Source organism: Schistocerca serialis, chromosome 5, assembly GCF_023864345.2.
Source record: "Schistocerca serialis cubense isolate TAMUIC-IGC-003099 chromosome 5, iqSchSeri2.2, whole genome shotgun sequence".
NCBI classification, from domain to species: Eukaryota; Metazoa; Arthropoda; class Insecta; order Orthoptera; family Acrididae; genus Schistocerca; species Schistocerca serialis.
Window position 1 is genome coordinate 802768096 of NC_064642.1, and position 72089 is coordinate 802840184.

Here is a 72089-nt window from a genome sequence, read left to right on the forward strand (position 1 = left end):
TGACACTCTCTCTTTCGACGATTTGAACCTCTCCTGTGAGTTCAGTTTTAGATTCCGATGCTTCACTTCAGGATTACTGTATACCTTGCACCTTCTTATTGACGATGAAACACAGAATTTGCATCGGAATTTAATACAAAAAGCACCTTGCCGACTTAAGTACAAGAGGACTGACAGTCTCACTTTCTATGTTTTGATCCTCTCCTGTGAGTCCAGTTTTGGATTCCGATGCTTCACTTCAGGTTTATGTATACCTTGCACCTTCTTATTGACGATTAAACACAGAAATTGTATCCGAATAAAATTCAAAAGGCACAAAGCCGACTTAAGTACAAGAGGACTGACACTCTTGCCATCTATGATTTGAAATTCTCCTGTGAGTCCAGTTTTAGATTCCGATGCTTCACTTCAGGTTTACTGAAAACCATGCACCAATATATTGACGATGAAACACAGAAATTCCATATGAATTTAATACAAAAGGCACAATGCCGACTTAAGTACAAGAGGACTGACACTCTCCCTTTCTATGATTTGAACCTCTCCTGTGAGTCCAGTTCTAGATTCCGATGTTTCACTTCAGGTTTACTCTATCCCTTAGACCTTCTTTTTGACGATGAAACACAGAAATTGCATCCGAATTAAATACAATAGGCCGACTTAAGTAAAAGAGGACTGACACTCTCTCTTTCTATGATTTGAACCTCTCCTGTGAATCCAGTTTTAGATTCCGATGCTTCACTTCAGGTTTACTGTATCCCTTGGACCTTCTAATTGACGATGAAACACAGAAATTGCATCCCAATTTAATACAAAAGGCACAATGCCGACTTATGTACAATAGGACTGACACTCTCACTTTCTATGATTTGAACCTCTCCTGTGAGTCAAGTTTTAGATTCCGATAGTTTACTTCAGGTTTACTGTATACCTTGTACCTTCTTATTGACGATGAAACACAGAAATTGCATCCGAATTTAATACAAAAGGCACGATGCCGACTTAAGTACAAGAGGACTGACACTCTCCCTTTCTATGATTTGAACCTCTCCTGTGAGTCCAGTTCTAGATTCCGATGCTTCACTTCAGGTTTACTAAATCCCTTAGACCCTCTTATTGACGATGATACACAGAAATTACATCCGAATTTAATACAAAAGGCCGACTTAAGTAATAGAGGACTGACACTCTCTCTTTCTACGATTTAAACCTCTCCTGTGAGTCCAGTTTTAGATTCCGATGCTTCACTTCAGGTTTACTGTATACCTTGCACCTTCTTATTGACGATGAAACACAGAAATTGCATCGGAATTTAATACAAAAAGCACAATGCCGACTTATGTACACGAGGACTGACAGTCTCACTTTCTATGATTTGAACCTCTCCTATGAGTCCGGTTTTAGATTCCGATGCTTCACTTCAGGTTTACAGTATCCCTTGGACCTTCTTGTTGACGATGAAACACAGACATTGCATCCGAATTCAATACAAAGGCACAATGCCGACTTAAGTAAATGAGGACTTTCACTCTCTCTTTCTATGATTTGAAAGCCTCCTGTGAGTCCAGTTTTAGATTCCGATGCTTCATTTCAGGTTTACTGTATACTTTGCACCTTCTTATTGAAGATGAAACACAGAAATTGCATCGGAATTTAATACAAAATGCACAATGCCGACTTAAGTACAAGAGGACTGACACCCTCACTTTCTATGATTTAAACCCCTCCTGTGAGTCCAGTTTTAGATTCCGATGCTTCACTTCAAGTTTACTGTATACCTTGCACCGTCTTATTGACGATGAAACACAAAAATTGCATCGGAATTAAATTCAAAAGGCACAATGCCGACTTAAGTACAAGAGGACTGACACTCTCACTTTCTATGATTTGAACCTCTCCTGTGAGTCCAGTTTAGGATTCCGATGCTTCACTTCAGGTTTATTGTATACCTTGCACCTTCTTATTGACGATGAAACACAGAAATAGCATCGGAATTAAATTCAAAAGACACAATGCCGACTTAAATACAAGAGGACAGACACTCTATCTATCTATGATTTGAACCTGTCCTGTGAGTCCAGTTTTAGAATCCGATAGTTTACTTCAGGTTTACTGTATACCTTGTACCTTCTTATTGACGATGAAATACAGAAATTGCTTCCGAATTTAGTACAAAAGGCACAATGCCGACTTAAGTAAAAGATGACTGACACTCTCTCTTTCTACGATTTGAAACTCTCCTTTGAGTCCAGTTCTAGATTCCGATGCTTCACTTCAGGTTTACTAAATTCCTTAGACCTTCTTATTGACGATGAAACACAGAAATTGCATCCGAATTTAATACATAAGGCCGACTTAATTGAAAGAGGACTGACACTCTCTCTTTCGACGATTTGAACCTCTCCTGTGAGTTCAGTTTTAGATTCCGATGCTTCACTTCAGGATTACTGTATACCTTGCACCTTCTTATTGACGATGAAACACAGAATTTGCATCGGAATTTAATACAAAAAGCACCTTGCCGACTTAAGTACAAGAGGACTGACAGTCTCACTTTCTATGATTTGAACCTCTCCTGCGAGTCCAGTTTTGGATTCCGATGCTTCACTTCAGGTTTATGTATACCTTGCACCTTCTTATTGACGATTAAACACAGAAATTGTATCCGAATAAAATTCAAAAGGCACAAAGCCGACTTAAGTACAAGAGGACTGACACTCTTACCATCTATGATTTGAAATTCTCCTGTGAGTCCAGTTTTAGATTCCGATGCTTCACTTCAGGTTTACTGAAAACCATGCACCTTCATATTGACGATGAAACACAGAAATTCCATATGAATTTAATACAAAAGGCACAATGCCGACTTAAGTACAAGAGGACTGACACTCTCCCTTTCTATGATTTGAACCTCTCCTGTGAGTCCAGTTCTAGATTCCGATGTTTCACTTCAGGTTTACTGTATCCCTTAGACCTTCTTATTGACGATGAAACACAGAAATTGCATCCGAATTTAATACAATAGGCCGACGTAAGTAAAAGAGGACTGACACTCTCTCTTTCTATGATTTGAACCTCTCCTGTGAGTCCAGTTTTAGATTCCGATGCTTCACTTCAGGTTTACTGTATACCTTGCACCTTCTTATTGACGATGAAACACAGAAATTGCATCGCAATTTAATACAAAAGGCACAATGCCGACTTACGTACAAGAGGACTGACACTCTCACTTTCTATGATTTGAAACTCTCCTGTGAGTCCAGTTTTAGATTCCGATGCTCCACTTCAGGTTTACTGTATCACTTGGACCTTCTTATTGACGATGAAACACAGAAGTCTCATCTGAATTCAATACAAAAGGCACAATCTAGACTTAAGGAAAAGGGGACTGATACTCTCACTTTCTGTGATTTCAACCTCTCCTGTGAGTCCAGTTTTAGATTGCGATGCTTCACTTCAGGTTTACTGTATACCTTGCACCTTCTAATTGACGATGAAACACAGAAATTGCATCGGAATTATATTCAAAAGACACAATGCCGACTTAAGTACAAGAGGACTGACACTCTAACTATCTATGATTTGAACCTCTCCTGTGAGTCCAGTTTTAGATTCCGATGCTTCACTTCAGGTTTACTGTATCCCTTGGACCTTCTAATTGACGATCAATCACAGAAATTGCATCCCAATTTAATACAAAAGGCACAATGCCGACTTATGTACAATAGGACTGACACTCTCACTTTCTATGATTTGAACCTCTCCTGTGAGTCCAGTTTTAGATTCCGATAGTTTACTTCAGGTTTACTGTATACCTTGTACCTTCTTATTGACGATGAAACACAGAAATTGCATCCGAATTTAATACAAAAGGCACGATGCCGACTTAAGTACAAGAGGACTGACACTCTCCCTTTCTATGATTTGAACCTCTCCTGTGAGTCCAGTCCTAGATTCCGATCCTTCACTTCAGGTTTACTAAATCCCTTAGACTTTCTTATTGACGATGATACTCAGAAATTACATCCGAATTTAATACAAAAGGCCGACTTAAGTAATAGAGGACTGACACTCTCTCTTTCTACGATTTGAACCACTCCTGTGAGTCCAGTTTTAGATCCGATGCTTCACTTCAGGTTTACTGTATACCTTGCACCTTCTTATTGACGATGAAACACAGAAATTGCATCGGAATTTAATACAAAAAGCACAATGCCGACTTATGTACAAGAGGACTGACAGTCTCACTTTCTATGATTTGAACCTCTCCTATGAGTCCAGTTTTAGATTCCGATGCTTCACTTCAGGTTTACAGTATCCCTTGGACCTTCTTGTTGACGATGAAACACAGACATTGCATCCGAATTTAATACAAAGGCACAATGCCGACTTAAGTAAATGAGGACTTTCACTCTCTCTTTCTATGATTTGAAAGTCTCCTGTGAGTCCAGTTTTAGATTCCGACGCTTCATTTCAGGTTTACTGTATACTTTGCACCTTCTTATTGAAGATGAAACACAGAAATTGCATCGGAATTTAATACAAAATGCACAATGCCGACTTAAGTACAATAGGACTGACACCCTCACTTTCTATGATTTGAACCCCTCCTGTGAGTCCAGTTTTAGATTCCAATGCTTCACGTCAGGTTTACTGTATACCTTGCACCGTCTTATTGACGATGAAACACAAAAATTGCATCGGAATTAAATTCAAAAGGCACAATGCCGACTTAAGTACAAGAGGACTGACACTCTCACTTTCTATGATTTGAACCACTCCTGTGAGTCCAGTTTAGGATTCCGATGCTTCACTTCAGGTTTATTGTATACCTTGCACCTTCTTATTGACGATGAAACACAGAAATAGCATCGGAATTAAATTCAAAAGACACAATGCCGACTTATTTACAAGAGGACAGACACTCTATCTATCTATGATTTGAACCTGTCCTGTGAGTCCAGTTTTAGAATCCGATGCTTCACTTCAGGTTTACTGTATCCCTTGGACCTTCTTATTGACGATGAAATACTGAAATTCCTTCCGAATTTAATACAAAAGGCACAATGCCGACTTAAGTAAAAGGGGACTGAGACTCTCTCTTTCTACGATTTGAACCACTCCTGTGAGTCCAGTTTTAGATTCCGATGCTTCACTTTAGGTTTACTGTATACCTTGCACCTTCTTATTAACGATGAAACACAGAAATTGCATCGGAATAAAATTCAAAAGGCAAAACTCCGACAAAAGTACAAGAGGACTGACACTCTCTTTTTGTATGATTTGAACCTCTCCTGTAAGTCCAGTTTTAGATTCCGATGCTTCACTTCAGGTTTACTGTATCCCTTGGACCTTCTTATTGACGTTGAAATACAGAAACTGCATTCGAATTTAATACAAAAGGTACAATGCCGACTTAAGTAAAAGAGGACAGACACTCTCTCTTTCTATGATTTGAACCTCTCCTGTGAGTCCTGTTTTAGATTCCGATGCTTCACTTCAGGTTTACTGTATCCCTTGGACCTTCTTATTGACGATGAAACACAGTAATTGCATCCGAATGTAATAAAAAGGGCACAATGCCGACTTAAGTACAAGAGGACCGACACTCTCGTTTTGTATGATTTGAACCTCTCCTGTAAGTCCAGTTTTAGATTCCGATGCTTCACTTCAGGTTTACTGTATACCTTGCACGTTCTTATTGACGATGAAACACAGAAATTGCATCGGAATTTAATACAAAAGGCACAATGCCGACTTAAGTACAAGAGGACTGACACTCTCACTTTCTATGATTTGAACCTCTCGTGTGAGTCCTGTTTTAGATTCCGATGCTTCACTTCAGGTTTACTGTATCCCTTGGACCTTCTTATTGACGTTGAAATACAGAAACTGCATTCGAATTTAATACAAAAGGTACAATGCCGACTTAAGTAAAAGAGGACAGACACTCTCTCTTTCTATGATTTGAACCTCTCCTGTGAGTCCAGTTTTAGATTTCGATGCTTCATTTCAGGTTTACTGTATACCTTGCACCTTCTTATTGACGATGAAACACAGAAAATGCATCGGAATTAAATTCAGAAGGCACAATGCCGACATAAGTACAAGAGGACTGACACTCTAACTCTCTATGATTTGAACCTCTCCTGTGAACCCAGTTTTAGATTCCGATGCTGCACTTCAGATTTACTGTATACCTTGCACCTTCTTATTGACGGTGAAACACAGAAAATGCATCGGAATTAAATTCAAAAGACACAATGCCGACTTATGTACAAGAGGACTGACACTCTAACTAACTATGATTTGAACCTCTCCAGTGAGTCCAGTCTTAGATTCCGATGCTTTACTTCAGGTTTACTGTATCCCTTGGACCTTCTAATTGACGATGAAACACAGAAATTGCATCCGAAATTAATACAAAAGGCACAATGCCGACTTAAGTACAATAGGACTGACACTCTCACTTTCTACGACTTGAACCTCTCCTGTGAGTCCAGTTTTAGATTCCGATAGTTCACTTCAGGTTTACTGTATACCTTGTACCTTCTTATTGACGATGAAACACAGAAATTGCATCCGAATTTAATACAGAAGGCACAATGCCGACTTAAGTACATGAGGACAGACACTCTCCCTTTCTATGATTTGAACCTCTCCTTTGAGTCCAGTTCTAGATTCCGATGCTTCACTTCAGGTTTACTAAATTCCTTAGACCTTCTTATTGACGATGAAACACAGAAATTGCATCCGAATTTAATACATAAGGCCGACTTAAGTGAAAGAGGACTGACAGTCTCACTTTCTATGATTTGAACCTCTCCTGTGAGTCCAGTTTTGGATTCCGATGCTTCACTTCAGGTTTATGTATACCTTGCACCTTCTTATTGACGATTAAACACAGAAATTGTATCCGAATAAAATTCAAAAGGCACAAAGCCGACTTAAGTACAAGAGGACTGACACTCTTACCATCTATGATTTGAAATTCTCCTGTGAGTCCAGTTTTAGATTCCGATGCTTCACTTCAGGTTTACTGAAAACCATGCACCTTCATTTTGACGATGAAACACAGAAATTCCATATGAATTTAATACAAAAGGCACAATGCCGACTTAAGTACAAGAGGACTGACACTCTCCCTTTCTATGATTTGAACCTCTCCTGTGAGTCCAGTTCTAGATTCCGATGTTTCACTTCAGGTTTACTGTATCCCTTAGACGATCTTATTGACGATGAAACACAGAAATTGCATCCGAATTTAATACAATAGGCCGACTTAAGTAAAAGAGGACTGACACTCTCTCTTTCTATGATTTGAACCTCTCCTGTGAGTCCAGTTTTAGATTCCGATGCTCCACTTCAGGTTTACTGTATCACTTGGACCTTATTATTGACGATGAAACACAGAAATTGCATCCGAATTTAATACAAAAGGCACAATCTAGACTTATGGAAAAGGGGACTGACACTCTCACTTTCTGTGATTTGAACCTCTCCTGTGAGTCCAGTTTTAGATTGCGATGCTTCACTTCAGGTTTACTGTATACCTTGCACCTTCTTATAGACGATGAAACACAGAAATTGCATCGGAATTATATTCAAAAGACACAATGCCGACTTAAGTACAAGAGGACTGACACTCTAACTATCTATGATTTGAACCTCTCCTGTGAGTCCAGTTATAGATTCCGATGCTTCACTTCAGGTTTACTAAATCCCTTAGACCTTCTTATTGACGATGATACACAGAAATTACATCCGAATTTAATACAAAAGGCCGACTTAAGTAATAGAGGACTGACACTCTCTCTTTCTACGATTTGAACCTCTCCTGTGAGTCCAGTTTTAGATTCCGATGCTTCACTTCAGGTTTACTGTATACCTTGCACCTTCTTATTGACGATGAAACACAGAAATTGCATCGGAATTTAATACAAAAAGCACAATGCCGACTTATGTACAAGAGGACTGACAGTCTCACTTTCTATGATTTGAACCTCTCCAATGAGTCCAGTTTTAGATTCCGATGCTTCACTTCAGGTTTACAGTATCCCTTGGACCTTCTTGTTGACGATGAAACACAGACATTGCATCCGAATTTAATACAAAGGCACAATGCCGACTTAAGTAAATGAGGACTTTCACCTTCTCTTTCTATGATTTGAAAGTCTCCTGTGAGTCCAGTTTTAGATTCCGATGCTTCATTTCAGGTTTACTGTATACTTTGCACCTTCTTATTGAAGATGAAACACAGAAATTGCATCGGAATTTAATACAAAATGCACAATGCCGACTTAAGTACAAGAGGACTGACACCCTCCTTTTCTATGATTTAAACCCCTCCTGTGAGTCCAGTTTTAGATTCCGATGCTTCACTTCAGGTTTACTGTATACCTTGCACCGTCTTATTGACGATGAAACACAAAAATTGCATCGGAATTAAATTCAAAAGACACAATGCCGACTTAAATACAAGAGGACAGACACTCTATCTATCTATGATTTGAAACTGTCCTGTGAGTCCAGTTTTAGAATCCGATGCTTCACTTCAGGTTTACTGCATCCCTTGGACCTTCTTATTGACGATGAAATACAGAAATTGCTTCCGAATTTAATACAAAAGGCAAAATGCCGACTTAAGTAAAAGAGGACCGACACTCTCTCTTTCTATGATTTGAACCTCTAATGTTTGTCCAGTTTTAGATTCCGATGCTTCACTTCAGGTTTACTGTATACCTTGCACCTTCTTATTGACGATGAAACACAGAAATTGCATCGGAATTAAATTCAGAAGGCACAATGCCGACTTAAGTACAAGAGGACTGGCACTCTAACTCTCTATGATTTGAACCTCTCCTGTGAAACCAGTTTTAGATTCCGATGCTTCTGTTCAGGTTTACTGTATTCCTTGCACCTTCTTATTGACGCTGAAATACAGATATTGCTTCCGAATTTAATACAAAATTCACAATGCCGACTTAAGTAAAAGAGGACTGACACACTCTCTTCCTATGATTTGAACCTCTCCTGTGAGTCCAGTTTTAGATTCCGATGCTTCACTTTAGGTTTACTGTATACCTTGCACCTTCTTATTGCCGATGAAACACAGAAATTGTTTCCGAATTTAATACAAAATGCACAATGCCGACTTAAGTAAAAGAGGACTGACACTCTCTCTTTCTATGATTTGAACCCCTCCTGTGAGTCCAGTTTTGGATTCCGATGCTTCACTTCGGGTTTACTGTATACCTTGCACCGTCTTATTGACGATGTAACACAAGAATAGATCGGAGTTATATTCAAAAGGCACAATGCCAACTTAAGTACAAAAGGACTGACACTCTCCCTTTGTATGATTTGAACCTCTCCTGTGAGTCCAGTTTAGGATTCCGATGCTTCACTTCAGGTTTACTGTATACCTTGCACCTTCTTATTGACGATGAAACACAGAAATAGCATCGGAATTAAATTCAAAAGACACAATGCCGACTTAAATACAAGAGGACAGACACTCTATCTATCTATGATTTGAACCTGTCCTGTGAGTCCAGTGTTAGAATCCGATGCTTCACTTCAGGTTTACTGTATCCCTTGGACCTTCTTATTGACGATGAAATACAGATATTGCTTCCGAATTTAATACAAAATTCACAATGCCGACTTAAGTAAAAGAGGACTGACACTCTCTCTTTCTATGATTTGAACCTCTCCTGTGAGTCCAGTTTTAGATTCCGATGCTTCACTTTAGGTTTACTGTATACCTTGCACCTTCTTATTAACGATGAAACACAGAAATTGCATCGGAATAAAATTCAAAAGCCAAAACTCCGACAAAAGTACAAGAGGACTGACACTCTCCCTTTCTATGATTTGAACCTCTCCTGTGAGTCCAGTTTAGGATTCCGATGCTTCACTTCAGGTTTACTGTATACCTTGCACCTTCTTATTGACGATGAAACACAGAAATAGCATCGGAATTAAATTCAAAAGACACAATGCCGACTTAAATACAAGAGGACAGACACTCTATCTATCTATGATTTGAACCCCTCCTGTGAGTTTAGTTCTAGATTCCGACGCTTCACTTCAGGTTTACTGTAACCCTTGGACCTTCTTATTGACGATGAAACACAGAAATTGCATCCGAATGTAATACAAAGGGCACAATGCCGACTTCAGTACAAGAGGACTGACACTGTCGTTTTGTATGATTTGAATCTCTCCTGTATGTCCAGTTTTAGATTCCGATGCTTCACTTCAGGTTTACTGTTTACCTTGCATCTTCTTATTGACGATGAAACACAGAAATTGTATCCGAATATAATACAAAAGGCACAATGCCGACTTAAGTACAAGAGGACTGACACTCTCCTTTCTAAGGGTTGAATCTCTCTTGTGAGTCCAGTTTTAAATTCCGATGCTTCATTTCAGGTTTACTGTATCCCTTGGACCTTCTTATTGACGATGAAACATAGAAATTACATCCGAATTTAATACAAAAGGCACAATGCCGACTTAAGTAAAAGAGGACTGACACTCTCACTTTCTGTGATTTGAACCTTTCCTGTGAGTCCAGTTCTAGATTCGGATGCTTCACTTCAGGTTTACTGTATACCTTGCACCTTCTTATTGACGATGAAACAGAGATATTGCATCGGAATAAAATTGAAAAGGCACAATGCCGACTTAAGTACACGAGGACTGACACTCTAACTTTCAAAATTTGATCCTCTCCTGTGAGTCCAGTTTTGGATTCCGATGCTTCACTTCAGGTTTACTGTATACCTTGCACCTTCTTATTGACGATGAAACACAGAAAATGCATCCGAATTTAATACAAAAGGCACAATGCCGACTTAAGTATAAGAGGACTGACACTCTCCCATTCTATGATCTGAACCTCTCCTGTGAGTCCAGTTTTAGATTCCGATGCTTAACGTCAGGTTTACTGTATTCCTTGCACCTTCTTATTGACGATGAAACACAGAAATTGCGTCGGAATTTAATACAAAAGGCACAATGCCGACTTAAGTACAAGAGGACTGACACTCTCACTTTCTATGATTTGAACCTCTCCTGTGAGTCCAGTTTTAGATTCCGATGCTTCACTTCAGGTTTACTGTATCCCTTGGACCTTCTTATTGACGTTGAAATACAGAAACTGCATTCGAATTTAATACAAAAGGCACAATGCCGACTTAAGTAAAAGAGGACAGACACTCTCTCTTCCTATGATTTGAACCTCTCCTGTGAGACCAGTTTTAGATTTCGATGCTTCATTTCAGGTTTACTGTATACCTTGCACCTTCTTATTGACGATGAAACACAGAATTTGCATCGGAATTTAATACAAAAAGCACCTTGCCGACTTAAGTACAAGAGGACTGACAGTCTCACTTTCTATGATTTGAACCTCTCCTGTGAGTCCAGTTTTGGATTCCGATGCTTCACTTCAGGTTTATGTATACCTTGCACCTTCTTATTGACGATTAAACACAGAAATTGTATCCGAATAAAATTCAAAAGGCACAAAGCCGACTTAAGTACAAGAGGACTGACACTCTTACCATCTATGATTTGAAATTCTCCTGTGAGTCCAGTTTTAGATTCCGAAGCTTCACTTCAGGTTTACTGAAAACCATGCACCTTCATATTGACGATGAAACACAGAAATTCCATATGAATTTAATACAAAAGGCACAATGCCGACTTAAGTACAAGAGGACTGACACTCTCCCTTTCTATGATTTGAACCTCTCCTGTGAGTCCAGTTCTAGATTCCGATGTTTCACTTCAGGTTTACTGTATCCCTTAGACCTTCTTATTGACGATGAAACACAGAAATTGCATCCGAATTTAATACAATAGGCCGACTTAAGTAAAAGGGGACTGACACTCTCTCTTTCTATGATTTGAACCTCTCCTGTGAGTCCAGTTTTAGATTCCGATGCTTCACTTCAGGTTTACTGTATACCTTGCACCTTCTTACTGACGATGAAACACTGAAATTGCATCCGAATTTAATACAAAACGCACAATGCCGACTTAAGTACAAGAGGACTGACACTCTCCCATTCGATGATTTGATCCTCTCCTGTAAGTCCAGTCTCAGATTCCGATGCTTCACTTCAGGTTTACTGTATACCTTGGACCTACTTATTGACGATGAAACACAGAAATTTCATCCGAATTTAAACTAAAGGCACATTGCCGACTTAAGTAAAAGATGACTGTCACTCTCCCTTTCTATGATTTGAACCCCTCCTGTGATTCCAGTTTTGGATTCCGATGCTTCACTTCAGGTTTACTGTATACCTTGCACCGTCTTATTGACGATGTAACACAAGAATAGATCGGAAATATATTCAAAAAGCACAATGCCAACTTAAGTAGAAAAGGACTGACACTCTTCCTTTCTATGATTTGAACCTCTCCTGTGAGACCAGTTTTAGATTCCGATGCTTCACTTCAGGTTTACAGTATCCCTTGGACCTTCTTGTTGACGATGAAACACAGACATTGCATCCGAATTTAATACAAAGGCACAATGCCGACTTAAGTAAATGATGACTTTCACTCTCTCTTTCTATGATTTGAAAGTCTCCTGTGAGTCCAGTTTTAGAATCCGATGCTTCATTTCAGGTTTACTGTATACCTTGAACCGTCTTATTGACGATGAAACACAAAAATTGCATCGGAATTAAATTCAAAAGGCACAATGCCGACTTAAGTACAAGAGGACTGACACTCTAACTTTCTATGATTTGAACCTCTCCTGTGAGTCCAGTTTAGGATTCCGATGCTTCACTTCAGGTTTACTGTATACCTTGGACCTTCTTATTGACGATGAAATACAGATATTGCTTCCAAATTTAATACAAAATTCACAATGCCGACTTAAGTAAAAGAGGACTGACACTCTCTCTTTCTATGGTTTGAACCCCTCCTGTGAGTCCAGTTTTAGATTCCGATGCTTCACTTTAGGGTTACTGTATACCTTGCACCTTCTTATTAACGATGAAACACAGAAATTGCATCGGAATAAAATTCAAAAGCCAAAACTCCGACAAAAGTAAAAGAGGACTGACACTCTCTCTTTCTATGATTTGAACCTCTCCTGTGAGTCCAGTTTTAGATTCCGATGCTTCACTTTAGGTTTACTGTATACCTTGCACCTTCTTATTAACGATGAAACACAGAAATTGCATCGGAATAAAATTCAAAAGCCAAAACTCCGACAAAAGTACAAGAGGACTGACACTCTCCCTTTCTATGGTTTGAACCTCTCTTGTGAGTCCAGTTTTAGATTCCGTTGCTTCATTTCAGGTTTACTGTATACGTTACACCTTCTTATTGAAGATGATACACAGAAATTGCATCGGAATAAAATTCAAATTACACAAAGCCGACTTAAGTATAAGCGGACTGACACTCTAACTATCTATGATTTGAACCCCTCCTGTGAGTTTAGTTCTAGATTCCGATGCTTCACTTCAGGTTTACTGTAACCCTTGGACCTTCTTATTGACGATGAAACACAGAAATTGCATCCGAATGTAATACAAAGGGCACAATGCCGACTTAAGTACAAGAGGACTGACACTCTCACTTTCTGTGATTTGAACCTTTCCTGTGAGTCCAGTTCTAGATTCGGATGCTTCACTTCAGGTTTACTGTATACCTTGCACCTTCTTATTGACGACGAAACAGAGATATTGCATCGGAATTAAATTGAAAAGGCACAATGCCGACTTAAGTACACGAGGACTGACACTCTAACTTTCAAAATTTGATCCTCTCCTGTGAGTCCAGTTTTGGATTCCGATGCTTCACTTCAGGTTTACTGTATACCTTGCACCTTCTTATTGACGATGAAACACAGAAAATGCATCCGAATTTAATACAAAAGGCACAATGCCGACTTAAGTACAAGAGGACTGACACTCTCCCATTCTATGATCTGAACCTCTCCTGTGAGTCCAGTTTTAGATTCCGATGCTTAACGTCAGGTTTACTGTATTCCTTGCACCTTCTTATTGACGATGAAACACAGAAATTGCATCGGAATTTAATACAAAAGGCACAATGCCGACTTAAGTACAAGAGGACTGACACTCTCACTTTCTATGATTTGAACCTCTCCTGTGAGTCCAGTTTTAGATTCCGATGCTTCACTTCAGGTTTACTGTATCCCTTGGACCTTCTTATTGACGTTGAAATACAGAAACTGCATTCGAATTTAATACAAAAGGCACAATGCCGACTTAAGTAAAAGAGGACAGACACTCTCTCTTCCTATGATTTGAACCTCTCCTGTGAGACCAGTTTTAGATTTCGATGCTTCATTTCAGGTTTACTGTATACCTTGCACCTTCTTATTGACGATGAAACACAGAATTTGCATCGGAATTTAATACAAAAAGCACCTTGCCGACTTAAGTACAAGAGGACTGACAGTCTCACTTTCTATGATTTGAACCTCTCCTGTGAGTCCAGTTTTGGATTCCGATGCTTCACTTCAGGTTTATGTATACCTTGCACCTTCTTATTGACGATTAAACACAGAAATTGTATCCGAATAAAATTCAAAAGGCACAAAGCCGACTTAAGTACAAGAGGACTGACACTCTTACCATCTATGATTTGAAATTCTCCTGTGAGTCCAGTTTTAGATTCCGAAGCTTCACTTCAGGTTTACTGAAAACCATGCACCTTCATATTGACGATGAAACACAGAAATTCCATATGAATTTAATACAAAAGGCACAATGCCGACTTAAGTACAAGAGGACTGACACTCTCCCTTCCTATGATTTGAACCTCTCCTGTGAGTCCAGTTCTAGATTCCGATGTTTCACTTCAGGTTTACTGTATCCCTTAGACCTTCTTATTGACGATGAAACACAGAAATTGCATCCGAATTTAATACAATAGGCCGACTTAAGTAAAAGGGGACTGACACTCTCTCTTTCTATGATTTGAACCTCTCCTGTGAGTCCAGTTTTAGATTCCGATGCTTCACTTCAGGTTTACTGTATACCTTGCACCTTCTTACTGACGATGAAACACTGAAATTGCATCCGAATTTAATACAAAACGCACAATGCCGACTTAAGTACAAGAGGACTGACACTCTCCCATTCGATGATTTGATCCTCTCCTGTAAGTCCAGTCTCAGATTCCGATGCTTCACTTCAGGTTTACTGTATACCTTGGACCTTCTTATTGACGATGAAACACAGAAATTTCATCCGAATTTAATACTAAAGGCACATTGCCGACTTAAGTAAAAGATGACTGTCACTCTCCCTTTCTATGATTTGAACCCCTCCTGTGATTCCAGTTTTGGATTCCGATGCTTCACTTCAGGTTTACTGTATACCTTGCACCGTCTTATTGACGATGTAACACAAGAATAGATCGGAAATATATTCAAAAAGCACAATGCCAACTTAAGTAGAAAAGGACTGACACTCTTCCTTTCTATGATTTGAACCTCTCCTGTGAGACCAGTTTTAGATTCCGATGCTTCACTTCAGGTTTACAGTATCCCTTGGACCTTCTTGTTGACGATGAAACACAGACATTGCATCCGAATTTAATACAAAGGCTCAATGCCGACTTAAGTAAATGATGACTTTCACTCTCTCTTTCTATGATTTGAAAGTCTCCTGTGAGTCCAGTTTTAGATTCCGATGCTTCATTTCAGGTTTACTGTATACCTTGAACCGTCTTATTGACGATGAAACACAAAAATTGCATCGGAATTAAATTGAAAAGGCACAATGCCGACTTAAGTACACGAGGACTGACACTCTAACTTTCAAAATTTGATCCTCTCCTGTGAGTCCAGTTTTGGATTCCGATGCTTCACTTCAGGTTTACTGTATACCTTGCACCTTCTTATTGACGTTGAAATACAGAAACTGCATTCGAATTTAATACAAAAGGCACAATGCCGACTTAAGTAAAAGAGGACAGACACTCTCTCTTTCTATGATTTGAACCTCTCCTGTGAGTCCAGTTTTAGATTTCGATGCTTCATTTCAGGTTTACTGTATACCTTGCACCTTCTTATTGACGATGAAACACAGAAAATGCATCGGAATTAAATTCAGAAGGCACAATGCCGACTTAAGTACAAGAGGACTGACACTCTAACTCTCTATGATTTGAACCTCTCCTGTGAACCCAGTTTTAGATTCCGATGCTGCACTTCAGATTTACTGTATACCTTGCACCTTCTTATTGACGGTGAAACACAGAAAATGCATCGGAATTAAATTCAAAAGACACAATGCCGACTTATGTACAAGAAGACTGACACTCTAACTAACTATGATTTGAACCTCTCCAGTGTGTCCAGTCTTACATTCCGATGCTTTACTTCAGGTTTACTGTATCCCTTGGACCTTATAATTGACGATGAAACACAGAAATTGCATCCGAATTTAATACAAAAGGCACATTGCCGACTTAAGTACAATAGGACTGACACTCTCAATTTCTACGACTTGAACCTCTCCTGGGAGTCCAGTTTTAGATTCCGATAGTTCACTTCAGGTTTACTGTACACCTTGTACCTTCTTATTGACGATGAAACACAGAAAATGCATCCGAATTTAATACAAAAGGCACAATGCCGACTTAAGTACAAGAGGACTGACAGTCTCACGTTCTATGATTTGATCCTCTCCTGTGGGTCCAGTTTTGGATTCCGATGCTTCACTTCAGGTTTATGTATACCTTGCACCTTCTTATTGACGATTAAACACAGAAATTGTATCCGAATAAAATTCAAAAGGCACAAAGCCGACTTAAGTACAAGAGGACTGACACTCTTGCCATCTACGATTTGAAATTCTCCTGTGAGTCCAGTTTTAGATTCCGATGCTTCACTTCAGGTTTACTGAAAACCATGCACCATCATATTGACGATGAAACACAGAAATTCCATATGAATTTAATACAAAAGGCACAATGCCGACTTAAGTACAAGAGGACTGACACTCTCATTTTCTATGATTTGAACCTCTCCTGTGAGTCCAGTTCTAGATTCCGATGTTTCACTTCAGGTTTACTGTATCCCTTAGACCTTCTTTTTGACGATGAAACACAGAAATTGCATCCGAATTTGATACAATAGGCCGACTTAAGTAAAAGAGGACTGACACTCTCTCTTTCTATGATTTGAACCTCTCCTGTGAATCCAGTTTTAGATTCCGATGCTTCACTTCAGGTTTACTGTATATCTTGCACCTTCTTATTGACGATGAAACACAGAAATTGCATCGGAATTTAATACAAAAGGCACAATGCCGACTTACGTACAAGAGGACTGACACTCTCACTTTCTAAGATTTGAACCTCTCCTGTGAGTCCAGTTTTAGATTCCGATGCTCCACTTCAGGTTTACTGTATCACTTGGACCTTCTTATTGACGATGAAGCACAGAAATTGAATCCGAATTTAATACAAAAGGCACAATCTAGACTTCAGGAAAAGGGGACTGACACCCTCACTTTCTGTGATTTGAACCTCTCCTGTGAGTCCAGTTTTAGATTGCGATGCTTCACTTCAGGTTTACTGTATACCTTGCACCTTCTTATTGACGATGAAACACAGAAATTGCATCGGAATTATATTCAAAAGACACAATGCCGACTTAAGTACAAGAGGGCTGACACTCTAACTATCTATGATTTGAACCTCTCCTGTGAGTCCAGTTTTAGATTCCGATGCTTCACTTCAGGTTTACTGTATCCCTTGGACCTTCTAATTGACGATGAAACACAGAAATTGCATCCCAATTTAACACAAAAGGCACAATGCCGACTTATGTACAATAGGACTGCTACTCTCACTTTCTATGATTTGAACCTCTCCTGTGAGTCAAGTTTTAGATTCCGATAGTTTACTTCAGGTTTACTCTATACCTTGTACCTTCTTATTGACGATGAAACACAGAAATTGCATCCAAATTTAATACAAAAGGCACGATGCCGACTTAAGTACAAGAGGACTGACACTCTCCCTTTCTATGATTTGAACCTTTCCTGTGAGTCCAGTTCTAGATTCCGATGCTTCACTTCAGGTTTACTAAATCCCTTAGACCCTCTTATTGACGATGATACACAGAAATTACATCCGAATTTAATACAAAAGGCCGACTTAAGTAATAGAGGACTGACACTCTCTCTTTCTACGATTTAAACCTCTCCTGTGAGTCCAGTTTTAGATTCCGATGCTTCACTTCAGGTTTACTGTATAGCTTGCACCTTCTTATTGACGATGAAACACAGAAATTGCATCGGAATTTAATACAAAAAGCACAATGCCGACTTATGTACAAGAGGACTGACAGTCTCACTTTCTATGATTGGAACCTCCCCTATGAGTCCAGTTTTAGATTCCGATGCTTCACTTCAGGTTTACAGTATCCCTTGGACCTTCTTGTTGACGATGAAACACAGACATTGCATCCGAATTCAATACAAAGGCACAATGCCGACTTAAGTAAATGAGGACTTTCACTCTCTCTTTCTATGATTTGAAAGTCTCCTGTGAGTCCAGTTTTAGATTCCGATGCTTCATTTCAGGTTTACTGTATCCTTTGCACCTTCTTATTGAAGATGAAACACAGAAATTGCATCGGAATTTAATACAAAATGCACAATGCCGACTTAAGTACAAGAGGACTGACACTCTCACTTTCTATGATTTGAACCCCTCCTGTGAGTCCAGTTTTAGATTCCGATGCTTCACTTCAGGTTTACTGTATACCTTGCTGTGTCTTATTGACGATGAAACACAAAAATTGCATCGGAATTAAATTCAAAAGGCACAATGCCGACTTAAGTACAAGAGGACTGACACTCTCACTTTCTATGATTTGAACCTCTCCTGTGAGTCCAGTTTAGGATTCCGATGCTTCACTTCAGGTTTATTGTATACCTTGCACCTTCTTATTGACGATGAAACACAGAAATAGCATCGGAATTAAATTCAAAAGACACAATGCCGACTTAAGTACAAGAGGACAGACACTCTATCTATCTATGATTTGAACCTGTCCTGTGAGTCCAGTTTTAGAATCCGGTGCTTCACTTCAGGTTTACTGTATCCCTTGGACCTTCTTATTGACGATGAAATACAGAAATTGCTTCCGAATTTAGTACAAAAGGCACAATGCCGACTTAAGTAAAAGGGGACTGACGCTCTCTCTTTCTACGATTTGAAACTCTCCTTTGAGTCCAGTTCTAGATTCCGATGCTTCACTTCAGGTTTACTAAATTCCTCAGACCTTCTTATTGACGATGAAACACAGAAATTGCATCCGAATTTAATACATAAGGCCGACTTAAGTGAAAGAGGACTGACACTCTCTCTTTCGACGATTTGAACCTCTCCTGTGAGTTCAGTTTTAGATTCCGATGCTTCACTTCAGGATTTCTGTATACCTTGCACCTTCTTATTGACGATGAAACACTGAATTTGCATCGGAATTTAATACAAAAAGCACCTTGCCGACTTAAGTACAAGAGGACTGACAGTCTCACTTTCTATGATTTGAACCTCTCCTGCGAGTCCAGTTTTGGATTCCGATGCTTCACTTCAGGTTTATGTATACCTTGCACCTTCTTATTGACGATTAAACACAGAAATTGTATCCGAATAAAATTCAAAAGGCACAAAGCCGACTTAAGTACAAGAGGACTGACACTCTTACCATCTATGATTTGAAATTCCCCTGTGAGTCCAGTTTTAGATTCCGATGCTTCACTTCAGGTTTACTGAAAACCATGCACCTTCATATTGACGATGAAACACAGAAATTCCATATGAATTTAATACAAAAGGCACAATGCCGACTTAAGTACAAGAGGACTGACACTCTCCCTTTCTATGATTTGAACCTCTCCTGTGAGTCCAGTTCTAGATTCCGATGTTTCACTTCAGGTTTACTGTATCCCTTAGACCTTCTTATTGACGATGAAACACAGAAATTGCATCCGAATTTAATACAATAGGCCGACGTAAGTAAAAGAGGACTGACACTCTCTCTTTCTATGATTTGAACCTCTCCTGTGAGTCCAGTTTTAGATTCCGATGCTTCACTTCAGGTTTACTGTATACCTTGCACCTTCTTATTGACGATGAAACACAGAAATTGCATCGGAATTTAATACAAAAGGCACAATGCCGACTTACGTACAAGAGGACTGACACTCTCACTTTCTATGATTTGAAACTCTCCTGTGAGTCCAGTTTTAGATTCCGATGCTCCACTTCAGGTTTACTGTATCACTTGGACCTTCTTATTGACGATGAAACACAGAAATTGCATCCGAATTTAATACAAAAGGCACAATCTAGACTTAAGGAAAAGGGGACTGACACTCTCACTTTCTGTGATTTGAACCTCTCCTGTGAGTCCAGTTTTAGATTGCGATGCTTCACTTCAGGTTTACTGTATACCTTGCACCTTCTTATTGACGATGAAACACAGAAATTGCATCGGAATTATATTCAAAAGACACAATGCCGACTTAAGTACAAGGGGACTGACACTCTAACTATCTATGATTTGAATCTCTCCTGTGAGTCGAGTTTTAGATTCCGATGCTTCACTTCAGGTTTACTGTATCCCTTGGACCTTCTAATTGACGATGAAACACAGAAATTGCATCCCAATTTAACACAAAAGGCACAATGCCGACTTATGTACAATAGGACTGACACTCTCACTTTCTATGATTTGAACCTCTCCTGTGAGTCCAGTTTTAGATTCCGATAGTTTACTTCAGGTTTACTGTATACCTTGTACCTTCTTATTGACGATGAAACACAGAAATTGCATCCGAATTTAATACAAAAGGCACGATGCCGACTTAAGTACAAGAGGACTGACACTCTCCCTTTCTATGATTTGAACCTCTCCTGTGAGTACAGTTCTAGATTCCGATGCTTCACTTCAGGTTTACTAAATCCCTTAGACCTTCTTATTGACGATGATACACAGAAATTACATCCGAATTTAATACAAAAGGCCGACTTAAGTAATAGAGGACTGACACTCTCTCTTTCTACGATTTGAACCTCTCCTGTGAGTCCAGTTTTAGATCCGATGCTTCACTTCAGGTTTACTGTATACCTTGCACCTTCTTATTGACGATGAAACACAGAAATTGCATCGGAATTTAATACAAAAAGCACAATGCCGACTTATGTACAAGAGGACTGACAGTCTCACTTTCTATGATTTGAACCTCTCCTATGAGTCCAGTTTTAGATTCCGATGCTTCACTTCAGGTTTACAGTATCCCTTGGACCTTCTTGTTGACGATGAAACACAGAAATTGCATCCGAATTTAATACAAAGGCACAATGCCGACTTAAGTAAATGAGGACTTTCACTCTCTCTTTCTATGATTTGAAGTCTCCTGTGAGTCCAGTTTTAGATTCCGATGCTTCATTTCAGGTTTACTGTATACTTTGCACCTTCTTATTGAAGATGAAACACAGAAATTGCATCGGAATTTAATACAAAATGCACAATGCCGACTTAAGTACAAGAGGACTGACACCCTCATTTTCTATGATTTGAACCCCTCCTGTGAGACCAGTTTTAGATTCCGATGCTTCACTTCAGGTTTACTGTATACCTTGCACCGTCTTATTGACGATGAAACACAAAAATTGCATCGGAATTAAATTCAAAAGGCACAATGCCGACTTAAGTACAAGAGGACTGACACTCTCACTTTCTATGATTTGAACCACTCCTGTGAGTCCAGTTTAGGATTCCGATGCTTCACTTCAGGTTTATTGTATACCTTGCACCTTCTTATTGACGATGAAACACAGAAATAGCATCGGAATTAAATTCAAAAGACACAATGCCGACTTAAATACAAGAGGACAGACACTCTATCTATCTATGATTTGAACCTGTCCTGTGAGTCCAGTTTTAGAATCCGATGCTTCACTTCAGGTTTACTGTATCCCTTGGACCTTCTTATTGACGATGAAATACCGTAATTGCTTCCGAATTTAATACAAAAGGCACAATGCCGACTTAAGTAAAAGGGGACTGAGACTCTCTCTTTCTACGATTTGAACCACTCCTGTGAGTCCAGTTTTAGATTCCGATGCTTCACTTTAGGTTTACTGTATACCTTGCACCTTCTTATTAACGATGAAACACAGAAATTGCATCGGAATAAAATTCAAAAGGCAAAACTCCGACAAAAGTACAAGAGGACTGACACTCTCGTTTTGTATGATTTGAACCTCTCCTGTAAGTGCAGTTTTAGATTCCGATGCTTCACTTCAGGATTACTGTATACCTTGCACCTTCTTATTGCCGATGAAACACAGAAATTGTTTCTGAATTTAATACAAATGACACAATGCCGACTTAAGTACAAGAGGACTGACACTCTCCCTTTCTATGGTTTGAACCTCTCTTGTGAGTCCAGTTTTAGATTCCGATGCTTCATTTTAGGTTTACTGTATACGTTACACCTTCTTATTAACGATGATACACAGATATTGCATCGGAATAAAATTCAAATTACACAAAGCCGACTTAAGTATAAGAGGACTGACACTCTAACTATCTATGATTTGAACCCCTCCTGTGAGTTTAGTTCTAGATTCCGATGCTTCACATCAGGTTTACTGTAACCCTTGGACCTTCTTATTGACGATGAAACACAGAAATTGCATCCGAATGTAATACAAAGGGCACAATGCCGACTTAAGTACAAGAGGACTGACACTCTCACTTTCTATGATTTGAACCTCTCCTGTGAGTCCTGTTTTGGATTCCGATGCTTCACTTCAGGTTTACTGTATCCCTTGGACCTTCTTATTGACGTTGAAATACAGAAACTGCATTCGAATTTAATACAAAAGGCACAATGCCGACTTAAGTAAAAGAGGACAGACACTCTCTCTTTCTATGATTTGAACCTCTCCTGTGAGTCCAGTTTTAGATTTCGATGCTTCATTTCAGGTTTACTGTATACCTTGCACCTTCTTATTGACGATGAAACACAGAAAATGCATCGGAATTAAATTCAGAAGGCACAATGCCGACATAAGTACAAGAGGACTGACACTCTAACTCTCTATGATTTGAACCTCTCCTGTGAACCCAGTTTTAGATTCCGATGCTGCACTTCAGATTTACTGTATACCTTGCACCTTCTTATTGACGGTGAAACACAGAAAATGCATCGGAATTAAATTCAAAAGACATAATGCCGACTTATGTACAAGAGGACTGACACTCTGACTAACTATGATTTGAACCTCTCCAGTGAGTCCAGTCTTAGATTCCGATGCTTTACTTCAGGTTTACTGTATCCCTTGGACCTTCTAATTGACGATGAAACACAGAAATTGCATCCGAATTTAATACAAAAGGCACAATGCCGACTTAAGTACAATAGGACTGACATTCTCACTTTCTACGACTTGAACCTCTCCTGTGAGTCCAGTTTTAGATTCCGATAGTTCACTTCAGGTTTACTGTATACCTTGTACCTTCTTATTGACGATGAAACACAGAAATTGCATCCGAATTTAATACAGAAGGCACAATGCCGACTTAAGTACAGGAGGACAGAAACTCTGCCTTTCTATGATTTGAACCTCTCCTTTGAGTCCAGTTCTAGATTCCGATGCTTCACTTCAGGTTTACTAAATTCCTTAGACCTTCTTATTGACGATGAAACACAGAAATTGCATCCGAATTTAATACATAAGGCCGACTTAAGTGAAAGAGGACTGACACTCTCTCTTTCGACGATTTGAACCTCTCCTGTGAGTTCAGTTTTAGATTCCGATGCTTCACTTCAGGATTACTGTATACCTTGCACCTTTTTATTGACGATGAAACACAGAATTTGCATCGGAATTTAATACAAAAAGCACCTTGCCGACTTAAGTACAAGAGGACTGACAGTCTCACTTTCTATGATTTGAACCTCTCCTGTGAGTCCAGTTTTGGATTCCGATGCTACACTTCAGGTTTATGTATACCTTGCACCTTCTTATTGACGATTAAACACAGAAATTGTATCCGAATAAAATTCAAAAGGCACAAAGCCGACTTAAGTACAAGAGGACTGACACTCTTACCATCTATGATTTGAAATTCTTCTGTGAGTCCAGTTTTAGATTCCGATGCTTCACTTCAGGTTTACTGAAAACCATGCACCTTCATATTGACGATGAAACACAGAAATTCCATATGAATTTAATACAAACGGCACAATGCCGACTTAAGTACAAGAGGACTGACACTCTCCCTTTCTATGATTTGAACCTCTCCTGTGAGTCCAGTTCTAGATTCCGATGTTTCACTTCAGGTTTACTGTATCCCTTAGACGATCTTATTGACGATGAAACACAGAAATTGCATACGAATTTAATACAATAGGCCGACTTAAGTAAAAGAGGACTGACACTCTCTCTTTCTATGATTTGAACCTCTCCTGTGAGTCCAGTTTTAGATTCCGATGCTCCACTTCAGGTTTACTGTATCACTTGGACCTTATTATTGACGATGAAACACAGAAATTGCATCCGAATTTAATACAAAAGGCACAATCTAGACTTAAGGAAAGGGGACTGACACTCTCACTTTCTGTGATTTGAACCTCTCCTGTGAGTCCAGTTTTAGATTGCGATGCTTCACTTCAGGTTTACTGTATACCTTGCACCTTCTTATTGACGATGAAACACAGAAATTGCATCGGAATTATATTCAAAAGACACAATGCCGACTTAAGTACAAGAGGACTGACACTCTAACTATCTATGATTTGAACCTCTCCTGTGAGTCCAGTTATAGATTCCGATGCTTCACTTCAGGTTTACTAAATCCCTTAGACCTTCTTATTGACGATGATACACAGAAATTACATCCGAATTTAATACAAAAGGCCGACTTAAGTAATAGAGGACTGACACTCTCTCTTTCTACGATTTGAACCTCTCCTGTGAGTCCAGATTTAGATTCCGATGCTTCACTTCAGGTTTACTGTATACCTTGCACCTTCTTATTGACGATGAAACACAGAAATTGCATCGGAATTTAATACAAAAAGCACAATGCCGACTTATGTACAAGAGGACTGACAGTCTCACTTTCTATGATTTGAACCTCTCCTATGAGTCCAGTTTTAGATTCCGATGCTTCACTTCAGGTTTACAGTATCCCTTGGACCTTCTTGTTGACGATGAAACACAGACATTGCATCCGAATTTAATACAAAGGCACAATGCCGACTTAAGTAAATGAGGACTTTCACTCTCTCTTTCTATGATTTGAAAGGCTCCTGTGAGTCCAGTTTTAGATTCCGATGCTTCATTTCAGGTTTACTGTATACTTTGCACCTTCTTATTGAAGATGAAACACAGAAATTGCATCGGAATTTAATACAAAATGCACAATGCCGATTTAAGTACAAGAGGACTGACACCCTCACTTTCTATGATTTAAACCCCTCCTGTGAGTCCAGTTTTAGATTCCGATGCTTCACTTCAGGTTTACTGTATACCTTGCACCGTGTTATTGACGATGAAACACAAAAATTGCATCGGAATTAAATTCAAAAGGCACAATGCCGACTTAAGTACAAGAGGACTGACACTCTCACTTTCTATGATTTGAACCTCTCCTGTGAGTCCAGTTTAGGATTCCGATGCTTCACTTCAGGTTTATTGTATATATTGCACCTTCTTATTGACGATGAAACACAGAAATAGCATCGGAATTAAATTCAAAAGACACAATGCCGACTTAAATACAAGAGGACAGACACTCTATCTATCTATGATTTGAACCTGTCCTGTGAGTCCAGTTTTAGAATCCGATGCTTCACTTCAGGTTTACTGTATCCCTTGGACCTTCTTAATGACGATGAAATACAGAAATTGCTTCCGAATTTAATACAAAAGGCACAATGCCGACTTAAGTAAAAGGGGACTGACACTCTCTCTTTCTACGATTTGAACCTCTCCTTTGAGTCCAGTTCTAGATTCCGATGCTTCACTTCAGGTTTACTAAATTCCTTAGACCTTCTTATTGACGATGAAACACAGATATTGCATCCGAATTTAATACATAAGGCCGACTTAAGTGAAAGAGGACTGACACTCTCTCTTTCGACGATTTGAACCTCTCCTGTGAGTTCAGTTTTAGATTCCGATGCTTCACTTCAGGATTACTGTATACCTTGCACCTTCTTATTGACGATGAAACACAGAATTTGCATCGGAATTTAATACAAAAAGCACCTTGCCGACTTAAGTACAAGAGGACTGACAGTCTCACTTTCTATGATTTGAACCTCTCCTGTGAGTCCAGTTTTGGATTCCGATGCTTCACTTCAGGTTTATGTATACCTTGCACCTCCTTATTGACGATTTAACACAGAAATTGTATCCGAATAAAATTCAAAAGGCACAAAGCCGACTTAAGTATAAGAGGACTGACACTCTTACCATCTATGATTTGAAATTCTCCTGTGAGTCCAGTTTTAGATTCCGATGCTTCACTTCAGGTTTACTGAAAACCATGCACCTTCATATTGACGATGAAACACAGAAATTCCATATGAATTTAATAAAAAAGGCACATTGCCGACTCAAGTACAAGAGGACTGACACTCTCCCTTTCTATGATTTGAACCTCTCCTGTGAGTCCAGATCTAGATTCCGATGTTCCACTTCAGGTTTACTGTATCCCTTAGACCTTCTTATTGACGATGAAACACAGAAATTGCATCCCAATTTAATACAAAAGGCACAATGCCGACTTATGTACAATAGGACTGACACTCTCACTTTCTATGATTTGAACCTCTCCTGTGAGTCCAGTTTTAGATTCCGATAGTTTACTTCAGGTTTACTGTATACCTTGTACCTTCTTATTGACGATGAAACACAGAAATTGCATCCGAATTTAATACAAAAGGCACGATGCCGACTTAAGTACAAGAGGACTGACACTCTCCCTTTCTATGATTTGAACCTCTCCTGTGAGTCCAGTTCTAGATTCCGATGCTTCACTTCAGGTTTACTAAATCCCTTAGACCTTCTTATTGACGATGATACACAGAAATTACATCCGAATTTAATACAAAAGGCCGACATAAGTAATAGAGGACTGACACTCTCTCTTTCTACGATTTGAACCTCTCCTGTGAGTCCAGTTTTAGATTCCGATGCTTCACTTCAGGTTTACTGTATACCTTGCACCTTCTTATTGAAGATGAAACACAGAAATTGCATCGGAATTTAATACAAAAAGCACAATGCCGACTTATGTACAAGAGGACTGACAGTGTCACTTTCTATGATTTGAACCTCTCCTGTGAGTCCAGTTTAGGATTCCGATGTTCACTTCAGGTTTATTGTATACCTTGCACCTTCTTATTGACGATGAAACACAGAAATAGCATCGGAATTAAATTCAAAAGACACAATGCCGACTTAAATACAAGAGGACAGACACTCTATCTATCTATGATTTGAACCTGTCCTGTGAGTCCAGTTTTAGAATCCGATGCTTCACTTCAGGTTTACTGTATCCCTTGGACCTTCTTATTGACGATGAAATACAGAAATTGCTTCCGAATTTAATACAAAAGGCACAATGCCGACTTAAGTAAAAGGGGACTGACACTCTCTCTTTCTACGATTTGAACCACTCCTGTGAGTCCAGTTTTAGATTCCGATGCTTCACTTTAGGTTTACTGTATACCTTGCACCTTCTTATTAACGATGAAACACAGAAATTGCATCGGAATAAAATTCAAAAGGCAAAACTCCGACAAAAGTACAAGAGGACTGACACTCTCGTTTTGTATGATTCGAACCTCTCCTGTAAGTCCAGTTTTAGATTCCGATGCTTCACTTCAGGATTACTGTATACCTTGCACCTTCTTATTGCCGATGAAACACAGAAATTGTTTCTGAATTTAATACAAAAGACACAATGCCGACTTAAGTACAAGAGGACTGACACTCTCCCTTTCTATGTTTTGAACCTCTCTTGTGAGTCCAGTTTTAGATTCCGATGCTTCATTTCAGGTTTACTGTATACGTTACACCTTCTTACTAACGATGATACACAGATATTGCATCGGAATAAAATTCAAATTACACAAAGACGACTTAAGTATAAGAGGACTGACACTCTAACTATCTATGATTTGAACCCCTCCTGTGAGTTTAGTTCTAGATTCCGATGCTTCACTTCAGGTTTACTGTAACCCTTGGACCTTCTTATTGACGATGAAACACAGAAATTGCATCCGAATGTAATACAAAGGGCACAATGCCGACTTAAGTACAAGAGGACCGACACTCTCGTTTTGTATGATTTGAACCTCTCCTGTAAGTCCAGTTTTAGATTCCGATGCTTCACTTCAGGTTTACTGTATACCTTGCACTTTCTTATTGACGATGAAACACAGAAATTGCATCGGAATTTAATACAAAAGGCACAATGCCGACTAAAGTAGAAGAGGACTGACACTCTCACTTTCTATGATGTGAACCTCTCCTGTGAGTCCAGATTTAGATTCCGATGCTTCACCTCAGGTTTACTGTACCCTTTGGACCGTCTTATTGACGATGAAATACAGAAATTGCATCCGAATTTAATACAAAAGGCACAATGTCGACTTAAGTAAAAGAAGACCGACACTCTCTCTTTCTATGATTTGAACCCCTAATGTTTGTCCAGTTTTAGATTCCGATGCTTCACTTCAGGTTTACTGTATACCTTGCACCTTCTTATTGACGATGAAGCACAGAAATTGCATCGGAATTAAATTCAGAAGGCACAATGCCGACTTAAGTACAAGAGGACTGCCACTCTAACTCTCTATGATTTGAACCTCTCCTGTGAAACCAGTTTTAGATTCCGATGCTTCTGTTCAGGTTTACTGTATTCCTTGCACCTTCTTATTGACGATGAAACACAGAAATTGTATCGGAATTAAATTCAGAAGACACAATGATGACTTAAGTACAAGGGGACTGACACTCTCCCATTCGATGATTTGATCCTCTCCTGAGAGTCCAGTTTCAGATTCCGATGCTTCACTTCAGGTTTACTGTATACCTTGCACCATCTTATTGACGATGAAACACTGAAATTGCATCCGAATTTAATACAAAAGGCACAATGCCGACTTAAGTACAGGAGGACTGACACTCTCCCATTCGATGATTTGATCCTCTCCTGTGAGACCAGTTTCAGATTCCGATGCTTCACTTCAGGTTTACTGTATACCTTGGACCTTCTTATTGACGATGAAACACAGAAATGTCATCCGAATTTAATACTAAAGGCACATTGCCGACTTAAGTAAAAGAGGACTGTTACTCTCCCTTTCTATGATTTGAACCCCTCCTGTGAGTCCAGTTTTGGATTCCGATGCTTCACTTCAGGTTTACTGTATACCTTGCACTTTCTTATTGACGATGAAACACTGAAATTGCATCCGAATTTAATACAAAAGGCACAATACCGACTTAAGTACAAGAGGACTGACACTCTCCCATTCGATGATTTGATCCTCTCCTGTGAGTCCAGTTTCAGATTCCGATGCTTCACTTCAGGTTTACTGTATACCTTGGACCTTCTTATTGACGATGAAACACAGAAATGTCATCCGAATTTAATACTAAACGCACATTGCCGACTTAAGTAAAAGAGGACTGTCACTCTCCCTTCCTATGATTTGAACCCCTCCTGTGAGTCCAGTATTGGATTCCGATGCTTCACTTCAGGTTTACTGTATACCTTGCACCGTCTTATTGACGATGTAACACAAGAATAGATCGGAAATATATTCAAAAGGCACAATGCCAACTTAAGTACAAAAGGACTGAGACTCCCCCTTTCTATGATTTGAACCTCTCCTGTGAGTCCAGTTTTAGATTCCGATGCTTCACTTCAGGTTTACAGTATCCCTTGGACCTTCTTGTTGACGATGAATTTACAGACATTGCATCCGAATTTAATACAAAGGCACAATGCCGACTTAAGTAAATGAGGACTTTCACTCTCTCTTTCTATGATTTGAAAGTCTCCTGTGAGTCCAGTTTTAGATTCCGATGCTTCATTTTAGGTTTACTGTATACCTTGCACCTTCTGATTGACGATGAAACACAGAAATTGCATCGGAATTTAATACAAAAAGCACAATGCTGACTTAAGTACAAGAGGACTGACACCCTCACTTTCTATGATTTGAACCCCTCCTGTGAGTTCAGTTTTAGATTCCGATGCTTCACTTCAGGTTTACTGTATACCTTGCACCTTCTTATTGACGATGAAACACAGAAATTGCATCGGAATTTAATACAAAAGGCACAATGCCGACTTAAGTAGAAGAGGACTGACACTCTCACTTTCTACGATGTGAACCTCTCCTGTGAGTACAGATTTAGATTCCGATGCTTCACCTCACTTTTACTGTACCCCTTGGACCTTCTTATTGACGATGAAATACAGATATTGCATCCGAATTTAATACAAAAGGCACAATGCCGACTTAAGTAAATGAGGACCGACACTCTCTCTTTTTATGATTTGAACCTCTAATGTGAGTCCAGTTTTAGATTCCGATGCTTCACTTCAGGTTTACTGTATACCTTGGACCTTCTTATTGACGATGAAACACAGAAATTTCATCCGAATTTAATACTAAAGGCACATTGCCGACTTAAGTAAAAGAGGACTGTCACTCTCCCTTTCTATGATTTGAACCCCTCCTGTGAGTCCAGGTTTGGATTCCGATGCTTCACTTCAGGTTTACTGTATACCTTGCACCGTCTTATTGACGATGTAACACAAGAATAGATCGGAAATATATTCAAAAGGCACAATGCCAACTTAAGTACAAAAGGACTGACACTCTCCCTTTCTATGATTTGAACCTCTCCTGTGAGTCCAGTTTTAGATTCCGATGCTTCACTTCAGGTTTACAGTATCCCTTGGATCTTCTTATTGAAGATGAAACACAGAAATTGCATCGGAATTTAAAACAAAAAGCACAATGCCGACTTAAGTACAAGAGGACTGACAGTCTCACTTTCTATGATTTGAACCTCTCCTGTGAGTCCAGTTTTAGATTCCGATGCTGCACTTCAGGTTTACTGTATCCCTTGGACCTTCTTATTGACGACGAAATACAGAAATTGCATCCGAATTTAGTACAAAAGGCACAATGCCGACTTAAGTACAAGAGGACCGACACTCTATCTAACTATGATTTGAAAGTCTCCTGTGAGTCCAGTTTTAAATTCGGATGCTTCGCTTCAGGTTTACAGTATACCTTGCACCATCTTATTGACGATGTAACACAAGAATTGCATCATTATTAAATTCATGAGGCACAATGCCGACTTAAGTACAAGAGAACTGACACTCTAACTGTCTATGATTTGAACCCCTCCTGTGAGTCCAGTTTTGGATTCCCATGCTTCACTTCAGGTTTATGTATACCTTGCACCTTCTTATTGACGATTAAACACAGAAATTGCATCCGAATAAAATTCAAAAGGCACAAAGCCGACTTAAGTACAAGAGGACTGACACTCTTACTATCTATGATTTGAAATTCTCCTGTGAGTCCAGTTTTAGATTCCGATGCTTCACTTCAGGTTTACTGGATACCGTGCACCTTCATATTGACGATGAAACACAGAAATTGCATCGGAATTATATTCAAAAGACACAATGCCGACTTAAGTACAAGAAGACTGACACTCTAACTATCTATGATTTGAACCTCTCCTGTGAGTCCAGTTTTAGATTCCGATGCTTCACTTCAGGTTTACTGTATACCTTGCACCGTCTTATTGACGATGTAACACAAGAATAGATCGGAAATATATTCAAAAGGCACAATGCCAACTTAAGTACAAAAGGACTGACACTCTCCCTTTCTATGATTTGAACCTCTCCTGTGAGTCCAGTTTTAGATTCCGATGCTTCACTTCAGGTTTACAGTATCCCTTGGACCTTCTTGTTGACGATGAAACACAGACATTGCATCCGAATTTAATACAAAGGCACAATGCCGACTTAAGGAAATGAGGACATTCACTCTCTCTTTCTATGATTTGAAAGTCTCCCGTGAGTCCAGTTTTAGATTCCGATGCTTCATTTCATGTTTACTGTATACCTTGCACCTCCTTATTGACGATGAAACACGGAAATTGCATCGGAATTTAATACAAAAAGCACAATGCTGACTTAAGTACAAGAGGACTGACACCCTCACTTTCTATGATTTGAACCCCTCCTGTGAGTCCAGTTTTAGATTCCGATGCTTCACTTCAGGTTTACTGTATACCTTGCACGTTCTTATTGACGATGAAACACAGAAATTGCATCGGAATTTAATACAAAAGGCACAATGCCGACTTAAGTAGAAGAGGACTGACACTCTCACTTTCTATGATGTGAACCTCTCCTGTGAGTCCAGATTTAGATTCCGATGCTTCACCTCACTTTTACTGTACCCCTTGGACCTTCTTATTGACGATGAAATACAGATATTGCATCCGAATTTAATACAAAAGGCACAATGCCGACTTAAGTAAATGAGGACCGACACTCTCTCTTATTACGATTTGAACCTCTAATGTGAGTCCAGTTTTAGATTCCGATGCTTCACTTCAGGTTTACTGTATACCTTGGACCTTCTTATTGACGATGATACACAGAAATTTCATCCGAATTTAATACTAAAGGCACATTGCCGACTTAAGTAAAAGAGGACTGTCACTCTCCCTTTCTATGATTTGAACCCCTCCTGTGAGTCCAGTTTTGGATTCCGATGCTTCACTTCAGGTTTACTGTATACCTTGCACCGTCTTATTGACGATGTAACACAAGAATAGATCGGAAATATATTCAAAAGGCACAATGCCAACTTAAGTACAAAAGGACTGACACTCTCCCTTTCTATGATTTGAACGTCTCCTGTGAGTCCAGTTTTAGATTCCGATGCTTCACTTCAGGTTTACAGTATCCCTTGGACCTTCTTATTGAAGATGAAACACAGAAATTGCATCGGAATTTAAAACAAAAAGCACAATGCCGACTTAAGTACAAGAGGACTGACAGTCTCACTTTCTATGATTTGAACCTCTCCTGTGAGTCCAGTTTTAGATTCCGATGCTGCACTTCTGGTTTACTGTATCCCTTGGACCTTCTTATTGACGATGAAATACAGAAATTGCATCCGAATTTAGTACAAAAGGCACAATGCCGACTTAAGTACAAGAGGACCGACACTCTATCTAACTATGATTTGAACCTCTCCTGTGAGTCCAGTTTTAGATTCGGATGCTTCGCTTCAGGTTTACAGTATACCTTGCACCATCTTATTGACGATATAACACAAGAATTGCATCATTATTAAATTCATAAGGCACAATGCCGACTTAAGTACAAGAGAACTGACACTCTAACTGTCTATGATTTGAACCCCTCCTGTGAGTCCAGTTTTGGATTCCGATGCTTCACTTCAGGTTTATGTATACCTTGCACCTTCTTATTGACGATTAAACACAGAAATTGCATCCGAATAAAATTCAAAAGGCACAAAGCCGACTTAAGTACAAGAGGACTGACACTCTTACTATCTATGATTTGAAATTCTCCTGTGAGTCCAGTTTTAGATTCCGATGCTTCACTTCAGGTTTACTCGATACCATGCACCTTCATATTGACGATGAAACACAGAAATTGCATCGGAATTATATTCAAAAGACACAATGCCGACTTAAGTACAAGAAGACTGACACTCTAACTATCTATGATTTGAACCTCTCCTGTGAGTCCAGTTTTAGATTCCGATGCTTCACTTCAGGTTTACTGTATCCCTTGGACCTTCTAATTGACGATGAAACACAGAAATTGAATCCCAATTTAATACAAAAGGCACAATGCCGCCTTAAGTACAAGAGGATTCACACCCTCGTTTTCTATGATTTGAACCTCTAATGTGAGTCCAGTTTTAGATTCCGATGCTTCACTTCAGGTTTACTGTATACCTTGCACCTCCTTATTGACGATGAAACACAGTAATTGCATCGGAATTAAATTCAGAATGAACAATGCCGACTTAAGTACAAGAGGACTGCCACTCTAACTCTCTATGATTTGAACCTCTCCTGTGAATCCAGTTTTAGATTCCGATGCTTCTGTTCAGGTGTACTGTATTCCTTGCACCTTCTTATTGAAGATGAAACACAGAAATTGTATCGGAATTAAATTCAGAAGACACAATGATGACTTAAGTACAAGAGGACTGACACTCTCCCATTCGATGATTTGATCCTCTCCTGTAAGTCCAGTTTCAGATTCCGATGCTTCACTTCAGGTTTACTGTAACCCTTGGACCTTCTTATTGACGATGAAACACAGAAATTGCATCCGAATGTAATACAAAGGGCACAATGCCGACTTAAGTGCAAGAGGACTGACACACTCGCTTTGTATGATTTGAACCTCTCCTGTAAGTCCAGTTTTAGATTCCGATGCTTCACTTCAGGTTTACTGTATACCGTGCACCTTCTTATTGACGATGAAACACAAAAATTGTATCCGAATTTAATACAAAAGGCACAATGCCGACTTAAGTACAAGAGGACTGACACTCTCCTTTCTATGGTTTGAACCTCTCTTGTGAGTCCAGTTTTAGATTCCGATGCTTCATTTCAGGTTTACTGTATCCCTTGGACTTTCTTATTGACGATGAAACATAGAAATTACATCCGAATTTAATACAAAAGGCACAATGCCGACTTACGTAAAAGAGGACTGACACTCTCACTTTCTGTGATTTGAACCTTTCCTGTGAGTCCAGTTCTAGATTCCGATGCTTCACTTCAGGTTTACTGTATACCTTGCACCTTCTTATTGACGATGAAACAGAGATATTGCATCGGAATTAAATTGAAAAGGCACAATGCTGGCTTAAGTACACGAGGACTGACACTCTAACTTTCAAAATTTGATCCTCTCCTGTGAGTCCAGTTTTGGATTCCGATGCTTCACTTCAGGTTTACTGTATACCTTGCACCTTCTTATTGACGATGAAACACAGAAAATGCATCCGAATTTAATACAAAAGGCACAATGCCGACTTAAGTACAAGAGGACTGACACTCTCCCATTCTATGATTTGAACCTCTCCTGTGAGTCCAGTTTAAGATTCCGATGCTTCACGTCAGGTTTACTGTATACCTTGCACCTTCTTATTGACGATGAAACACCGAAATTGCATCGGAATTCAATACAAAAGGCACAATGCCGACTTAAGTACAAGAGGACTGACACTCTCACTTTCTTTGATTTGAACCTCTCCTGTGAGTCCAGTTTTAGATTCCGATGCTTCACTTCAGGTTTACTGTATCCCTTGGACCTTCTTATTGACGTTGAAATACAGAAACTGCATTCGAATTTAAAACAAAAAGCACAATGCCGACTTAAATAAAAGAGGACCGACACTCTCCCTTTCTATGATTTGAACCTCTCCTGTGAGTCCAGTTTTAGATTCCGATGCTTCATTTCAGGTTTACTGTATACCTTGCACCTTCTTATTGACGATGAAACACAGAAATTGCATCGGAATTAAATTCAAAAAACACAATGCCGACTTATGTACAAGAGGACTGACACTCTAACTAACTATGATTTGAACCTCTCCTGTGAGTCCAGTCTTAGATTCCGATACTTTACTTCAGGTTTACTGTATCCCTTGGACCTTCTAATTGACGATGAAACACAGAAATTGCATCCCAATTTAATAAAAAAGTCACAATGCCGACTTAAGTACAATAGGACTGACACTCTCACTTTCTACGACTTGAACCTCTCCTGTGAGTCCAGTTTTAGATTCCGATAGTTCACTTCAGGTTTACTGTATACCTTGTACCTTCTTATTGACGACGAAACACAGAAATTGCATCCGAATTTAATACAGAAGGCACAATGCCGACTTAAGTACAGGAGGACAGACACTCTCCCTTTCTATGATTTGAACCTCTCCTTTGAGTCCAGTTCTACATTCCGATGCTTCACTTCAGGTTTACTAAATCCCTTAGACCTTCTTATTGACGATGAAATACAGAAATTACATCCGAATTTAGTACAAAAGGCACAATGCCGACTTAAGTAAAAGAGGACCGACACACTATCTAACTATGATTTGAACCTCTCCTGTGAGTCCAGTCTTAGATTCGGATGCTTCACTTCAGGTTTACAGTATACCTTGCACCATCTTATTGACGATGTAACACAAGAATTGCATCATAATTAAATTCATAAGGCACAATGCCGACTTAAGTACAAGAGAACTGACACTCTAACTGTCTATGATTTGAACCCCTCCTGTGAGTCCAGTTTTGGATTCCGATGCTTCACTTTAGGTTTATGTATACCTTGCACCTTCTTATTGACGATTAAACACAGAAATTGCATCCGAATAAAATTCAAAAGGCACAAAGCCGACTTAAGTACAAGAGGACTGACATTCTTACTATCTATGATTTGAAATTCTCCTGTGAGTCCAGTTTTAGATTCCGATGCTTCACTTCAGGTTTACTGGATACCATGCACCTTCATATTGACGATGAAACACAGAAATTGCATCCGAATTTAATACAAAAGGCACAATGCCGACTTAAGTACAAGAGGACTGACACTCTCCCTTTCTATGATTTGAACCTCTCCTGTGAGTCCAGTTCTAGATTCCGATGCTACACTTCAGGTTTACTGTACACCTTGCACCTTCTTATTGACGATGAAACACAGAAATTGCATCGGAATTATATTCAAAAGACACAATGCCGACTTAAGTACAAGAGGACTGACACTCTAACTATCTATGATTTGAACCTCTCCTGTGAGTCCAGTTTTAGATTCCGATGCTTCACTTCAGGTTTACTGTATCCCTTGGACCTTCTAATTGACGATGAAACACAGAAATTGCATCCCAATTTAATACAAAAGGCACAATGCCGACTTATGTACAATAGGACTGACACTCTCACTTTCTATGATTTGAACCTCTCCTGTGTGTCCAGTTTTAGATTCCGATAGTTCACTTCAGGTTTACTGTTTACCTTGTACCTTTTTATTGACGATGAAACACAGAAATTGCATCCGAATTTAATACAAAAGGCACGATGCCGACTTAAGTACCAGATAACTGACACTCTCCCATTCTATGATTTGAACCTCTCCTGTGAGTCCAGTTCTAGATTCCGATGCTTCACTTCAGGTTTACTAAATCCCTTAGACCTTCTTATTGACGATGAAACACAGAAATTACATCCGAATTTAATACAAAAGGCCGACTTAAGTAATAGAACACTGACACTCTCTCTTTCTACGATTTGAACCTCTCCTGTGAGTCCAGTTTTAGATTTCGATGCTGCACTTCAGGTTTACTGTATACCTTGCACCTTCTTATTGACGATGAAACACACAAATTGCATCGGAATTTAATACAAAAAGCAAAATGCCGACATATGTACAAGAGGACTGACAGTCTCACTTTCTATGATTTGAACCTCTCCTGTGAGTCTAGTTTTATATTCCGATGCTGCACTTCAGGTTTACTGTATCCCTTGGAGCTTCTTATTGACGATGAAATACAGAAATAGCATCCGAATTTAATACAAAAGGCACAATGCCGACTTAAGAAAAAGATGACCGACACTCTCTCTTTCTATGATTTGAACCTCTCCTGTGAGTCCAGTTTTAGATTCCGATGCTTCACTTCAGGTTTACTGTATACCTTGCACCTTCTTATTGACGATGAAACACAGAAATTGCATCGGAATTAAATTCAGATGGCACAATGCCGACTTAAGTACAAGAGGACTGACACTCTAACTATCTACGATTTGAACCTCCCCTGTGAGTCCAGATTTAGATTCCGATGCTTCACTTCAGGTTTACTGTATAAGTAGCACCTTCTTATTGACGATGAAGCAAAGAAATTGCATCGGAATTAATTCAAAAGACACAATGCCGACTTAAGTACAAGAGGACTGACACTCTCACTTTCTATGATTTGAACCTCTCCTGTGAGTCCAGTTTTAAATTCCGATGCTTCAGTTCAGGTTTACTGTATACCTTGCACCTTCTTATTGACGATGAAACACAGAATATGCATCGGAATTAAATTCAGAAGGCACAATGCCGACTTAAGTACAAGAGGACTGACACTCTAACTATCTATGATTTGAAACTCTGCTGTGAGTCCAGTTTTAGATTCCGATGCTGCACTTCAGGTTTACTGTATACCTTGCACCTTCTTATTGACGATGAAACACAGAAATTGCATCGGAATTTAATACAAAAAGCACAATGCCGACTAATGTACAAGAGGACTGACGGTCTCACTTTCTATGATTTGAACCTCTCCTGTGAGTCTAGTTTAATATTCCGATGCTGCACTTCAGGTTTACTGTATATCTTGCACCTTCTTGTTGACGATGAAACACAGAAATTGCATCGGAATGAAATTCAGAAGGCACAATGCCGACTTAAGTACAAGAGGACTGACACTCTAACTATCTACGATTTGAACCTCCCCTGTGAGTCCAGTTTTACATTCCGATGCTTCACTTCAGGTTTACTGTATACCTAGCACCTTCATATGGACGATGAAACACAGAAATTGCATCGGAATTAAATTCAAAAGACACAATGCCGACTTAAGTACAAGAGGACTGACACTCTAACTATCTATGATTTGAACCTCTGCTGTGAGTCCAGTTTTAGATTCCGGTGCTTCAGATCAGGTTTACTGTATCCCTAGGACCTTCTTATTGACGATGAAATACAAAAATTGCATCCGAATTGAATACAAAAGGCGCAATGCCGACTTAAGTAAAAGAGGACCGACACTCTCACTTTCTATGAATTGAACCTCTCCTGTGAGTCCAGTTTTAGATTCCGATGCTTCAGTTCAGGTTTACTGTATACCTTGCACCTTCTTATTGACGATGTAACAGAGAATATGCATCGGAATTAAATTCAGAAGGCACAATGCCGACTTAAGTACAAGAGGACTGACACTCTAAATATCTACGATTTGAACCTCTCCTGTGAGTCCAGTTTTAGGTTCCGATGCTTGACTTCAGGTTTACTGTATCCCTTGGTCCTTCTTATTGACGATGAAGCACAGAAATTGCATCCGAATTAAACACAAATGGCACAATGTCGACATAAGTACAAGAGTACTGACACTCTCCCATTCTATGAGTTGATCCTCTCCTGTGAGTCCAGTTTCAGATTCCGATGCTTCAGTTCGGGTTTACTGTATACCTTAGACCTTCATATTGACGATGAAACACAGAAATTTCATCCGAATCTAATACAAAAGGCACAATGCCGAGTTAAGTAAAAGAGGACTGTCACTCTCTCTTTCTATGTTTGAAATTCTCCTGTTAGTCCAGTTTTAGATTCCGATGCTTCACTTCAGGTTTACAGTATACCTTGCACCGTCTTATTGACGATGTAACACAAGAATTGCATCGGAATTAAATTCAACAGGCACAATGCCGACTTAACTACAAGAGGACTGACACTCGTACTCTCCATGATTTGAACCTCTCCTGTGAGTCCAGTTATAGATTCCGATGCTTCACGTCAGGTTTACTGTATACCTTGCCGCTTCTTGTTGACGAAGAAACACAGATATTGCATCCGAATTTACTACAAAAAGCACAATGCCGACTTAAGTACAAGAGGACTGACACTCTAACTATCTATGATTTGAACGTCTCCTGTGAGTCCAGTTTTAGATTCCGGTGCTTCACTTCAGGTTTACTGTATCCCTTGGACCTTCTAATTGACGATGAAACACAGAAATTGCATCCCAATTTAATACAAAAGGCACGATGCCGACTTAAGTACAAGAGGACTGACACTCTCCCTTTCTATGATTTGAACCTCTCCTGTGAGTCCAGTTCTAGATTCCGATGCTTCACTTCAGGTTTACTAAATCCCTTAGACCTTCTTATTGACGATGAAACCCAGAAATTACATCCGAATTAAATACAAAAGGCCGACTTAAGTAATAGAGGACTGACACTCTCTATTTCTACGATTTGAACCTCTCCTGTGAGTCCAGTTTTAGATTTCGATGCTTCACTTCAGGTTTACTGTATACCTTGCACCTTCTTATTGACGATGAAACACAGAAATTGCATCGGAATTTAATACAAAAAGCACAATGCCGACTTATGTACAAGAGGACTGACAGTCTCACTTTGTATGATTTGAACCTCTCCTGTGAGTCTAGTTTTATATTCCGATGCTGCACTTCAGGTTTACTGTATCCCTTGGAGCTTCTTATTGACGATGAAATACAGAAATTGCATCCGAATTTAATACAAAAGGCACAATGCCGACTTAAGTAAAAGATGACCGACACTCTCTCTTGCTATGATTTGAACCTCTCCTGTGAGTCCAGTTTTAGATTCCGATGCTTCACTTCGGGTTTACTGTATACCTTGCACCTTCTTATTGACGATGAAACACAGAAATTGCATCGGAATTAAATTCAGAAGGCACAATGCCGACTTAAGTACAAGAGGACTGACACTCTAACTATCTATGATTTGAACCTCTGCTGTGAGTCCAGTTTTAGATTCCGGTGCTTCACATCAGGTTTACTGTATCCCTAGGACCTCCTTATTGACGATGAAATACAGAAATTGCATCCGAATTGAATACAAAACGCGCAATGCCGACTTAAGTAAAAGAGGACCGACACACTCACTTTCTATGATTTCAACCTCTCCTGTGAGTCCAGTTTTAGATTCCGATGCTTCAGTTCAGGTTTACTGTATACCTTGCACCTTCTTATTGACGATGAAACACAGAATATGCATCGGAAATAAATTCAGAAGGCGCAATGCCGACATAAGTACAAGAGGACTGACACTCTAACTATCTACGATTTGAACCTCTCCTGTGAGTCCAGTTTTAGGTTCCGATGCTTCACTTCAGGTTTACTGTATCCCTTGGACCTTCTTATTGACGATGAAACACAGAAATTGCATCCGAATTAAACACAAATGGCACAATGCCGACTTAAGTACAAGAGTACTGACACTCTCCCATTCTATGAATTGATCCTCTCCTGTGAGTCCAGTTTCAGATTCCGATGCTTCAGTTCAGGTTTACTGTATACCTTGGACCTTCATATTGACGATGAAACACAGAAATTTCATCCGAATCTGATACAAAAGGCACAATGCCGACTTAAGTAAAAGAGGACTGTCACTCTCTCTTTCTATGTTTGAAATTCTCCTGTGAGTCCAGTTTTAGATTCCGATGCTTCACTTCAGGTTTACAGTATACCTTGCACCGTCTTATTGACGATGTAACACAAGAATTGCATCGGAATTAAATTCAAAAGGCACAATGCCGACTTAACTACAAGAGGACTGACACTCGTACGCTCCATGATTTGAACCTCTCCTGTGAGTCCAGTTTTAGATTCCGATGCTTCACTTCAGGTTTACTGTATACCTTGCAGCCTCTTATTGACGATGAAACACAGAAATTGCATCCGAATTTATTACAAAAAGCACAATGCCGACTTAAGTACAAGAGGACTGACACTCTCCCTTTCTACGATTTGAACCTCTCTAAGTCCAGTTCTAGAATCCGATGCTTCACTTCAGGTTTACTGTATCCCTTAGACCTTCTTATTGGCGATGAAACACAGAAATTGCATCCGAATTTAATATAAAAGGATGACTTAAGTAAAAGACTACTGACACTCTCACTTTCTATGATTAGAACCTACCCTGTGAGTCCAGTTTTAGATTCCGATGCTTCACTTCAGGTTTACTGTATCCCTTGGACCTTCTTATTGATGATGAAATACAGAAATTGCATCCGAATTTAATACAAAAGGCACAATGCCGTCTTAAGTGAAAGAGGACCGACACACTCTCTTTCTATGATTTGAACCTCTCCTCTGAGTCCAGTTTTAGATTCCGATGCTTCACTTCAGGATTACTGTATACCTTGCACCTTCTTATTGACGATTAAACACAGAAATTGCATCCGAAGTAAATTCAAAAGGCACAATGCCGACTTTAGTACAATAGGACTGACACTCTCACTTTCTATGATTGAACCTCTCCTGTGAGTCCAGTTTTAGATTCCGATAGTTCACTACAGGTTTACTATATAGCTTGTACATTCTTATTGACGATGAAACACAGAAATTGCATCCGATTTTAATACAAAAAGCACAATGCCGACTTAAGTACAAGAGGACTGACACTCTCCCTTTCTATGATTTGAACCTCTCCTGTGGGTCCAGTTTTAGATTCCGATGCTTCACTTCAGGTTTACTGTATACCTTACACCTTCGTATTGACGATGAAACACAGAAATTGCAACGGAATTAAATTCAGAAGGCACAATGCCGACTTAAGTACAAGAGGACTGACACTCTCACTTTCTATGATTTGATCCTCTCCTGTGAGTCCAGTTTTATATTCCGATGCTTCACTTCAGGTTTACTGTTTACCTTGCACCTTCTTATTGACGATGAGACACAGAAATTGCATTCGAATTTAATACAAGAGGCACAATGCCGACTTAAGTACAAGAAGACTGACACTCTCCCATTCTATGATTTGATCCTCTCCTGTGAGTCCAGTTTCAGATTCCGATGCTTCACTTCAGGTTTACTGTATACGTTGGACCTTCTTATTGACGATGAAACACAGAAATTTCATCCGAATTTAATACAAAAGGCACAATGCCGACTTAAGTAAAATAGGACTGTCGCTCCCTCTTTCTATGATTTGAACCTCTCCTGTGAGTCCAATTTTAGATTCCGATGCTTCACTTCAGGTTCACTGTATACCTTACACCGTCTTCTTGACGATGAAACACAAGAATTGCATCGGAATTAAATTCAGAAGGCACAATGCCGACTTAAGTACAAGAGTACTGACACTGTAACTCTCTATGATTTGAACCTCTCCTGTTTGTCCAGTTTTGGATTCCGATGCTTCACTTCTGGTTAACTGTATACCTTGCACCTTCTTATTGACGATGAAACACAGAAATTGCATCGGAATTTAATACTAAAGGCACAATGGCGACTTAAGTACAAGAGGACTGACACTCTCACTTTCTGTGATTTGAACCTCTCCTGTGAGTCCAGTTTTGGATTCCGATGCTTCACTTCAGGTTTACTGTATCCCTTGGACCTTCTTATTGACGATGAAATACAGAAATTGTATCCGAATTTAATACAAAAGGCACAATGCCGACTTAAGTAAAAGAAGACCGACACTCTCTCTTTCTATGATTTGAACCTCTCCTGTGAGTTTAGTTTTGGATTCCGATGCTTCACTTCAGGATTACTGTATACCTTGCACCTTCGTATTGACGATGAAACACAGAAATTGCATCGGATATAAATTCAGAAGGCACTATGCCGACTAAAGTACCAGAGGACTGACACTCTAACTCTCTACTATTTGAACCTCTACTGTGAATCCAGTTTTAGATTCCGATGCTTCACTTCAGGTTTACTGTATACCTAGCAACTTCTTATTGACGATGAAACACAGAAATTGCATCGGAATTAAATTCAAAAGACACAATGCCGACTTAAGTACAAGAGGACTGACACTCTAACTATCTATGATTTCAACCTCTCCTGTGAGTCCAGTTATAGGTTCCGATGCTTCACTTCAGGTTTACTGTATCCCTTGGACCTTCTTATTGACGATGAAACACAGAAATTGCATCCAAATTAAACACAAATGGCACAATGCCGACTTAAGTACAAGAGTACTGACACTCTCCCATTCTATGAATTGATCCTCTCCTGTGAGTCCAGTTTCAGATTCCGATGCTTCAGTTCAGGTTTACTGTATACCATGGACCTTCATATTGACGATGAAACACAGAAATTTCATCCGAATCTGATACAAAAGGCACAATGCCGACTTAAGTAAAAGAGGACTGTCACTCTCTCTTTCTATGTTTGAAATTCTCCTGTGAGTCCAGTTTTAGATTCCGATGCTTCACTTCAGGTTTACAGTATACCTTGCACCGTCTTATTGACGAAGTAACACAAGAATTGCATCGGAATTAAATTCAAAAGGCACAATGCCGACTTAACTACAAGAGGACTGACACTCGTACGCTCCATGATTTGAACCTCTCCTGTGAGTCCAGTTTTAGATTCCGATGCTTCACTTCAGGTTTACTGTATACCTTGCAGCTTCTTGTTGACGATGAAACACAGAAATTGCATCCGAATTTATTACAAAAAGCACAATGCCGACTTAAGTACAAGAGGACTGACACTCTCCCTTTCTATGATTTGAACCTCTCTAAGTCCAGTTCTAGAATCCGATGCTTCACTTCAGGTTTACTGTATCCCTTAGACCTTCTTATTGGCGATGAAACACAGAAATTGCATCCGAATTTAATATAAAAGGATGACTTAAGTAAAAGACTACTGACACTCTCACTTTCTATGATTAGAACCTATCCTGTGAGTCCAGTTTTAGATTCCGATGCTTCACTTCGGGTTTACTGTATCCCTTGGACCTTCTTATTGATGATGAAATACAGAAATTGCATCCGAATTTAATACAAAAGGCACAATGCCGACTTAAGTACAATAGGACTGACACTCTCACTTTCTATGATTGAACCTCTCCTGTGAGTCCAGTTTTAGATTCCGATATTTCACTACAGGTTTACTATATACCTTGTACATTCTTATTGACGATGAAACACAGAAATTGCATCCGAATTTAATACAAAAAGCACAATGCCGACTTAAGTACAAGAGGACTGACACTCTCCCTTTCTATGATTTGAACCTCTCCTGTGGGTTCAGTTTTAGATTCCGATGCTTCACTTCAGGTTTACTGTATCCCTTGGACCTTCTTATTGACGATGAAATACAGAAATTGCATCCGAATTTAATACAAAAGGCACAATGCCGACTTAAGTAAAAGAGGACCGACACTCTCTCTTTCTATGATTTGAACCTCTCCTGTGAGTTTAGTTTTGGATTCCGATGCTTCACTTCAGGTTTACTGTAAACCTTGCACCTTCGTATTGAAGATGAAACACAGAAATTGCATCGGAATTAAATTCAGAAGGCACTATGCCGACATAAGTACCAGAGGACTGACACTCTAACTCTCTATGATATGAACCTCTCCTGTGAATCCAGTTTTAGATCACGATGCTTCACTTCACGTTTACTGTATACCTAGCACCTTCTTGTTGACGATGAAACACAGATATTTCATCCGAATTTAATACAGAAGGCACAATGCCGACTTAAGTACAAGAGGACTGACACTCTCACTTTCTATGATTTGAACCTCTCCAGTGAGTCCAGTTTTAGATTCCGATGCTTCACTTCAGGTTTGCTGTATCCCTTGGACCTTCTTATTGACGATGAGATACAGAAATTGCATCTGAATTTAATACAAAAGGCACAATGCCGACTTAAGTAAAAGAGGACCGAAACTCCCTCTTTCTATGATTTGAACCTCTCCTGTGAGTCCAGTTGTAGATTCCGATGCTTCACTTCAGGTTTACTGCATACCTTGCACCTTCTTATTGACGATGAAACACAGAATATGCATCGGAATTAAATTCAGAAGGCACAATGCCGACATAAGTACAAGAGGACTGACACTCTCACATTCTATGATTTGAACGTCTCCTGTGAGTCCAGTTTTAGATTCCGATGCTTCACTTCAGGTTTACTGTATACCTTGCACCTTCTTATAGACGATGAAACAAAGAAATTGCATCCGAACTTAATACAAAAGGCACAATGCCGACTTAAGTACAAGAGGACTGACACTCTCCCATTCTGTGATTTGATCATCTCCTGTGAGTCCAGTTTCAGATTACGATGCCACACTTCAGGTCTACTGTATACCTTGGACCTTCTTATTGACGATGAAACACAGAAATTTCATACGAATTTAATACAAAAGGCACAATGCCGACTTAAGTAAAAGAGGACTGTCACTCCCTCTTTCTATGGTTTGAACCTCTCCTGTGAGTCCAGTTTTAGATTCCGTTGCTTCACTTCAGGTTTACTGTATATCTTGCACCTTCCTATTGACGATGAAACACAGAAATTGCATCGGAATCTAATACTAAAGACACAATGCCGACTTAAGTACAAGAGGACTGACACTCTCAATTTCTATGATTTGAACCACTCCAGTGAGTCCACTTTTAGATTTCGATGCTTCACTTCAGGTTTACTGTATCTGTTGGACCTTCTTATTGACGATGAGATACAGGAATTGCATCTGAATTTAATACAAAAGGCACAATGCCGACTTAAGTAAAAGAGGACTGACACTCTGACTCTCTATGATTTGAACCTCTACTCTGAATCCAGTTTTAGATTCCGATGCTTCACTTAAGGTTTACTGTATACCTTGCACCTTCTTATCGACGATGAATCACAGAAATTGCATTGGAATTAAATTCAAAAGACACAATGCCGACTTAAGTACAAGAGGACTGACACTCTCACTTTCTATGATTTGAACGTCTCCTGTGAGTCCAGTTTTAGATTCCGATGCTTCACTTCAGGTTTACTGTATACATTGCACCTTCTTATTGACGATGAAACACAGAAATTACATCCGAATTTAATACAAAAGGCACAATGCCGACTTAAGTACAAGAGGACTGACAAACACCCATACTATGATTTGATCATCTCCTGTGAGTCCAGTTTCAGATTCCGATGCCTCACTTCAGGTCTACTGTATACCTTGGACCTTCTTGTTGACGATGAAACACAGAAATTTCATACGAATTTAATACAAAAGGCACAATGCCGACTTAAGTAAAAGAGGACTGTCACTCCCTCTTTCTATGATGTGAACCTCTCCTGTGAGTCCAGTTTTAGATTCCGTTGTTTCACTTCAGGTTTACTGTATCCCTTGGACCTTCTTATTGACGATGAAATACAGAAATTGCATCCGAATTTAATACAAAAGGCACAATGCCGACTTAAGTAAAGGAGGACCGACACTCTCTCTTTCTATGATTTGAACCTCTCCTGTGAGTTTAGTTTTGGATTCCGATGGTTCACTTCAGGTTTACTGTATACCTTGCACCTTCGTATTGAAGATGAAACACAGAAATTGCATCGGAATTAAATTCAGAAGGCACTATGCCGACATAAGTACCAGAGGACTGACACTCTAACTCTCTATGATATGAACTTCTCCTGTGAATCCAGTTTTAGATCACGATGCTTCACTTCACGTTTACTGTATACCTAGCACCTTCTTGTTGACGATGAAACACAGATATTTCATCCGAATTTAATACAGAAGGCACAATGCCGACTTAAGTACAAGAGGACTGACACTCTCCCATTCTATGATTTGATCCTCTCCTGTGAGTCCAGTTTCAGATTCCGATGCTTCACTTCAGGTTTACTGTATACGTTGGACCTTCTTATTGACGATTAAACACAGAAATTGCATCGGAATTTAATACAACAGTCACAATGCCGACATAAGAACAAGAGGACTGACACTCTCACTTTCTATGATTTGAACCTCTCCAGTGAGTCCAGTTTTAGATTCCGATGCTTCACTTCAGGTTTGCTGTATCCCTTGGACCTTCTTATTGACGATGAGATACAGAAATTGCATCTGAATTTAATACAAAAGGCACAATGCCGACTTAAGTAAAAGAGGACCGAAACTCTCTCTTTCTATGATTTGAACCACTCCTGTGAGTCCAGTTGTAGATTCCGATGCTTCACTTCAGGTTTACTGCATACCTTGCACCTTCTTATTGACGATGAAACACAGAATATGCATCGGAATTAAATTCAGAAGGCACAATGCCGACATAAGTACAAGAGGACTGACACTCTCACATTCTATGATTTGAACGTCTCCTGTGAGTCCAGTTTTAGATTCCGATGCTTCACTTCAGGTTTACTGTATACCTTGGACCTTCTCATAGACGATGAAACAAAGAAATTGCATCCGAACTTAATACAAAAGGCACAATGCCGACTTAAGTACAAGAGGACTGACACTCTCCCATTCTGTGATTTGATCATCTCCTGTGAGTCCAGTTTCAGATTACGATGCCACACTTCAGGTCTACTGTATACCTTGGACCTTCTTATTGACGATGAAACACAGAAATTTCATACGAATTTAATACAAAAGGCACAATGCCGACTTATGTAAAAGAGGACTGTCACTCCCTCTTTCTATGGTTTGAACCTCTCCTGTGAGTCCAGTTTTAGATTCCGTTGCTTCACTTCAGGTTTACTGTATATCTTGCACCTTCCTATTGACGATGAAACACAGAAATTGCATCGGAATCTAATACTAAAGACACATGCCGACTTAAGTACAAGAGGACTGACACTCTCAATTTCTATGATTTGAACCACTCCAGTGAGTCCACTTTTAGATTTCGATGCTTCACTTCAGGTTTACTGTATCTGTTGGACCTTCTTATTGACGATGAGATACAGAAATTGCATCTGAATTTAATACAAAAGGCACAATGCCGACTTAAGTAAAAGAGGACTGACACTCTAACTCTCTATGATTTGAACCTCTACTCTGAATCCAGTTTTAGATTCCGATGCTTCACTTAAGGTTTACTGTATACCTTGCACCTTCTTATCGACGATGAATCACAGAAATTGCATTGGAATTAAATTCAAAAGACACAATGCCGACTTAAGTACAAGAGGACTGACACTCTCACTTTCTATGATTTGAACGTCTCCTGTGAGTCCAGTTTTAGATTCCGATGCTTCACTTCAGGTTTACTGTATACATTGCACCTTCTTATTGACGATGAAACACAGAAATTACATCCGAATTTAATACAAAAGGCACAATGGCGACTTAAGTAAAAGAGGACTGTCACTCCCTCTTTGTATGATGTGAACCTCTCCTGTGAGTCCAGTTTTAGATTCCGTTGTTTCACTTCAGGTTTACTGTATCCCTTAGGCCTTCTTATTGACGATGAAACACAGAAATTTCATACGAATTTAATACAGAAGGCACAATGCCGACTTAAGTAAAAGAGGACTGTCACTCCCTCTTTGTATGATGTGAACCTCTCCTGTGAGTCCAGTTTTAGATTCCGTTGTTTCACTTCAGGTTTACTGTATCCCTTAGGCCTTCTTATTGACGATGAAACACAGATATTGCATCCGAATTTAATACAAAAGGACGACTTAAGTAAAAGAGGACTGACACTCTCTCTTTCTATGATGTGAACCTCTCCTGTGAGTCCAGTTATAGGTTCCGATGCTTCACTTCAGGTTTACTGTATCCCTTGGACCTTCTTATTGACGATGAAACACAGAAATTGCATCCGAATTAAACACAAATGGCACAATGCCGACTTAAGTACAAGAGTACTGACACTCTCCCATTCTATGAATTGATCCTCTCCTGTGAGTCCAGTTTCAGATTCCGATGCTTCAGTTCAGGTTTACTGTATACCATGGACCTTCATATTGACGATGAAACACAGAAATTTCATCCGAATCTGATACAAAAGGCACAATGCCGACTTAAGTAAAAGAGGACTGTCACTCTCTCTTTCTATGTTTGAAATTCTCCTGTGAGTCCAGTTTTAGATTCCGATGCTTCACTTCAGGTTTACAGTATACCTTGCACCGTCTTATTGACGATGAAACACAGAAATTTCATACGAATTTAATACAAAAGGCACAATGCCGACTTATGTAAAAGAGGACTGTCACTCCCTCTTTCTATGGTTTGAACCTCTCCTGTGAGTCCAGTTTTAGATTCCGTTGCTTCACTTCAGGTTTACTGTATATCTTGCACCTTCCTATTGACGATGAAACACAGAAATTGCATCGGAATCTAATACTAAAGACACATGCCGACTTAAGTACAAGAGGACTGACACTCTCAATTTCTATGATTTGAACCACTCCAGTGAGTCCACTTTTAGATTTCGATGCTTCACTTCAGGTTTACTGTATCTGTTGGACCTTCTTATTGACGATGAGATACAGAAATTGCATCTGAATTTAATACAAAAGGCACAATGCCGACTTAAGTAAAAGAGGACTGACACTCTAACTCTCTATGATTTGAACCTCTACTCTGAATCCAGTTTTAGATTCCGATGCTTCACTTAAGGTTTACTGTATACCTTGCACCTTCTTATCGACGATGAATCACAGAAATTGCATTGGAATTAAATTCAAAAGACACAATGCCGACTTAAGTACAAGAGGACTGACACTCTCACTTTCTATGATTTGAACGTCTCCTGTGAGTCCAGTTTTAGATTCCGATGCTTCACTTCAGGTTTACTGTATACATTGCACCTTCTTATTGACGATAAAACACAGAAATTACATCCGAATTTAATACAAAAGGCACAATGCCGACTTAAGTAAAAGAGGACTGTCACTCCCTCTTTGTATGATGTGAACCTCTCCTGTGAGTCCAGTTTTAGATTCCGTTGTTTCACTTCAGGTTTACTGTATCCCTTAGGCCTTCTTATTGACGATGAAACACAGAAATTTCATACGAATTTAATACAGAAGGCACAATGCCGACTTAAGTAAAAGAGGACTGTCACTCCCTCTTTGTATGATGTGAACCTCTCCTGTGAGTCCAGTTTTAGATTCCGTTGTTTCACTTCAGGTTTACTGTATCCCTTAGGCCTTCTTATTGACGATGAAACACAGATATTGCATACGAATTTAATACAAAAGGACGACTTAAGTAAAAGAGGACTGACACTCTCTCTTTCTATGATGTGAACCTCTCCTGTGAGTCCAGTTATAGGTTCCGATGCTTCACTTCAGGTTTACTGTATCCCTTGGACCTTCTTATTGACGATGAAACACAGAAATTGCATCCGAATTAAACACAAATGGCACAATGCCGACTTAAGTACAAGAGTACTGACACTCTCCCATTCTATGAATTGATCCTCTCCTGTGAGTCCAGTTTCAGATTCCGATGCTTCAGTTCAGGTTTACTGTATACCATGGACCTTCATATTGACGATGAAACACAGAAATTTCATCCGAATCTGATACAAAAGGCACAATGCCGACTTAAGTAAAAGAGGACTGTCACTCTCTCTTTCTATGTTTGAAATTCTCCTGTGAGTCCAGTTTTAGATTCCGATGCTTCACTTCAGGTTTACAGTATACCTTGCACCGTCTTATTGACGATGTAACACAAGAACTGCATCGGAATTAAATTCAAAAGGCACAATGCCGACTTAACTACAAGAGGACTGACACTCGTACGCTCCATGATTTGAACCTCTCCTTTGAGTCCAGTTTTAGATTCCGATGCTTCACTTCAGGTTTACTGTATACCTTGCAGCTTCTTGTTGACGATGAAACACAGAAATTGCATCCGAATTTATTACAAAAAGCACAATGCCGACTTAAGTACAAGAGGACTGACACTCTCCCTTTCTATGATTTGAACCTCTCTAAGTCCAGTTCTAGAATCCGATGCTTCACTTCAGGTTTACTGTATCCCTTAGACCTTCTTATTGGCGATGAAACACAGAAATTGCATCCGAATTTAATATAAAAGGATGACTTAAGTAAAAGACTACTGACACTCTCACTTTCTATGATTAGAACCTATCCTGTGAGTCCAGTTTTAGATTCCGATGCTTCACTTCGGGTTTACTGTATCCCTTGGACCTTCTTATTGATGATGAAATACAGAAATTGCATCCAAATTTAATACAAAAGGCACAATGCCGTCTTAAGTAAAAGAGGACCGACACACTCTCTTTTATGATTTGAACATCTTCTCTGAGTCCAGTTTTAGATTCCGATGCTTCACTTCAGGATTACTGTATACCTTGCACCTTCTTATTGACGATTAAACACAGAAATTGCATCCGAAGTAAATTCAAAAGGCACAATGCCGACTTAAGTACAATAGGACTGACACTCTCACTTTCTATGATTGAACCTCTCCTGTGAGTCCAGTTTTAGATTCCGATATTTCACTACAGGTTTACTATATACCTTGTACATTCTTATTGACGATGAAACACAGAAATTGCATCCGAATTTAATACAAAAAGCACAATGCCGACTTAAGTACAAGAGGACTGACACTCTCCCTTTCTATGATTTGAACCTCTCCTGTGGGTTCAGTTTTAGATTCCGATGCTTCACTTCAGGTTTACTGTATCCCTTGGACCTTCTTATTGACGATGAAATACAGAAATTGCATCCGAATTTAATACAAAAGGCACAATGCCGACTTAAGTAAAAGAGGACCGACACTCTCTCTTTCTATGATTTGAACCTCTCCTGTCAGTTTAGTTTTGGATTCCGATGCTTCACTTCAGGTTTACTGTAAACCTTGCACCTTCGTATTGAAGATGAAACACAGAAATTGCATCGGAATTAAATTCAGAAGGCACTATGCCGACATAAGTACCAGAGGACTGACACTCTAACTCTCTATGATATGAACCTCTCCTGTGAATCCAGTTTTAGATCACGATGCTTCACTTCACGTTTACTGTATACCTAGCACCTTCTTGTTGACGATGAAACACAGATATTTCATCCGAATTTAATACAGAAGGCACAATGCCGACTTAAGTACAAGAGGACTGACACTCTCCCATTCTATGATTTGATCCTCTCCTGTGAGTCCAGTTTCAGATTCCGATGCTTCACTTCAGGTTTACTGTATACGTTGGACCTTCTTATTGACGATTAAACACAGAAATTGCATCGGAATTTAATACAACAGTCACAATGCCGACATAAGAACAAGAGGACTGACACTCTCACTTTCTATGATTTGAACCTCTCCAGTGAGTCCAGTTTTAGATTCCGATGCTTCACTTCAGGTTTGCTGTATCCCTTGGACCTTCTTATTGACGATGAGATACAGAAATTGCATCTGAATTTAATACAAAAGGCACAATGCCGACTTAAGTAAAAGAGGACCGAAACTCCCTCTTTCTATGATTTGAACCTCTCCTGTGAGTCCAGTTGTAGATTCCGATGCTTCACTTCAGGTTTACTGCATACCTTGCACCTTCTTATTGACGATGAAACACAGAATATGCATCGGAATTAAATTCAGAAGGCACAATGCCGACATAAGTACAAGAGGACTGACACTCTCACATTCTATGATTTGAACGTCTCCTGTGAGTCCAGTTTTAGATTCCGATGCTTCACTTCAGGTTTACTGTATACCTTGCACCTTCTTATAGACGATGAAACAAAGAAATTGCATCCGAACTTAATACAAAAGGCACAATGCCGACTTAAGTACAAGAGGACTGACACTCTCCCATTCTGTGATTTGATCATCTCCTGTGAGTCCAGTTTCAGATTACGATGCCGCACTTCAGGTCTACTGTATACCTTGGACCTTCTTATTGACGATGAAACACAGAAATTTCATACGAATTTAATACAAAAGGCACAATGCCGACTTAAGTAAAAGAGGACTGTCACTCCCTCTTTCTATGGTTTGAACCTCTCCTGTGAGTCCAGTTTTAGATTCCGTTGCTTCACTTCAGGTTTACTGTATATCTTGCACCTTCCTATTGACGATGAAACACAGAAATTGCATCGGAATCTAATACTAAAGACACAATGCCGACTTAAGTACAAGAGGACTGACACTCTCAATTTCTATGATTTGAACCACTCCAGTGAGTCCACTTTTAGATTTCGATGCTTCACTTCAGGTTTACTGTATCTGTTGGACCTTCTTATTGACGATGAGATACAGAAATTGCATCTGAATTTAATACAAAAGGCACAATGCCGACTTAAGTAAAAGAGGACTGACACTCTAACTCTCTATGATTTGAACCTCTACTCTGAATCCAGTTTTAGATTCCGATGCTTCACTTAAGGTTTACTGTATACCTTGCACCTTCTTATCGACGATGAATCACAGAAATTGCATTGGAATTAAATTCAAAAGACACAATGCCGACTTAAGTACAAGAGGACTGACACTCTCACTTTCTATGATTTGAACGTCTCCTGTGAGTCCAGTTTTAGATTCCGATGCTTCACTTCAGGTTTACTGTATACATTGCACCTTCTTATTGACGATGAAACACAGAAATTACATCCGAATTTAATACAAAAGGCACAATGCCGACTTAAGTACAAGAGGACTGACAAACACCCATACTATGATTTGATCATCTCCTGTGAGTCCAGTTTCAGATTCCGATGCCTCACTTCAGGTCTACTGTATACCTTGGACCTTCTTGTTGACGATGAAACACAGAAATTTCATACGAATTTAATACAAAAGGCACAATGCCGACTTAAGTAAAAGAGGACTGTCACTCCCTCTTTCTATGATGTGAACCTCTCCTGTGAGTCCAGTTTTAGATTCCGTTGTTTCACTTCAGGTTTACTGTATCCCTTGGACCTTCTTATTGACGATGAAATACAGAAATTGCATCCGAATTTAATACAAAAGGCACAATGCCGACTTAAGTAAAGGAGGACCGACACTCTCTCTTTCTATGATTTGAACCTCTCCTGTGAGTTTAGTTTTGGATTCCGATGCTTCACTTCAGGTTTACTGTATACCTTGCACCTTCGTATTGAAGATGAAACACAGAAATTGCATCGGAATTAAATTCAGAAGGCACTATGCCGACATAAGTACCAGAGGACTGACACTCTAACTCTCTATGATATGAACTTCTCCTGTGAATCCAGTTTTAGATCACGATGCTTCACTTCACGTTTACTGTATACCTAGCACCTTCTTGTTGACGATGAAACACAGATATTTCATCCGAATTTAATACAGAAGGCACAATGCCGACTTAAGTACAAGAGGACTGACACTCTCCCATTCTATGATTTGATCCTCTCCTGTGAGTCCAGTTTCAGATTCCGATGCTTCACTTCAGGTTTACTGTATACGTTGGACCTTCTTATTGACGATTAAACACAGAAATTGCATCGGAATTTAATACAACAGTCACAATGCCGACATAAGAACAAGAGGACTGACACTCTCACTTTCTATGATTTGAACCTCTCCAGTGAGTCCAGTTTTAGATTCCGATGCTTCACTTCAGGTTTGCTGTATCCCTTGGACCTTCTTATTGACGATGAGATACAGAAATTGCATCTGAATTTAATACAAAAGGCACAATGCCGACTTAAGTAAAAGAGGACCGAAACTCTCTCTTTCTATGATTTGAACCACTCCTGTGAGTCCAGTTGTAGATTCCGATGCTTCACTTCAGGTTTACTGCATACCTTGCACCTTCTTATTGACGATGAAACACAGAATATGCATCGGAATTAAATTCAGAAGGCACAATGCCGACATAAGTACAAGAGGACTGACACTCTCACATTCTATGATTTGAACGTCTCCTGTGAGTCCAGTTTTAGATTCCGATGGTTCACTTCAGGTTTACTGTATACCTTGGACCTTCTCATAGACGATGAAACAAAGAAATTGCATCCGAACTTAATACAAAAGGCACAATGCCGACTTAAGTACAAGAGGACTGACACTCTCCCATTCTGTGATTTGATCATCTCCTGTGAGTCCAGTTTCAGATTACGATGCCACACTTCAGGTCTACTGTATACCTTGGACCTTCTTATTGACGATGAAACACAGAAATTTCATACGAATTTAATACAAAAGGCACAATGCCGACTTATGTAAAAGAGGACTGTCACTCCCTCTTTCTATGGTTTGAACCTCTCCTGTGAGTCCAGTTTTAGATTCCGTTGCTTCACTTCAGGTTTACTGTATATCTTGCACCTTCCTATTGACGATGAAACACAGAAATTGCATCGGAATCTAATACTAAAGACACATGCCGACTTAAGTACAAGAGGACTGACACTCTCAATTTCTATGATTTGAACCACTCCAGTGAGTCCACTTTTAGATTTCGATGCTTCACTTCAGGTTTACTGTATCTGTTGGACCTTCTTATTGACGATGAGATACAGAAATTGCATCTGAATTTAATACAAAAGGCACAATGCCGACTTAAGTAAAAGAGGACTGACACTCTAACTCTCTATGATTTGAACCTCTACTCTGAATCCAGTTTTAGATTCCGATGCTTCACTTAAGGTTTACTGTATACCTTGCACCTTCTTATCGACGATGAATCACAGAAATTGCATTGGAATTAAATTCAAAAGACACAATGCCGACTTAAGTACAAGAGGACTGACACTCTCACTTTCTATGATTTGAACGTCTCCTGTGAGTCCAGTTTTAGATTCCGATGCTTCACTTCAGGTTTACTGTATACATTGCACCTTCTTATTGACGATGAAACACAGAAATTACATCCGAATTTAATACAAAAGGCACAATGCCGACTTAAGTACAAGAGGACTGACAAACACCCATACTATGATTTGATCATCTCCTGTGAGTCCAGTTTCAGATTCCGATGCCTCACTTCAGGTCTACTGTATACCTTGGACCTTCTTATTGACGATGAAACACAGAAATTTCATACGAATTTAATACAGAAGGCACAATGCCGACTTAAGTAAAAGAGGACTGTCACTCCCTCTTTGTATGATGTGAACCTCTCCTGTGAGTCCAGTTTTAGATTCCGTTGTTTCACTTCAGGTTTACTGTATCCCTTAGGCCTTCTTATTGACGATGAAACACAGATATTGCATCCGAATTTAATACAAAAGTCCGACTTAAGTAAAAGAGGACTGACACTCTCTCTTTCTATGATTTGAACCTCTCCTGTGAGTCCAGTTTTAGATTCCGATGCTTCACTTCAGGATTACTGTATCCCTGAGGCTTTCTTATTGACGATGAAACACAGAAATTGCATCCGAATTTAATACAAAAGGACGACTTAAGTAAAAGAGGACTGACACTCTCTCTTTCTATGATGTGAACCTCTCCTGTGAGTCCAGTTTTAGATTCCGATGCTTCTCTTCAGGTTTACTGTATACCTTGCACCTTCTTATTGACGATGAAACACAGAAATTGCATCGGAATTAAATTCAAAAGGCACAATGCCGACTTAAGGACAAGAGGACTGACACTCTAACTATCTATGATTTGAACCTCGCCTATGAGTCCAGATTTAGTTTCCGATGCTTCACTTCAGGTTTACTGTATCCCTTGGATCTTCTTATTGACGATGAAACACAGAAATTGCATCCGAATTTAAAACAAAAGGCACAATGCCGACTTATGTACAAGAGGACTGACACTCTCCCATTCTATGATTTGATCATCTCCTGTGAGTCCAGTTTCAGATTCCGATGCCTCACTTCAGGTCTACTGTATACCTTGGACCTTCTTATTGACGATGAAACACAGAAATTTCATACGAATTTAATACAGAAGGCACAATGCCGACTTAAGTAAAAGAGGACTGTCACTCCCTCTTTCTATGATTTGAACCTCTCCTGTGAGTCCAGTTTTAGATTCCGTTGCTTCACTTCAGGTTTACTGTATATCTTGCACCTTCCTATTGACGATGAAACACAGAAATTGCATCCGAATTTAATGCAAAATGCACAATGCCGACTTATGTACAAGAGGACTGACACTCTCCCTTTCTATGATTTGAACCTCTCCTGTGAGACCAGTTCAAGATTCCGATTCTTCACTTCAGATTTACTGTATCCCTTAGGCCTTCTTATTGACGATGAAACACAGAAATTGCATCCGAATTTAATACAAAAGTCCGACTTCAGTAAAAGAGGACTGACACTCTCTCTTACTATGATTTGAACCTCTCCTGTGAGTCCAGTTTTAGATTCTGATGCTTCACTTCAGGTTTACTGTATACCTTGCACCTTCTTATTGACGATGAAACACAGAAATTGCATCCGAATTTAATAGAAAAGGCACAATGCCGACTTATGTACAAGAGGACTGACACTCTAACTTTCTATGATTTTAACCTCTCCTGTGAGTCCAGTTTTAGATTCCGATGCTTCACTTCAGGTTTACTGTATCTCTTAGGCCTTCTTATCGACGATGAAACACAGAAATTGCATCCGAATTTAATACAAAAGGACGACTTAAGTAAAAGAGGACTGACACTCTCTCTTTCTATGATTTGAACCTTTCCTGTGAGTCTAGTTTTAATTTCCGATGCTTCTCTTCAGGTTTACTGTATACCTTGCACCTTCTTATTGACGATGAAACACAGAATATGCATCGGAATTAAATTCAGAAGGCACAATGCCGACTTAAGTACATGAGGACTGACACTCTAACTATCTATGATTTGAAACTCTGCTGTGAGTCCAGTTTTAGATTCCGATGCTGCACTTCAGGTTTACTGTATACCTTGCACCTTCTTATTGACGATGGAACACAGAAATTGCATCGGAATTTAATACAAAAAGCACAATGCCGACTAATGTACAAGAGGACTGACAGTCTCACTTTCTATGATTTGAACCTCTCCTGTGAGTCTAGTTTTATATTCCGATGCTGCACTTCAGGTTTACTGTATCCCTTGGAGCTTCTTATTGACGATGAAATACAGAAATTGCATCCGAATTAAATACAAAAGGCACAATGCCGACTTATGTAAAAGATGACCGACGCTCTCTCTTTCTATGATTTGAACCTCTCCTGTGAGTCCAGATTTAGATTCCGATGCTTCACTTCAGGTTTACTGTATATCTTGCACCTTCTTGTTGACGATGAAACACAGAAATTGCATCGGAATGAAATTCAGAAGGCACAATGCCGACTTAAGTACAAGAGGACTGACACTCTAACTATCTACGATTTGAACCTCCCCTGTGAGTCCAGTTTTACATTCCGATGCTTCACTTCAGGTTTACTGTATACCTAGCAATTTCATATTGACGATGAAACACAGAAATTGCATCGGAATTAAATTCAAAAGACACAATGCCGACTTAAGTACAAGAGGACTGACACTCTTACTATCTATGATTTGAACCTCTGCTGTGAGTCCAGTTTTAGATTCCGGTGCTTCACATCAGGTTTACTGTATCCCTAGGACCATCTTATTGACGATGAAATACAAAAATTGCATCCGAATTGAATACAAAAGGCGCAATGCCGACTTAAGTAAAAGAGGACCGACACTCTCACTTTCTATGAATTGAACCTCTCCTGTGAGTCCAGTTTTAGATTCCGATGCTTCAGTTCAGGTTTACTGTATACCTTGCACCTTCTTATTGACGATGTAACAGAGAATATGCATCGGAATTAAATTCAGAAGGCACAATGCCGACTTAAGTACAAGAGGACTGACACTCTAAATATCTACGATTTGAACCTCTCCTGTGAGTCCAGTTTTAGGTTCCGATGCTTGACTTCAGGTTTACTGTATCCCTTGGACCTTCTTATTGACGATGAAACACAGAAATTGCATCCGAATTAAACACAAATGGCACAATGCCGACTTAAGTACAAGAGTACTGACACTCTCCCATTCTATGAATTGATCCTCTCCTGTGAGTCCAGTTTCAGATTCCGATGCTTCAGTTCAGGTTTACTGTATACCTTGGACCTTCATATTGACGATGAAACACAGAAATTTCATCCGAATCTAATACAAAGGGCACAATGCCGACTTAAGTAAAAGAGGACTGTCACTCTCTCTTTCTATGTTTGAAATTCTCCTGTTAGTCCAGTTTTAGATTCCGATGCTTCACTTCAGGTTTACAGTATACCATGCACCGTCTTATTGACGATGTAACACAAGAATTGCATCGGAATTAAATTCAACAGGCACAATGCCGACTTAACTACAAGAGGACTGACACTCGTACTCTCCATGATTTGAACCTCTCCTGTGAGTCCAGTTATAGATTCCGATGCTTCACGTCAGGTTTACTGTATACCTTGCAGCTTCTTGTTGACGAAGAAACACAGAAATTGCATCCGAATTAACTACAAAAAGCACAATGCCGACTTAAGTACAAGAGGACTGACACTCTAACTATCTATGATTTGAACGTCTCCTGTGAGTCCAGTTTTAGATTCCGATGCTTCACTTCAGGTTTACTGTATCCCTTGGACCTTCTAATTGACGATGAAACACAGAAATTGCATCCCAATTTAATACAAAAGGCACAATGCCGACTTATGTACAATAGGACTGACACTCTCACTTTCTATGATTTGAACCTATCCTGTGGTTCCAGTTTTAGATTCCGATAGTTCACTTCAGGTTTACTGTATACCTTGTACCTTCTTATTGACGATGAAACACAGAAATTGCATCCGAATTTAATATAAAAGGCACGATGCCGACTTAAGTACAAGAGGACTGACACTCTCCCTTTCTATGATTTGAACCTCTCCTGTGAGTCCAGTTCTAGATTCCGATGCTTCACTTCAGGTTTACTAAATCCCTTAGACCTTCTTATTGACGATGAAACCCAGAAATTACATCCGAATTAAATACAAAAGGCCGACTTAAGTAATAGAGGACTGACACTCTAACTATCTATGATTTGAACCTCTGCTGTGAGTCCAGTTTTAGATTCCGGTGCTTCACATCAGGTTTACTGTATCCCTAGGACCTCCTTATTGACGATGAAATACAGAAATTGCATCCGAATTGAATACAAAACGCACAATGCCGACTTAAGTAAAAGAGGACCGACACACTCACTTTCTATGATTTCAACCTCTCCTGTGAGTCCAGTTTTAGATTCCGATGCTTCAGTTCAGGTTTACTGTATACCTTGCACCTTCTTATTGACGATGAAACACAGAATATGCATCGGAAATAAATTCAGAAGGCGCAATGCCGACATAAGTACAAGAGGACTGACACTCTAACTATCTACGATTTGAACCTCTCCTGTGAGTCCAGTTTTAGGTTCCGATGCTTCACTTCAGGTTTACTGTATCCCTTGGACCTTCTTATTGACGATGAAACACAGAAATTGCATCCGAATTAAACACAAATGGCACAATGCCGACTTAAGTACAAGAGTACTGACACTCTCCCATTCTATGAATTGATCCTCTCCTGTGAGTCCAGTTTCAGATTCCGATGCTTCAGTTCAGGTTTACTGTATACCTTGGACCTTCATATTGACGATGAAACACAGAAATTTCATCCGAATCTGATACAAAAGGCACAATGCCGACTTAAGTAAAAGAGGACTGTCACTCTCTCTTTCTATGTTTGAAATTCTCCTGTGAGTCCAGTTTTAGATTCCGATGCTTCACTTCAGGTCTACAGTATACCTTGCACCGTCTTATTGACGATGTAACACAAGAATTGCATCGGAATTAAATTCAAAAGGCACAATGCCGACTTAACTACAAGAGGACTGACACTCGTACGCTCCATGATTTGAACCTCTCCTGTGAGTCCAGTTTTAGATTCCGATGCTTCACTTCAGGTTTACTGTATACCTTGCAGCTTCTTGTTGACGATGAAACACAGAAATTGCATCCGAATTTATTACAAAAAGCACAATGCCGACTTAAGTACAAGAGGACTGACACTCTCCCTTTCTATGATTTGAACCTCTCTAAGTCCAGTTCTAGAATCCGATGCTTCACTTCAGGTTTACTGTATCCCTTAGACCTTCTTATTGGCGATGAAACACAGAAATTGCATCCGAATTTAATATAAAAGGATGACTTAAGTAAAAGACTACTGACACTCTCACTTTCTATGATTAGAACCTATCCTGTGAGTCCAGTTTTAGATTCCGATGCTTCACTTCAGGTTTACTGTATCCCTTGGACCTTCTTATTGATGATGAAATACAGAAATTGCATCCGAATTTAATACAAAAGGCACAATGCCGTCTTAAGTAAAAGGGGACCGACACACTCTCTTTCTATGATTTGAACCTCTCCTCTGAGTCAAGTTTTAGATTCCGATGCTTCACTTCAGGTTTACTGTATACCTTGCACCTTCTTATTGACGATTAAACACAGAAATTGCATCCGAAGTAAATTCAAAAGGCACAATGCCGACTTAAGTACAATAGGACTGACACTCTCACTTTCTGTGATTGAACCTCTCCTGTGAGTCCAGTTTTAGATTCCGATAGTTCACTACAGGTTTACTATATAGCTTGTACATTCTTATTGACGATGAAACACAGAAATTGCATCCGAATTTAATACAAAAAGCACAATGCCGACTTAAGTACAAGAGGACTGACACTCTCCCTTTCTATGATTTGAACCTCTCCTGTGGGTCCAGTTTTAGATCCGATGCTTCACTTCAGGTTTACTGTATACCTTACACCTTCGTATTGACGATGAAACACAGAAATTGCAACGGAATTAAATTCAGAAGGCACAATGCCGACTTAAGTACAAGAGGACTGACACTCTCACTTTCTATGATTTGATCCTCTCCTGTGAGCCCAATTTTATATTCCGATGCTTCACTTCAGGTTTACTGTTTACCTTGCACCTTCTTATTGACGATGAAACACAGAAATTGCATTCGAATTTAATACAAGAGGCACAATGCCGACTTAAGTACAAGAAGACTGACACTCTCCCATTCTATGATTTGATCCTCTCCTGTGAGTCCAGTTTCAGATTCCGATGCTTCACTTCAGGTTTACTGTATACGTTGGACCTTCTTATTGACGATGAAACACAGAAATTTCATCCGAATTTAATACAAAAGGCACAATGCCGACTTAAGTAAAATAGGACTGTCGCTCCCTCTTTCTATGATTTGAACCTCTCCTGTGAGTCCAATTTTAGATTCCGATGCTTCACTTCAGGTTCACTGTATACCTTACACCGTCTTCTTGACGATGAAACACAAGAATTGCATCGGAATTAAATTCAGAAGGCACAATGCCGACTTAAGTACAAGAGTACTGACACTGTAACTCTCTATGATTTGAACCTCTCCTGTTTGTCCAGTTTTGGATTCCGATGCTTCACTTCTGGTTTACTGTATACCTTGCACCTTCTTATTGACGATGAAACACAGAAATTGCATCGGAGTTTAATACTAAAGGCACAATGGCGACTTAAGTACAAGAGGACTGACACTCTCCCTTTCTATGATTTGAACCTCTCCTGTGGGTCCAGTTTTAGATTCCGATGCTTCACTTCAGGTTTACTGTATACCTTGCACCTTCTTATTGACGATGAAACACAGAATATGCATCGGAAATAAATTCAGAAGGCGCAATGCCGACATAAGTACAAGAGGACTGACACTCTAACTATCTACGATTTGAACCTCTCCTGTGAGTCCAGTTTTAGGTTCCGATGCTTCACTTCAGGTTTACTGTATCCCTTGGACCTTCTTATTGACGATGAAACACAGAAATTGCATCCGAATTAAACACAAATGGCACAATGCCGACTTAAGTACAAGAGTACTGACACTCTCCCATTCTATGAATTGATCCTCTCCTGTGAGTCCAGTTTCAGATTCCGATGCTTCAGTTCAGGTTTACTGTATACCTTGGACCTTCATATTGACGATGAAACACAGAAATTTCATCCGAATCTGATACAAAAGGCACAATGCCGACTTAAGTAAAAGAGGACTGTCACTCTCTCTTTCTATGTTTGAAATTCTCCTGTGAGTCCAGTTTTAGATTCCGATGCTTCACTTCAGGTCTACAGTATACCTTGCACCGTCTTATTGACGATGTAACACAAGAATTGCATCGGAATTAAATTCAAAAGGCACAATGCCGACTTAACTACAAGAGGACTGACACTCGTACGCTCCATGATTTGAACCTCTCCTGTGAGTCCAGTTTTAGATTCCGATGCTTCACTTCAGGTTTACTGTATACCTTGCAGCTTCTTGTTGACGATGAAACACAGAAATTGCATCCGAATTTATTACAAAAAGCACAATGCCGACTTAAGTACAAGAGGACTGACACTCTCCCTTTCTATGATTTGAACCTCTCTAAGTCCAGTTCTAGAATCCGATGCTTCACTTCAGGTTTACTGTATCCCTTAGACCTTCTTATTGGCGATGAAACACAGAAATTGCATCCGAATTTAATATAAAAGGATGACTTAAGTAAAAGACTACTGACACTCTCACTTTCTATGATTAGAACCTATCCTGTGAGTCCAGTTTTAGATTCCGATGCTTCACTTCAGGTTTACTGTATCCCTTGGACCTTCTTATTGATGATGAAATACAGAAATTGCATCCGAATTTAATACAAAAGGCACAATGCCGTCTTAAGTAAAAGGGGACCGACACACTCTCTTTCTATGATTTGAACCTCTCCTCTGAGTCAAGTTTTAGATTCCGATGCTTCACTTCAGGTTTACTGTATACCTTGCACCTTCTTATTGACGATTAAACACAGAAATTGCATCCGAAGTAAATTCAAAAGGCACAATGCCGACTTAAGTACAATAGGACTGACACTCTCACTTTCTGTGATTGAACCTCTCCTGTGAGTCCAGTTTTAGATTCCGATAGTTCACTACAGGTTTACTATATAGCTTGTACATTCTTATTGACGATGAAACACAGAAATTGCATCCGAATTTAATACAAAAAGCACAATGCCGACTTAAGTACAAGAGGACTGACACTCTCCCTTTCTATGATTTGAACCTCTCCTGTGGGTCCAGTTTTAGATCCGATGCTTCACTTCAGGTTTACTGTATACCTTACACCTTCGTATTGACGATGAAACACAGAAATTGCAACGGAATTAAATTCAGAAGGCACAATGCCGACTTAAGTACAAGAGGACTGACACTCTCACTTTCTATGATTTGATCCTCTCCTGTGAGCCCAATTTTATATTCCGATGCTTCACTTCAGGTTTACTGTTTACCTTGCACCTTCTTATTGACGATGAAACACAGAAATTGCATTCGAATTTAATACAAGAGGCACAATGCCGACTTAAGTACAAGAAGACTGACACTCTCCCATTCTATGATTTGATCCTCTCCTGTGAGTCCAGTTTCAGATTCCGATGCTTCACTTCAGGTTTACTGTATACGTTGGACCTTCTTATTGACGATGAAACACAGAAATTTCATCCGAATTTAATACAAAAGGCACAATGCCGACTTAAGTAAAATAGGACTGTCGCTCCCTCTTTCTATGATTTGAACCTCTCCTGTGAGTCCAATTTTAGATTCCGATGCTTCACTTCAGGTTCACTGTATACCTTACACCGTCTTCTTGACGATGAAACACAAGAATTGCATCGGAATTAAATTCAGAAGGCACAATGCCGACTTAAGTACAAGAGTACTGACACTGTAACTCTCTATGATTTGAACCTCTCCTGTTTGTCCAGTTTTGGATTCCGATGCTTCACTTCTGGTTTACTGTATACCTTGCACCTTCTTATTGACGATGAAACACAGAAATTGCATCGGAGTTTAATACTAAAGGCACAATGGCGACTTAAGTACAAGAGGACTGACACTCTCCCTTTCTATGATTTGAACCTCTCCTGTGGGTCCAGTTTTAGATTCCGATGCTTCACTTCAGGTTTACTGTATACCTTGCACCTTCGTATTGACGATGAAACACAGAAATTGCATCGGATATAAATTCAGAAGGCACTATGCCGACTAAAGTACCAGAGGACTGACACTCTAACTCTCTACTATTTGAACCTCTACTGTGAATCCAGTTTTAGATTCCGATGCTTCACTTCAGGTTTACTGTATCCCTTGGACCTTCTTATTGACGATGAAACACAGAAATTGCATCCGAATTAAACACAAATGGCACAATGCCGACTTAAGTACAAGAGTACAGACACTCTCCCATTCTATGAATTGATCCTCTCCTGTGAGTCCAGTTTCAGATTCCGATGCTTCAGTTCAGGTTTACTGTATACCTTGGACCTTCATATTGACGATGAAACACAGAAATTTCATCCGAATCTGATACAAAAGGCACAATGCCGACTTAAGTAAAAGAGGACTGTCACTCTCTCTTTCTATGTTTGAAATTCTCCTGTGAGTCCAGTTTTAGATTCCGATGCTTCACTTCAGGTTTACAGTATACCTTGCACCGTCTTATTGACGATGTAACACAAGAATTGCATCGGAATTAAATTCAAAAGGCACAATGCCGACTTAACTACAAGAGGACTGACACTCGTACGCTCCATGATTTGAACCTCTCCTGTGAGTCCAGTTTTAGATTCCGATGCTTCACTTCAGGTTTACTGTATACCTTGCAGCTTCTTGTTGACGATGAAACACAGAAATTGCATCCGAATTTATTACAAAAAGCACAATGCCGACTTAAGTACAAGAGGACTGACACTCTCCCTTTCTATGATTTGAACCTCTCTAAGTCCAGTTCTAGAATCCGATGCTTCACTTCAGGTTTACTGTATCCCTTAGACCTTCTTATTGGCGATGAAACACAGAAATTGCATCCGAATTTAATATAAAAGGATGACTTAAGTAAAAGACTACTGACACTCTCAGTTTCTATGATTAGAACCTATCCTGTGAGTCCAGTTTTAGATTCCGATGCTTCACTTCGGGTTTACTGTATCCCTTGGACCTTCTTATTGATGATGAAATACAGAAATTGCATCCGAATTTAATACAAAAGGCACAATGCCGTCTTAAGTAAAAGAGGACCGACACACTCTCTTTTATGATTTGAACCTCTCCTCTGAGTCCAGTTTTAGATTCCGATGCTTCACTTCAGGATTACTGTATACCTTGCACCTTCTTATTGACGATTAAACACAGAAATTGCATCCGAAGTAAATTCAAAAGGCACAATGCCGACTTAAGTACAATAGGACTGACACTCTCACTTTCTATGATTGAACCTCTCCTGTGAGTCCAGTTTTAGATTCCGATATTTCACTACAGGTTTACTATATACCTTGTACATTCTTATTGACGATGAAACACAGAAATTGCATCCGAATTTAATACAAAAAGCACAATGCCGACCTAAGTACAAGAGGACTGACACTCTCCCATTCTATGATTTGATCCTCTCCTGTGAGTCCAGTTTCAGATTCCGATGCTTCACTTCAGGTTTACTGTATACGTTGGACCTTCTTATTGACGATTAAACACAGAAATTGCATCGGAATTTAATACAACAGTCACAATGCCGACATAAGAACAAGAGGACTGACACTCTCACTTTCTATGATTTGAACCTCTCCAGTGAGTCCAGTTTTAGATTCCGATGCTTCACTTCAGGTTTGCTGTATCCCTTGGACCTTATTATTGACGATGAGATACAGAAATTGCATCTGAATTTAATACAAAAGGCACAATGCCGACTTAAGTAAAAGATGACCGAAACTCTCTCTTTCTATGATTTGAACCTCTCCTGTGAGTCCAGTTGTAGATTCCGATGCTTCACTTCAGGTTTACTGCATACCTTGCACCTTCTTATTGACGATGAAACACAGAATATGCATCGGTATTAAATTCAGAAGGCACAATGCCGACATAAGTACAAGAGGACTGACACTCTCACATTCTATGATTTGAACGTCTCCTGTGAGTCCAGTTTTAGATTCCGATGCTTCACTTCAGGTTTACTGTATACCTTGCACCTTCTTATTGACGATGAAACAAAGAAATTGCATCCGAATTTAATACAAAAGGCACAATGCCGACTTAAGTACAAGAGGACTGACACTCTCCCATTCTATGATTTGATCATCTCCTGTGAGTCCAGTTTCAGATTACGATGCCACACTTCACGTCTACTGTATACCTTGGACCTTCTTATTGACGATGAAACACAGAAATTTCATACGAATTTAATACAAAAGGCACAATGCCGATTTAAGTAAAAGAGGACTGTCACTCCCTCTTTCTATGATTTGAACCTCTCCTGTGAGTCCAGTTTTAGATTCCGTTGCTTCACTTCAGGTTTACTGTATATCTAGCACCTTCCTATTGACGATGAAACACAGAAATTGCATCGGAATCTAATACTAAAGACACAATGCCGACTTAAGTACAAGAGGACTGACACTCTCAATTTCTATGATTTGAACCACTCCAGTGAGTCCACTTTTAGATTTCGATGCTTCACTTCAGGTTTACTGTATCTGTTGGACCTTCTTATTGACGATGAGATACAGAAATTGCATCTGAATTTAATACAAAAGGCACAATGCCGACTTAAGTAAAAGAGGACTGACACTCTAACTCTCTATGATTTGAACCTCTACTCTGAATCCAGTTTTAGATTCCGATGCTTCACTTAAGGTTTACTGTATACCTTGCACCTTCTTATCGACGATGAATCACAGAAATTGCATTGGAATTAAATTCAAAAGACACAATGCCGACTTAAGTACAAGAGGACTGACACTCTCACTTTCTATGATTTGAACGTCTCCTGTGAGTCCAGTTTTAGATTCCGATGCTTCACTTCAGGTTTACTGTATACATTGCACCTTCTTATTGACGATGAAACACAGAAATTACATCCAAATTTAATACAAAAGGCACAATGCCGACTTAAGTACAAGAGGACTGACAAACACCCATACTATGATTTGATCATCTCCTGTGAGTCCAGTTTCAGATTCCGATGCCTCACTTCAGGTCTACTGTATACCTTGGACCTTCTTGTTGACGATGAAACACAGAAATTTCATACGAATTTAATACAAAAGGCACAATGCCGACTTAAGTAAAAGAGGACTGTCACTCCCTCTTTCTATGATGTGAACCTCTCCTGTGAGTCCAGTTTTAGATTCCGTTGTTTCACTTCAGGTTTACCGTATCCCTTAGGCCTTCTTATTGACGATGAAACACAGATATTGCATCCGAATTTAATACAAAAGTCCGACTTAAGTAAAAGAGGACTGACACTCTCTCTTTCTATGATTTGAACCTCTCCTGTGAGTCCAGTTTTAGATTCCGATGCTTCACTTCAGGATTACTGTATCCCTGAGGCTTTCTTATTGACGATGAAACACAGAAATTGCATCCGAATTTAATACAAAAGGACGACTTAAGTAAAAGAGGACTGACACTCTCTCTTTCTATGATGTGAACCTCTCCTGTGAGTCCAGTTTTAGATTCCGATGCTTCTCTTCAGGTTTACTGTATACCTTGCACCTTCTTATCGACGATGAAACACAGAAATTGCATCGGAATTAAATTCAAAAGGCACAATGCCGACTTAAGGACAAGAGGACTGACACTCTAACTATCTATGATTTGAACCTCGCCTGTGAGTCCAGATTTAGTTTCCGATGCTTCACTTCAGGTTTACTGTATCCCTTGGATCTTCTTATTGACGATGAAACACAGAAATTGCATCCGAATTTAATGCAAAATGCACAATGCCGACTTATGTACAAGAGGACTGACACTCTCCCTTTCTATGATTTGAACCTCTCCTGTGAGACCAGTTCAAGATTCCGATTCTTCACTTCAGGTTTACTGTATCCCTTTGGCCTTCTTATTGACGATGAAACACAGAAATTGCATCCGAATTTAATAGAAAAGGCACAATGCCGACTTATGTACAAGAGGACTGACACTCTAATTTTCTATGATTTTAACCTCTCCTGTGAGTCCAGTTTTAGATTCCGATGCTTCACTTCAGGTTTACTGTATCCCTTAGGCCTTCTTATCGACGATGAAACACAGAAATTGCATCCGAATTTAATACAAAAGGACGACATAAGTAAAAGAGGACTGACACACTCTCTTTCTATGATTTGAACCTTTCCTGTGAGTCTAGTTTTAATTTCCGATGCTTCTCTTCAGGTTTACTGTATACCTTGCACCTTCTTATTGACGATGAAACACAGAAATTGCATCGGAATTAAATTCGAAAGGCACAATGCTGACTTAAGGACAAGAGGACTGACACTCTAACTATCTATGATTTGAACCTTGCCTGTGAGTCCAGATTTAGTTTCCGATGCTTCACTTCAGGTTTACTGTATCCCTTGGATCTTCTTATTGACGATGAAACGCAGAACTTGCATCCGAATTTAATACAAAAGGCACAATGCCGACTTAAGTACAAGAGGACTGACACTCTCACTTTCTATGATTTGAACCTCTCCTGTGAGTCCAGTTTTATATTCCGATGCTTCACTTCAGGTTTACTGTTTACCTTGCACTTTCTTATTGACGATGAAACACAGAAATTGCATTCGAATTTAATACAAGATGCACAATGCCGACTTAAGTACAAGAGGACTGACACTCTTCGATTCTGTGATTTGATCCTCTCCTGTGAGTCCAGTTTCGGATTCCGATGCTTCACTTCAGGTTTACTGTATAACTTGCACCTTCGTATTGACGATGAAACACAGAAATTGCATCTGAATTTAATACTAAAGGCACAATGCCGACTTAAGTACAAGAGGACTGACACTCTCACTTTCTATGATATAAACCTTTCTGTGAGTCCAGTTTTGGATTCCGATGCTTCACTTCAGGTTTACTGTATCCCTTGGACCTTCTTATTGACGATGAAATACAGAAATTGCATCCGAATTTAATACAAAAGGCACAATGCCGATTTAAGTAAAAGAGCACCGACACCCTCCCTTTCTATGATTTGAACCTCTCCTGTGAGTTTAGTTTTGGATTCCGATGCTTCACTTCAGGTTTACTGTATACCTTGCACCTTCGTATTGACGATTAAACACAGAAATTGCATCGGAATTAAATTCAGAATGCACTATAACGACTTAAGTACAAGAGGACTGACACTCTCACTTACTATGATTTGAACTTCTCCTGTGAGTCCAGTTTTATATTCCGATGCTTCACTTCAGGTTTACTGTTTACCTTGCACCTTCTTATTGACGATGAAACACAGAAATTGCATACGAATTTAATACAAGATGCACAATGCCGACTTAAGTACAAGAGGACTGACACTCTTCGATTCTATGATTTGATCCTCTCCTGTGAGTCCAGTTTCGGATTCCGATGCTTCACTTCAGGTTTACTGTATACGTTGGACCTTCTTATTGACGATGAAACACAGAAATTTCATCCGAATTTAATACAAAAGGCACAATGCCGACTTAAGTAAAAGAGGACTGTCACTCTCTCTTTCTATGATTTGAACCTCTCCTGTGAGTCCAATTTTAGATTCCGATGCTTCACTTCAGGTTCACTGTATACCTTACACCGTCTTATTGACGATGAAACACAAGAATTGCATCGGAATTAAATTCAAAAGGCACAATGCCGACTTAAGTACAAGAGTACTGACACTGTAACTCTCTATGATTTGAACCTCTCCTGTGAGTCCAGTTGTAGTTTCCGATGCTTCACTTCAGGTTTACTGTATACCTTGCACCTTCTTATTGACGATGAAACACAGAAATTGCATCGGAACTAAATTCAGAAGGCACAATGCCGACTTAAGTACAAGAGGACTGACACTCTAACTCTCTATGATTTGAACCTCTACTGTGAATCCAGTTTTAGATTCCGATGCTTCACTTCAGGTTTACTGTATACCTTGCGCCTTCTTATTGACGATGAAATACAGAAATTGCATCGGAATTAAATTCAAAATACACAATGCCGACTTAAGTACAAGAGGACTGACACTCTCACTTTCTATGATTTGAACGTCTCCTGTGAGTCCAGTTTTAGATTCCGATGCTTGACTTCACGTTTACTGTATACCTTGCACCTTCTTATTGATGATGAAACACAGAAATTGCATCCGAATTTAATACAAAAGGCACAATGCCGACTTAAGTACAAGAGGACTGACACTCTCCCATTCTATGATTTGATCATCTCCTGTGAGTCCAGTTTCAGATTCCGATGCCTCACTTCAGGTCTACTGTATAACTTGGACCTCCTTATTGACGATGAAACACAGAAATTTCATACGAATTTAATACAAAAGGCACAATGCCGACTTAAGTAAAAGAGGACGGTCACTCCCTCTTTCTATGATTTGAACATCTCCTGTGAGTCCAGTTTTAGATTCCGTTGCTTCACTTCAGGTTTACTGTATATCTTGCACCTTCTTATGGAAG